Genomic DNA, 72,089 nt, shown 5'->3' with positions numbered 1-72,089 from the left:
GTGGGTGTGGGTCTATGTTTGGGGAGTGGTGCAAAGGGAGTTCTCAGATACCAACCACACTCTCCATTTACTAAAATTGTGTCACATATTTTGTTTTGGGATTCCTTTCAATCAAAGCAAAAAGAGGGGACTAAGATCACTGTGGTTCCTCAGCAGGTTCTCCTAGGTCTTCACATAGAGTGGCCTTCGTATAGAGGGCATCAACAACACTCCCTACAAAGAATGCCAAGTGGCTCTCCTTTGGCTGTTGCATACAGAATTCATCTGTGTAACTGATTGCTTACACACCTTACTGCAAATCTGTGTTTAGATGTCTGTCCCCTCCTCTAGACTATAACTTCTTGAGGGCAGGTTGTATGTCTCATATATTTCTCTATCTTCAAAGCCAAGAAGAATAGTAGGCTTTAAAAGGGTTTGCTACATGAATAAATTAATCATGAGACTAGGACAGTTTGAAGATGAAGGAACTGAAATGCTATGCCGAAATAAGAAATATAGATAGTTTGGTTTTTTTTTTTTAATCAATAATTATATTCTTTTCACCTAGAAATCTGCTGTGGAGAAGTAAATAGCAGATGGGGTGTTTTACCAAAGGTGCGTCAATGACTGATCGTGTCAATCAAAGTTATTATGTGTGTGCTCAGCCCTCCCCTGTGTTTCTCCTTATACAAGCTCGGCTTCCGCAGTTTCCATGTGACTATATATATCCCTCCACTTCATTTTGGACGCAATATGGGCACAGGAGCCTATAGAGAAAAAAGAAATAAAACCATGAGGCAGAGTGACCCAGATTACTTTTTACCTAGATTATCTTTTTGCATCCCTCAGGCCTTCACTATATCTAGGCCATTTGGTTTGAGTGACAAACAGACCAACGAATGGTACTAGACTGTCTTTAATTAGCAGTTGTATATCATAAAAAGTCAATTTTTAATAAAGAGGCTTTGAAGAAGTGGGACTTGGAATATGGTCTGCTTAGTGACATGTGCTAAAAACAGAAGACAAGATGTTTGGCATAAATGGAGATATTGTTACACAAGGGTTTTTGCAGACAAAAATATAAAAGATAGTAGAATCTCCTTCTTTCCCTTCCCCCGGTATAAGTGCACAGTGGCAGTTTCCTTTGTAAGGTGGTTTGTATTAGTTTGCTAGAGTTGCCATAACAAAACACCACAGACTGGATGGCTTAAACCACAGAAAATTATTTTTTCACAGTTCTGGATGCTGAAAGTTCAAGATGAAGATGTGGCAGGGTTAGTTTCTTCTGAGGCCTCTCCCCTTGGCTTGCAGATGGCCGCCTTCTCACTGTGTCCTCAGATGGTCTTTCCTCTGTGTGTGCACACCCCTTGCATCTCTCCTGTGTCCAACTTTCCTCTTCTTAGAAGGAAATCGATAAGATTGGATTAGGGCCCACCCTAACAGCCTCATTTTAACTGAATTACCACTTTAAAGGCCCTATCTCCAAATATAGTCACATTATGAGTTACTAGGAGTTAGGACTTCAACATACGAATGGGGAAGGGGGTGTGAAAATTCAGCCCATTACATGAGAGCATACTATATTCTTTGAATTTAGAAGGCAAAGAGCCATCCTAATCAGTAATTTGTTTGACTTCTTACTGTTGGGGTGTTTTAGGATCGTACTGAGATGAAGGGAGGAACTAAGCAGAACAAAGAGGAAATTAGGATCATTCTCCAAGGAAGCCAGAGAAGGTTGCAGACTGAGGATCAAGAGTTTGGATTGTTTAAAAAAAAAAAAAATCTCTCAAGTTCAAACTAGACCTGGGGCAACAAACTCAAATGCTTTTCGGTCCAAACAGATAACATCAGTGTGGGCTGCAGCCTAGAGTAAAAAGAAAGGGCAAATGGAGGAGAGGGGGAGCAGGGAACTGGAGAGGGAGTATCAGAAAGGCAACCAGTGCAATGTTTTTTCAAATGCATCAGCCAGTTTGTGAGCCCTGAACTAGACACTGAAGAACCTCTTTGCTACACACTCAAACACTTGCTAAACAGATGTCCTTCCCATATGCCTCGTGACATTTCTTCCTTTTCCTCCCTGCTTTTCTCCAACACTGTCCAGATCAGTTCTTTGGTTTGGTGGCAGCCCTGGGCTTCAAGCTGCTGACCTAAAGTTGGAGTATTGTAGCTGCCAACTGTTCTGTTCACGAGCAGTGCTGGCCGCAAAGGCAGTTACTCTCTAATAAGCATGTTCTTGCCTCATTTCCATTCTCTTTGGGCTTGGCTGTCATATAGACATCAGCATGCTTAGGGCCTGGATGAAACTCCAGGACCAGAAAAATAGAACATATGCAAACCTGCAGGGTCTAGGAAGCATTGAGTCAGAACCAGATGAACAACAGAAATCAAAGATTCGTGAATGCCATAGGGGAGCATAAGTTGGCACGTTTGGAATCTAAGCTAGGGGTTCCTAACAGAGGATAGTAAGTAGTAGAGGGGATATCTTAGATTTAGGAACCCTTTTCAAAATACACATGCCTACTACCCCCAACCCCTACTGAATTTTTATCACAGGTTAGCAGTGAATAAAGTCTTGGAGACTAGAGTGATCAGACCCAAGTATAGACTGAAGCAATTGGTTTGTTTAGTCATGGCTACCCTTATAATGCTCTTATTTTGATAGTATTAGCAGATAAAATTTATTCCCGTTTCCTTAGTTTTCCTTTCTAAGAGGACAGCTTAGTTAGTGTAACTCCTGGCCTGTCTTCACTCTTTTAATCACGTCCCCTCCAGGGAGTTGGAAAGATTCATCTTATTGGTGAATTGGGGGATAATAAATTGGGCATGCTTAACCCAGCTGCCTTTCTTCCCTTTTAGGAAGCAGCTTGCCCAGAGACAGCATAGATTCCTCTTATGATCAGCTCTACCCAACAGCAGGGGTGGAGATGGTATGTCTGGTCCAACATTGCATGTATCTGCCTGCCTAATTCTGGGCTTCAGTACTAGTAAGGTCACTTTGCCAACAGACCTAAAGCCACATCCTCTAAGCCACTGTCAATATTGAAGGTAATATTCTGTCCTCCATCTGTCATTCTTTTCTTTTATGTATTATTTTGTTCAGAGCCTTGGGATACAAAACTCCCCAACAGTGAAGTCAGATCTGGAGACTCTTTCCTGGTAATAATTACAAAATTCAAGATTACTCTGTGGTGAGCCAGAGTGTGAGGCGCAGATTTAGTGCTGTTCCAGAGCAGGTAATTTCTCTTATACTGTGAATCAACACAAAGCTAAATACACACACACACGTGCTTAAATACATAGCATCTCTCATATCAAAATAGAGCCTATGAGATTTCAAGGCACAAACTAGTGGTTCTATATACTAAAGTCCTCACTATACAACCGCTTAATTCCGTAATGTCTACCTGCGTATTGAATATCTTTGAAATTTATTTTAAGTTACAAAATATAAACTCATTTGAAAACTCTTCTTCTAAGACAAACCATACATCAAACTTAAAATTTTTTCCTGTAGCCTTTTAAACTGTTCCAAATGTTATTAAAGCCCGTCAAATTTTTTCCAAGTTAGTATGGAATAAACAAAAGCGAAATTTCTAAGAAACCTAGTTGAAACAGTAACCTTCTTGGTTTAGTCAACAGGTAAGATATTTATTACTATATATTAAAGGGCAGCATAATTGAGAAATTCCCTTATGTCTTATTTCAAAAAAATGAAAGATAAGAAAGGTAACCTCCCACTTTGGGGAAATCAAAGGAGCTGTTGCCAGTAGGAATAGGATGACTCTAAAGATAACTCCACATTGACCTTTGTTTCAAATGGTGAAGTTTCTCAAAAGAATCAAGCTGAGTTTCCCCAAAAGAAGACATTTTGGAGGCTACAGGATTCTAGGGTTAGAGAAGGAAGCTTCTTGACATGAATGAGTTTGGGGAGGAAGAGAGAGGTTATAGTTTCCTTAAAGTAGAGACAGCAGATCTCCTGCAAACATTGCCCCAAAGTTGAACAGAAATTCATATAGGAAAGAGCGTGTGGATGCCTAAAGATGGCCACTATGAAGTATAAATGTCCCCAAGCCCGAGTTTGCACTGAGAGATACCTGTCTCTGAAAAAATTGAACTCTGGACTGAGAGAATCCATAGGGCTGACCACAATAGATATCTCTTTTTCCAGAACTAAGTAAATCTCTAGGTTCTTGTACTAAATAAGGGAGTGAGGAGTCTAAATTATTATGGATATTGCCCTTCTTGACAACCTTGATAAACAGCAACAAAATAAAGAAATATGACACTGTATCTATTATATTAAATTGCTTTTTAATTTGTAAAACTATGTCACAGAGTATCCCCATTCCGCTGTCTGTCTGTATGCCGGATCGTGTTTTGTCAACATGGCATTATCCCTCCATCCAAGGCTGGGAATAACATCTTCCAGAATAACCTTCCCATAATGTCCTGGGTTAAAGCTGGCCGAGAGAGGTACTTATGTAAAATTTGGATAGCAGAAGTGAAACAGAAGCCATTACTCTGAAAAAATCATGACAATCAGACACAGTGACAGAAAGGATAAACGTGCCCAAAGGGCTCCAACTTTAAGCTCATTTTGCCAACTTCTGGCTGTGCCAGCCAAGAGTAACCCAAATCGACCACCAAATACTAAACTGCATTTCCCGTAGAGGTGGCAGCTTCCACAGAGCTCTCCACAAGCTCACTCTTTACATGCCACTTCAGTGCAATTCTTCTTTGCAATTCTGCTTAAAACAGACACTTCTGGAATTTTCTGTTTGGGAGATTTTCCCACAAGTTTTGACCTGCACATCAACACTAACGCTTCAGGATGTGATGTTAATGACTTTTTCTGATCCTCTGATCCAGATCTTCATGATGCTGGCTCCTCCCGTATGTATCCAAGCTCTAATTTCTATAGTAAACCTCGTAGTATTTTAGTGGTTGTTTTCTTGAGTGAATTCTGTTGGTTCAAGTTTTGGGACTGAAAGTGGTTTCAGAAGAACAGAATTTTGGGGAAGAGAATCTGAAATTTCTTCTCTGTTCTGATTAGATATAAAGGCATTAGTGACCCTGTTGCTAATAGTAAATGAGACAATAGTAGTCTATGACATCCAGTGGCAAAAGTTACTTGAATGATCACCTGAAGACACCTGAAATTGACTGCCTATAAAAGGTAAGGCATTGGGTGATCAAGTTGCTGCATCCCTCAAATATTATAGTGGAAATAAAGAGAACAAAGACTATGGAGTTCTTTGTCTACTAAAGGAGCTTAGAGAAAGGAAATTACCATCTCCAACCTTAACATTCCCTTATCATGACAAATGTGAGGAACCAAAAAGCATTTATGACTTCCCTGAAAGAAATCCCCATCTCCTGTAGCTGCAGGGTCAATGTTTCTGAAAACTAAACCCAAAATCTGAATCTGTCGGAGATTGAATTACAATGCAAATTGAATTCATAGTTTCAAGAGGTCTTTTAAGTCAAAGTGAAGGTACTGACTAGAAAAATAATGGAGTCCTAAAGATCAGACAGATTCAAAGAAACTGAGAACCTTGAACATCCAAATTCTACTGAACCCCCTCTTCCAACAGAAGGAACTCTTCATCTCCCTTCTGTAGAGATTAGCCTTTCCTTATCTGGAGAGCCTGCAATGACCTTTCCTGAAGTAGTGACCTTGCATGGGAATGATGATCCTCCTTAGGACCCGTCACCACTGCCTCTCATTGCTTCTACACATATAACCAACCTCAAGTCCCAGTAGGACCCAGGAGGCTGGGTACAAAACATGGCCCAGAAAGAGGTTCCGTGAATGCCAAAATCATTACCAGATGTTGCCAATTTATAGTGATGGAAACCTGGGGAACATGTACGGAAATGAATTTTATGATAATGGCAGCAAAGCTAAGTATCAGAAAGTTTTCACCTGCAGAGTTCTTTGATGTTGGCTAATTAATCATGCTGTTACTAGAACTGAAATAGATGAGCAGTTTAATTTGATTTGTCATGTTTTGGTAAGCAGAAGTCTGACCTGAATCACCTCCATAAAATTGTGGCTCCTCAACCAATTTCCAGACTTTAGCTTGTTCTCAGACCCAGAGCCCCTTGAATGAAGATAAGTCCAGGTCCCCTTTAAGAAGAGCCTTGCTACCCTTTAAAAATGTATATTATAAGTCTTCCTCTTACACTTTCCTAAGGGACTGGCAGCCATTTGCCCATTTACCCAGAGTAACCATGCGTTGGGTAAAGAAATTTCCCAAATTTTTCACAGATTTCTGTTCAATTGCTCTGAACCAACATGAATTCCTAGCCACCCAAAACTCTCATGTGGCCCAGTTACAGTGCAGAATTACAGAAATCAAGTGATAGTAGAATTTTGGCTTGGATCCCTCCCAAGGTGAACCCAGCGATTTCCCATGGCTATTCCCTCAGTTCCAGAATGTTCAGACAGAATAACTGTTATGGACTGATTTGTGTCCCCCAAAATTCATATGTTGAAGCCCTGACCCCCTGTACCTCAGAATGTGACTGTATTTGGAGATAGGGCCTTTGAAGAGTTGATTAAGTTAAAATGAGGCTATAGGATGTACAGAAAAATACCAGGGATGATGTGCACATGGAAGAAAGGCTATGTGAAGACGCAGCATGAAGATGGCTTCCTGCAAGCCAAGAAGAGGGGCCTCAGGAGAAACCAACCAAAACCAACACCTTGATCTTGGACATCAGCCTCTACAACTGGAAGAAAATAAATTTCTTTTGTTTAAGCCACCCAGTGTGTGGTATAACATTACAGCAGTCCTGGCAACCTAATACAATAATCTTACTGGTTCCCTGAGGGATACTAAAGGAAAGAGCAAGTGAAAACTTCTGTAACTATCTCTACCTACAAAAAGAGGAAACCATATTCCTGGAAGGGTTGCTGAGTGCCACCATCAAGGACTTAAAGGATGAAAGGGTAATTTTTCCTGCCAAATCTCCATTTAACTCACCTATTCGGACTGTGAAGAAAATAGATGGGTCTTAGGGAATAACAATGAATTATTATAAACTTTATCAGTTACTGACTCTAGTTTCAACTGCTATTCTAGATGTGATTTTCTTTTCTGACTGGAGCAAATAAACATAGCCCGGGATTCCTGATATTATAGCTATTCGTCTGGAAAGCACTTTTTTCTCTATACCCAAAGACCACCAGAAACAGTTTCCTTTCGGCTTGAAAGATCAGTAATACACCTTTTTGTCCTACCTCAAGGTTATATCAACTCTCCAATCTTCAGTCTTAATCTAGTCCAGAGGAAACTTGATCATCTTGCCTTATATAGGACATTATACTGGTGAACTATGTTGATGATATCAAGCTGATTGGATCTGAAAGTAGCAAAAACCCTAGAAACTTTGGTGAGATGCATGCATGCCAGAGGGCGGGAAATAAATGTTACAAAAATTCAGGAGTCATCTGAAATTTCTGTGGGTTCAATGGTTTGGGGCATGTTGAAACATCCTCTCCAAGAGAGACATGTTGCTAATCTTGTACCTCCTGCCACTAAAAAAGGAACAACAAATGGGCCTCTTCAGATTTTGGAGTCAACATATATACATCATTTGGGAAGGCTACTCTGACCCATTTCCCAAGTAATCTACAAAGCTATCAGGTTTTTTTTTTTGTTTTTTTTTTGGTGGGGGGTGGGTTTGTGTGAGGAAGATTAGCCCTGAGCCAACATCCGTTGCCAGTCCTCCTCTTTTTGCTGAGGAGGATTGGCCGTGGGCTAACACCCATGCCCATCTTCCTCTACTTTATATGTGGGACTCCTACCACAGCATGGCTTGACAAGCAGTGTGTGGGTCTGCGCCCGAGATCTAAACATGTGAACCCTGGTCCGCAGAAGCTGTGTGTGTGAACCTAACCACTACGCCACTGGGCTGGCCCCCCCAAAGCTATCAGTTTTAAGTGGGAGTCAGAGGAAGAGAAGGCTCTACACCAGATCCAGCTTATCACGCAAGCTGCTCTACTGTTTGGGCTATATGATCCAGTAGATCCAACAGTGCTTAAGGGGATGCTATATGAAGCCTGTGGCTGGCCAGTATAGGTGAATCACAATACAGGCCTTTAGTATTTGGGGGCAAAGTTATGCCAACTTCTACACATAACTATTTTCCTTTTGAGAAACATCTTCTGGCTTGTGCATGGACTGTAATAGAAACTGAATGCTTGAACACGGACCACCAATTTACTATTCCAACTGAGCTACCCATTATGAACTGGGTATTGTCTAAACCACCAAGCTAGTGGAAATAGGTGACCAGTTAACTGATAAATAAAAAACTTGAGCCTGCTTTACAGACGGTTTTACACAATATACTAGTACAAACTACAAGTAGCCGGTTGGAGCTCTGCAGCCCCACTCAGGAGTGGCAGTGAAGGGAAATCTTCCCAGGAGGCAGAACTTTGAACAGAGAACTGGATATTCATTTTGCCTGGAAGGAAAGATTGCCAGAAGTATGGATCTACACTCATTCATTAGGAGTGGATAACCATTTCTCTAGTTGATCACTTGGAAGAAGAAAATGGTGACATTGATGACAATGAGATCAGGGGAAAAGTTATTTGAATGGACCTCTCAGAATTAGCAAACAGTGTGAGGATATTTGTGCTTCATGTAAATGCTCACTGCAAAGTAATTTCAGCATAAGAGGCGCTTAATAATCAAGTAGAAAACATGACCCAATTATGGCAGTCAGTCACTCTTTCTCCAGTCACCTCTGTCATTACCCTATGGGCTCTTGCAGAAAATGGCAATAGCATTGGAGACCAAGATTGGAAAGAGTTCAGTAACACGGGCGTCCAATCAGCAAGGTCTAGCTGGCTACAGTCACTGCTGAGACCATAACCTGCCAACAGCGGGAACAAACACTGAACCCTCAGTACGGTAACTAAGGGAAACTGAAGGCAGGTTGATTAATTGAATAATATCCATCATGGAAGAGGCAGCAATTTGTTTCATTTCTTCTGATGTGGATTTGCCCTACCTTCCATACTTCTGGCAAAACCACTTTTCATGGACTTATGGAATGCTTTATTTACCCTCATAGTATTCCAAACAGCATTACTTCTGAGCAAAGGACTCACTTTAGAAGTGGATGAAGTGCAGCATTTAGGCTTATACTCAAGGAATTCACTGGTCTTACCATTTTCTCCACCATTCTGAGGCAATTAGCTTGACAGAATAGTGGAATGGTCTGAAGACTCCATTATTGTGCCAGCTATGAGACAATACTTTTTGGAGCTGGGGTATTGATTTCAGGATCCAATATATGCTCTGATTCAGTGACGAAAATATGATACTCTTTCCACCCTAAGATTCATGGCTTGGGAATCAAGAAATGCAAATGTGAGCAATTCCTCCTGCCATGATACCTAATGACCCATTAGCAAAATTTTTGCTTTCTCAGCTCCACAGTGTTGGGCTATGTTGGTTTAGAAATCTTAGTTCCCAAGGGAGGAATCCTTCCACCAGAGGACACAATAATAATTCTATTGAACCGGAAGCTGAGATTGCTAGCTGGACACATTGGGCTCTTTACTCCACTGAAAAACAACAGGCAAAGAAGCAGGTTACTGTACTCATTGGGGTGATTGATTGGGTTCTACTGCTATGTGGGCAGGAAGGAGTATGTATGGAACCTAGAAAATTTTCTATGGTATTTAGCATCTCACATTCTGTGGTAAAAGTTCATGGACTACTACAACAACCTAATACAGGCAAGACCATTGGGATTAATGCATTGGATCATAGGCAACCTCGGTCAGCTCAGGTGCTTGCTAAGGGCAAAGAGAATATGAAATGAGGAGTGGAAGAGGAAATTTTAAATACTAGCTTCAATCATGTTACCAGTTGCACAAACTAGAACTGTGATAGTTATGAATATTTCTCCTTGCTTGGTTGTGAATATATTCAATTAGATATGAACCAATTTTCCCTTCTCCTGTTTACCTATTATCTAACTTGAAGTACTGATAATGATTTGTCCCATATGTTAGGATTTAGTTACAGTTTATCAAATGGTCACTCAGCTAGAAGAGGAATGGACACTCCCAAAAGATGGATAAAACGGTATATGGGACTTTTGTTTTCTCTTTTGAGGGCAGGGTTAACATGTTTTTGTTTCTACTAGAGATAGTTTCATCATGTTATACAGAAATATGATTTTTATACTTTTCTACTGTCTTTATTTGGAAGTTAAATATGGTTTTAAAAATGTATATGGATACTAAATTGAAAAAGGGGTAGATTGTGCTAAACTGTTTTGTCTACTAGTATATTCCTCTTCTGTCTATGACTTGGAACTAAGTATGTTCTGGATTATAGCTGACCAAGAGAGAAATCTGTAAGAAGTTTGGTAGGCAGAAGTGAAGCAGAGGCCACTGCTTTCAACAAGCCATGGCAGTCAGACACAGTGACAGGTAGATGTAGAGATATCCAGAGAGCTGCTGGTTCCTGCTGGTCTTCCTAACTCCTGACCTGGTCATTGATGGGGGCCCCAAGCCAATCACCAAATGCTTGACTGCAGTTCTATGAAGGCAGCATCTTCCACAGACTTCTCCATGAGCTCCCCTTTTGCAATTCCATTCCAGTGACCAGACACCGAGCTTTGGGGATTCTCCTACAAACTTCAACTTGCATATTTTCACCAAAGCTTCAGGTTTTAGGTTCCAAATGATTTGGTCTTAGAATCCCTCTATACCCTAAAAAACTACGGAAGACCCTGAAGAACGTTAGTATATGTGGGTTATGTCTATCAATATTATAAATTAATACAGAAATTTTTAAAACACAAAATACACTCACATTCCATCTCAATGTACAGTCTCAAGTCATGTAGCCTCTGAAATTCCCCACCGTACACTCATGAGAGACTGAAAGAGAAAAAGGAAAATACATCTTAGTATTGTTACTAAAATATTTTTGACCTTATAGGCTTCCTGAAAGAGTCTTAAGGACCCCTGGAAAAGTCTCAAGGATCCAGATGTGTCCCCAGACATCACTTTCAGAACCCCTGTTCCAGGCTCTTGTGAATATTGACTTTTTCTGATCCCTTGACTCTTCTCTTTCAGCCCTTCACTTCTCTGCCTCTTTCACATTTGTGTAAGTTCTAAAAACGTCTTCTTCCCTTAATATTTTTATTGGTTTCTTAAGGCTGCCATAACAAAATATCACAGACAGGGTGGCTTAAACAATAGACATCTATTTTCTCACAATTCTGCAGGCTAGAAGTCCAAGATCAAGGTGCTGGCAGGACTGGTTTCCTCTATGACCTCTCTCCTTGGCTTGCAGACAGCCACCCTCTCGCTGGCCCTTCAGGTAATTTTTTCTGTGCATGTGCATCCCTGGTGTCTCTCCTGTGTGTCCAAATTTCCTCTTCTTATAAGGACACCAGTCAGATTGGATTAGGGCCCATCATAATGGCCTCATTTTAACTAAATCACCTCTTTAAAGACGTCAGCTCCAAATATAGTCACTTTCCAAGGTACTGGGATTTAGGACTTCAACGTAAGAATTTAAGGGGCACACAATTCAGCCACAACACTACTTTTACTCACCCTGGTTTTCTGACTAAACCTTGATTGATACACTGTTAAAATCTTTGGCCACACCCATAGCCTATTTCACATGAATAACTTCATAATCTAGCCAGATAGAATGAACGTGGCAAGTTGGGATTGTTGGCCTATGGGAAACACGTTATGGTCATAAAGGGTTTTTCTGTGTATAATCATATATTTCTGTGTATGTATGCATATATACACATACACAAACACTCACATATATTCATACAGAAATATGGATACAGATGAGTGGATGTGGCAACTAGTCTCTAATACTGGCTCCAATGAATCATACTTCCTTGTATTTCTACCCTTGAGTGATTCCCTCCCTCATTGAAAATGGGCTGGTTCTGTGGCTCATTTTAACCAATAAATGCAGCATAATGATATTGTGCCAGTTCTAGGCTTAACCCTTAAGAAGTTCTAGGCTGTTTCGACTTTTGTACTTTTAGATCCCTGACTCACCACTTAAGTCCAGCTGTTCTGTTGGAGCAGCCACATAGAAAGCCCACACAGGCCACAGGGAGAAGGCAAGTTTCTGAGACAACTTGGAGAAAGAGCTGCCTAGTAGTCCCAACTTCCCAGCTAACAGCAGCCTTCCAGCCATCACCACTATGATACCCATCATGGCAGTGAGCTATATTGGACACGCCAGCTCAATCAAGTCCCCAGAAGACTGCAGCCCCAGTCAGGACCATGTAGAGCAGAAGAATCACCCAGCTGAGCCCACTACCTGTATAGAGACAATAAAATGGTTGTCCTTTTTGTTATACAGCACTAAATAAACAAAACAATATTGGACTCCTCCAAAAATCATCTCCAAAGTTTAAGGAAACCTCTGACGCTCATTGAAAAGATCACTGATAGCATTTCTGTCCACTGACAGATGTAGCAAAGCCAAGTGACATTTTTGTGGACAGCTTTAAGCAAAATCTGTCAATCCACAGGGTTATATTTGTGCATTCATTCCATATGGACATGGTGACAACATTCAGTAAAGGAAAGTAGCTTGAGTCGATATCTGCTCTGCTCCTTTTGTTTTCACTACCATTTCATGATATGAAAGAGGAATAGTTTTTTGTTTCAATTCTATTTGATCCAACACACATTCCCAATATTTAATGAGTTATTAGCTAGTGAAATGGGTCATAACTTGCTGGTTAATTTTAGTTTATTTAGTTCAATCTAACTATAGCATAATATTTAGTTTAGGAATAAAAAGAATGACTTTAGTAAAATGCAAAAGCCAAATTTTATAGTACATTGAATTCCTGTACCCAAGTCTCAACACCCTCATTTGGTGAATCTTAGTTTTCTAGAAATTGCTCTTAAAAGAGAGAAGTTTTATTTAACTCTCATATTGAGTGCAACAAAATGACTGGTGTGAGTTTACCTTGGAGATTTACAATTTCAGGGCAGTTTTTCAAGTTATACAGAGTGGTGGAGATTAGTGGAGGCTCCAAACTGTTGTAAATTCCAGGGTACTCTACATGATGAGGGCATTTAATGAACTAAAACCAGTGTGGAAGAAGCTTATTTTAAATTCAGTTTTTATGCCATTAATCCTCCGGTGAGATAATAATCTCCAGACATAATAAATGAGGAAGAGTAACCAGAATCTAACTTAGAACTCATTCCCTTCTCTCCACATACTAATGTCTTCTCAAACCTTTTAAAATTCAAGAGGTGAAGTGACATGAAAACTATGATCAAACATCAGCCCTGAACCTTATAAGAAATATTTTGTTCCTGTTATTAAACTGTGGATTATTGTTTCTCTGCATATTTATTTACCAATGAACCAAAGGTTAATTCTCTCTGTCTGTAAATTAAATGGATTTGTAATTAGAGCCCTTGTTTAATTTGCTTTAAAGATCATTCCTGTTTATGTGTGGACTGCAATCCCATTTTTAAACGTAATTGCTTCTAAATCCCAAAGGATGCTAATGGAGATTCAGACCAATACATTTTAATACCAGAATTATGATTAAGCATTAACAATGTAAAATTTTATAAGGAAAGCTAAGTGCAACTTTGTCTGTGGCCCTTCAGTTGGTGGCTTCTGATTAACATGTCGCTGAGAATTTAATCTCCAGAAGCCCTAGGACACTGTACACCTGCCACAGCTTCCCCCTGCCTCATTCATTTCGGAGCGTGGACTAGAATACAAACTCTTCAATAAGTCAGTCTTTTCCCAGGCAGCCCTGAGGAAGAAGGAAAAAAGTAATTGTAATCCAAGTAGTTCGTATTTTTCACCTCTGTATTGGGCACCTCTAAAACGTCATCTCCAAAGGTTAGGGGAGACTTTAGATGGAACCCAGGATATTTCAATTGCCTTGTACCACATGGGTCGGCCATGTCCTGAAGCAAAACGGTTTATCCAAACTTTTCACATCACAAATCCTACCCTGAGCCAGATCACGGGGTGGCTGGCTGGGCAAATGTACACAGTGACCATTTCTAGAGTCACGATGTGTCACTGGACAGGAATGAGATGAAGAAATTTGTTTTTACTTGAACTCTTCTCAGAGAACAGTTGGTTATAGGTGAAAGGAATAAACTCAGAAGGTGGGAGGTGAGAGGAAGTTAGACATGATCTTAACTGCCTGCTGGCACTGCATTCCTGCTAAGGAAGCTACATCTGATTGACCACAGGGGTTTTTTTCTTTTGCTAAGAGGCAAATGCAAGTTCCAGGCCAAAACTGACTGTCTGGTGATTATTCTAGAAAAGCTGAGAACTGCCACAACTGATTCTCTTTCTTTATCTTTCTCTCACATCTTATTCAGTACTTCTCAAAATAAATGTTGAAAGAATACTCAAAGAAGAGCAATTTGAAGAATCACTAAATTATTACAGCCATCCAAGGAGCCGCCATTTCTCAGCATGGTCCTGCCTCTGCTGTCCTCAGAACAGCATGAAGATATTGACAGGCTAAGTAGTTTCCTAAAAAAATATGTGCTATAGATGAAATGTTTGTGTCCTCTCAAAATTCATATGTTGAAATCCTAATCCCCAAAGTGATGATACTAGGAGGTGGGGCCTTTGGGAGGTGCTTAGGTCGTGAGGGTGGAGCCCCCATGAATGAGATTACTGCTCTTATAAATGAGGCCCCACAGAGCTCCCCAGCCCCTTCCACCACGTGAGGACGCAGTGAAAAGTTAGCAGTCTACAACTTGAAAGAGGTTAGCAGTCACCAGAACCCAACCGTGCTGGCACCCTGCTCTTGGACTTCCAGCCTCCAGAACCATGCAGAATAAATTTCTTTTGTTTATAAGCCACCCAGTCTATGATATTTTGTTACAGCAGCTTGAACGGACTAAGACAACATTCCACCATTGCTACATCAGCTTCACATGTTAGACATGCTACAAAATTCTGCCAAAAAGACTTATACCACACTAAATAAGCACTAAACTGAGATTTCAATTTCAAAAGTACTTAATTAAAAAACAGCTATGTGACTAGCCCCGTGTTAAGTGTTATGGAGGTTACAATGAGAAATACACCGCACAGTCCTTCCCATCAACGGGCATAGAATCTGCTTAGAAAAACGATTAAATTAAACCTCCACTGACCCTTGGTCCACCTTATAGAAGCCTCAGCTCTTGACTTGGCACTTCTAAAACATGGAGTGTATCAACGCAAAATTACTGTGGGAATGAATCTCCATTTTGTGCTCGTGCGTGTGCATGTGTTTGAGACATGGAACTTCTCAGATCCATATCTAGTGGCCTAAAGGCCAAACTGTAAAGGTACAGAATTCAAAGTATTTAGCAGTAGGCAAATTTCAGCTGCAGAGATCGGGGAAAGAGTCAGACATATAGAAGCAAAACGAAGAGGAGGGAAAGATTCCCTCAGAAGCTTAATCATGCTGGGCCCCCTACCTGGATAATTCAGGGGGAAATGAGACAAGTGCTTCTGTAATTTTGTCTTTTTTAGATAAATTAGAAGGAAGATTGTCTTGATTCCCCTCTTTCCCCAGTGGGCGGAGACACAGCTGGGCTATGCACAGAGGCCAAGCCAATCTTGCTCCAAATGAAGGGTGAATCACAGTAAAGTTGCAAAAATAAGCTTCTACTCTCTGCCTCTGCTCCTCTTGTAATCTGCTTTTATAGAAGACTTTTTTCCTTGGGCTGGGATATAATTAAAGCTTATCAAATTATCCCACCCATTTCCTTATACATAATTGTTCTCTGTATTGTGTTTCTTACTAACTTGTCCAAGGGCCTTTAAAATTTTCTCAAGTACTACTTTCGGATAATTCTTGAAAAGATTCATAGCCTTCACAACAAACCTTTATTTCTGATTGTACAACATTCCTCTTCATATGCATGGCTCTGCTGTAATCTAAAGAGTTTATTTTCCTCACTTATTCATTCATTCAATCATATTTGTTGAATAATTATTTCATAGATATGTGGTGAGTAAGAGAGTGAATCTCTCCCCTTAGCTCTGGAACCAACATGGCTGTTCAGTCTACCAGTGAGGACCAGCTGCAAGGAAACAAGAAAATCTTGGAAACATACTTCTGCAAAATGCCTTATTATAATATATTAGTCCCATGTAGTTGAAGGTGGTATTCGACAAATATGATTCTGGAGGCTCATTTTGTAACATCAACATGGTTTGGATTTGAGTCACTTTAACTTATGCAGTTCACTTACATGGCAAAATGCTGTAGATGTGTACACATCAATCTAAATGAGTTTGTACTTGGGTCCTGATGTCTAATTTACCTGGTGATGTTATTTGTCATCTGTTTCTAAACCACCTCCAACAGACGTATATAGGTTTCCAAAAATAAGGGTTAATTACTCAAAACTGCACACATACTCATTCCAAAATTATGAAAGCGAGAAGAATCTCTGTTGTTTACTGCCAATGTGGATACAGTTACTGATCGTCCACTATAGCATAACTTTTATGTAATTGCCTATTCTCAATCTCTGTTGTTTGCTGAATATCTTTTCCTGATATACTTCCCCCATTTGTGTTTTGAGCTTTATAGTTCTTGCCTGTTATTTCTGAGTGTGCTCAAAGCAAATAGGTTTTCTCTGTACTTATCAGTGTTTACATGATGTCTTCTGAGTTAACATCATCTGTCAAGCTGGCATATTTCTCGAATACTTAAAATTTGCTGAAAATTTGAAGGGTAAAATTACTGTCTCTAATTCTAACTAGAACATATGTTCTAGGCTGTGCTAAACAATTTACCCAGAAGGATTAAAAACATTTTTTAAAAAATCAATTGCCTTCAAGGTCAGATGAGCAACTTTGCATCTAGATATCATAGTAAAAATTAAAACTCACTGACTCAAGCTAGAAGCTAGACGTTTTGCTGTAACTTGTCAGAGCAAAAATTTATATTTAAAGTCAATAAAATGCACTCACATTTTCACAACTATAAAAAATTTTATAAATATTTGCATTTACCTTTATTTTCATGTAGCTAAGGACAAAAATATCAAATATATTTTATGTCTACAGTCAAATGTTGAGTTGAAGAAACTAGGAATATTAAAGTGTTAACAGTAGTCATCTCAGATATTAGGGTCATTGATGATTTTTATTTTCCACCTTACACTTTTTGCACTTTTAAAATTTTCTACATGAACATACATAACTTGGAAAATATGTCTTAGAGCATTCCAAGTAACCAAACATCTGTTTTCCTATTTAAAGAGATTAAACTAATTTCATATTTTTCATATCCCCAAATCCATACCATCAGGAATTTCAAGAAAATCTAATTTTCCTGGCAATAGTCAACAGACCAATATTTTGCTTAACATAAGTCAATAATTTCATGGAATTTATCAATATAAGCTGGAAATAAAATAATTAAAGTAAATGTTGGAACAGATAATAAAAATTATTTACTAATTTAGTAATCATTGTGGATATACGTTAAAATCTAAATATCTTACAGAACTAAGGATTTATCTTCTTATTTATCTTTGTCTTCCAGACTTTTTGTAAGGCAATATTTTTTGCAAATCTAAAATATTTCTCCACTTATGGCAGATCATATAAGTGCTCTTAACCTGCACTGTTAAAATAGACATGAAAATCACCTGTACCATGAAAAATATACATAATTATTATTATTTTAGTAAATGGTGTGATTTTGCATAAGTGCAATGAATACTTAGGAAACTGATGATTTATAAAATTTAGAATTCACTGTCCATATTACTAGGAGACTTATATCTGCATAGTATTTTATTGTAATGTATTTGGCAAGACATGCTGTGATAGTGAAATTATTCCAAATGCAGCTGAACTAAAAACCTCAAATGATACAGCACAATCTTGACAAGAAGAAAAGAGAAAGCAATATATTAGTCTACAAGTTTTTAGTACCTGCTTTTGCCCGGTCTGTTCAACAAACAAAAAAGTATAAGACATGGCCCCTGTCTTAAGAAAACTTATAGCTCATGGAAGACCTGCAACAAACCTCTGAAAAAAATTGAGACCAGTTAGGCATAAAATTGTGTGGTGTTGATTGTAAAAACAATAGATATTCAGAGAAAAAGGAAAAGAAGAAAAAAAAAAAGACTGAGCAGCCATAAGAGGCTTTCCGAAGGAGGGAAAATTCAAGAAGGTCCAAGAAGGATAGGTATGATCTGGTTAGAAAACAGGGAGAGATTATTTCAGAAGATGGAAATTGACTGAATAAGACAATAAGGCCATTAATTTAAATTTGATGGGAGAAATGAACAGCACAAGGAAAAGAGGAACAAGACTTGATGGGTAGGAGCAATGGAATGAAGTGCACTGAAGTGAAGGTAAGAGAATGGGAACTATAAACACATCTTCACTCTGCCAGGCACATGCAGCTAAACACCCCTGAGTCCATCCCATCTCCAAGCAAGGCTCCCTGGAGTCCCTTGGAGGAATGTATCATCAATTCAGAATATCAAACATCAGGCTTAGCGTGGAGTGAACATGGGCTATGGCTTGGATCTCATATTTAACACAAGTCTTCATGTCAAGACTCTCCTCCAAAGGGTTTTCTTGTTTTCAGTTTGGCTCCTCTGGGATTCTATTTTATTCCTCAACTCTCCCAATCCTTCCTTGGGCTCTAATTCATGGATCTCAGGCTCATTAAGTAGCACGACTCCTCTGGCTCTATCTTTGCTGCGGGGATTGAAGCTGACCTTTCTCATCATTACATTCTACAAAAGCTAGATAATTTATCATTTGAAAATCTATGCATAGATAATGCGATACATAAATGCTATATTTTTTTCAAATGTTTATAGAAAGTTTGGTGTTTGGGACTTACGCAAATTTACTGTTAAAACTGTGTGATTTATGAGAGGAAACTTGAATCTAATCTTTTCTGCTTGAGAGTTTGAAAAAAATGAAGGGGAAATCATTGGAATGAATATGGATTTGTTTTGTATAACGGAAACTCATACGTGGAAATGATCTATAGGGCACTCAATTCAGCTTCCTCCCAGTGCACAATTGCTTCCCACCATAAAACCTCAGAAGTTGAGTTTAGACTATTCTTTTTAATATTAATAACATTTTATTTAAACTAATATACTTAAAATACTATTTCAACTTGTAATCAATATAAAAATTATTCAGGAATACTTTACATTTTCACTGAGGTATAATTGACATATAATATTATATTAGTTTCAGATGTACAACATAATGACTTAATATTTGTAGACACTGCAAAATGATCACCACAGTAAGTCCAGTTACTGTCTGTCACCATACAAAGTTACAAAAAATTTTTTTTCTTGTATTGAGAGTTTTTAAGATTTACTCTCTTAGCACTTTCAAACATGCAATACAATATTATTGACTGTAGTCATGAATTCAGACTATTTTAAAATATGATTTAGCTGCTACCAAATGTCATGGAGAGCTTGCCTGAGTCCAGAACGATATAATTCCATATAAACTGGTGGCCTGACTATAGTTAACACTACTGTATTGTATATTTGAAAATTGCTAAGAGAGTAAAGCTTAAAAGTTCCCATCACAAGTAAAAAAAATTTGTAACTATGTGAGGTGATGGATGTTAGCTACTTATTGTGGTGATCATTTCGCAATACATACATATAGCAAATCATTATGTTGTACACCCTCAGGTTATACAACATTCTATGTCAATTACATCTCAATAAAACTGGAATAAATAAATAAACTGGTAGCCTTCATCTGTAAACTGTACTACCTATCCACATCTAAATATATACTCTGCTTGCAATATATATTTTCTTTTTTTTTTACACCTTTTATTTTTTATTTATTTTTTAATTTTTTGTTTATTGCAGTAACATTGGTTTATAACATTGTATAAATTTCAGGTGTACATCATTATACTTCTATTTCTGCATAGATTACATCATGTTCACCACTCAAATACTAATTACAACCCATCACCACACACATGTGCCAAATTATCCCTTTTGCCCTCCTCCCTCCCCCCCTTCCCCTCTGGTAACCACCAATCCAATCTCTGTCCCTATGTGTTTGTTTATTGTTGTTATTATCTACTACTTAATGAAGGAAATCATACGGTATGTCACCTTCTCCCTCTGACTTATTTCACTTTGCATTATACCCTCACTGTCCATTCATGTTGTCACAAATGGCTGGATTTCATCGTTTCTTATGGCTGAGTAGTTTTCTGTTGTGTATATATACTACATCTTCTTTATCCATTCATCCCTTGATGGGCACTTTCGTTGCTTCCAAGTCTTGGCTATTGTGAATAACGCTGCAATGAACACAGGGTGCATGTATCTTTATGCATTGGTGTTTTCAAGTCTTTGGATAAATACCCCCCAGTGGAATAGCTGGATCATATGGTAGTTCTATCCTTGATTTTTTGAGGAATCTCCATACTGTTTTCCATAGTGGCTGCACCAGTTTGTACTCCCACCAGCAGTGTATGAGTGTTCCCTTCTCCCCACATCCTCTCCAACACATGTTGTTTCCTGTCTTGTTAATTATAGCCATTCAGACGGGCGTGAGGTGATATCTCATTGTAGTTTTGATTTGCATTTCCCTGATAGTTAGTGATTTGAACATCTTTTGATGTTCTTTGAACATCAAATTTGAACATCTTTTCATGTGTCTGTCGGCCATCTGTATATCTTCTTTGGAGAAATGTCTGTTCAGGTCTTTTGCCCATTTTTTAATTGGGTTGGTAGTTTTTTTGTTGTTGAGTTGCATCAGTTCTTTGTATATTTTGGAGATTAAGCCCTTATCAGATATATGGTTTACAAATATCTTCTCCCAATTGTTAGGTTGTCTTTTCGTTTTGTTGATGGTTTCTTTTGCTGTGCAGAAGCTTTTTAGTTTGATGTAGTCCCATTTGTTTATTTTTTCTATTGTTTCTCTTGCCCGGTCAGACATGGTGTTTGAAAAGACATTGCTAAGACCGACGTCGAAGAGCGTACTGCCTATGTTTTCTTCTAAAAGTTTCACAGTTTCAGGTTTTACATTCAAGTCTTTAATCCATTTGGAGTTAATTTTTGTGTATGGTGTAAGGTAAGGGTCTACTTTCATTTTTTTGCATATGGCTATCCAGTTTTCCCAACACCATTTGTTGAAGAGACTTTCTTTTTTCCATCGTATGTTCTTGGCTCCTTTGTCAAAGATTAGCTGTCCATAGATGTGTGGGTTTATTTCTGAGCTTTCGATTCTATTCCATTGATCTGTGTGTCTGTTTTTGTGCCAGTACCACGCTGTTTTGGTTACTATAGCTTTGTAGTATATTTTGAAATCAGGGAGTGTGATACCTCCAGCTTTGTTCTTTTTTCTCAGGATTCCTTTACTTATTTGGGGTCTTTTGTTGTTCCAAATAAATTTTAGGATTCTTTGTTCTATTTCTGTGAAAAATGTTGTTGGAACTTTGATAGGGATTGCATTGAATCTATAGATGGCTTTAGGAAGTATGGACATCTTAACTATGTTAATTCTTCCAATCCAAGAGCACAGAATATCTTTCCATTTCTTTGTGTCTTCTTCAATTTCTTTCAGCAATGTTTTATAGTTTTGTATAAAAAGAGTACAGCTCTTTCACCTCTTTGGTTAAGTTTATTCCTGGGTATTTTATTCTTTTTGTTGCAATTGTAAATGGGATGGTATTCTTAATTTCTCTTTCTGCTACTTCATTGTTAGTGTACAGAAATGCAACTGATTTTTGTATGTTGATTTTGTATCCTGCAACTTTACCATATTCGTTTATTACTTCTAAAAGTTTTCTGGTGAATTCTTTAGGGTTTTCTGTATATAAAATCATGTCATCTGTAAATAGTGACAGTTTCACTTCTTCCTTTCCAATTTGAATCCCTTTTATTTCTTTCTCTTGCCTGATTGCTCTGGCTAGGACTTCCAGTACTATGTTAAATAGGAGTGGTGACAGTGGGCATCCTTGTCTGGTTCCTGTTCTTAGAGGGATAGCTTTCGGTTTTTCACCACGGAGGATGATATTAGCTGTGGGTTTCTCATATATAGTCTTTATTATGTTGAGGTACTTTCCTTCTATACCCATTTTATTGAGAGTTTTTATCGTAAATGGATGCTGTATCTTGTCAAATGCTTTATCAGCATCTATTGAGATAATCTTGTGATTTTTATTCTTCATTTTATTAATGTGGTGTATCACGTTGATTGATTTGCGAATGTTAAACCATCCCTGCATACCTGGAATAAATCCCACTTGATCATGGTGTATAATCTTTTTAAAGTATTGTTCTATGTGATTTGCTAGTATTTTGTTGAGGATCTTTGCATTGATGTTCATCAGTGATATTGGCCTGTAGTTTTCTTTTTTTGTGTTGTTCTTGTCATGTTTTGGTATCAGGGTAATGTCAGCTTCATAGAATGAGTTAGGTAGCTTCCCCCCCTCCTCAATTTTTTGGAAGAGTTTCAGAAGGATAGGTATTTAGTCTTCTTTGAATGTTTGGCAGAATTCACCAGGGAAGCCATCTGGTCCTGGACTTTTATTTTTGGGGAGTTCTATGATTACTGTTTTGATCTCCTTACTGGTGATTGGTCTATTCAAATTGTCTACTTCTTCTTGATCCCGTTTTGGAAGGTTGTATGATTCTAAGAATTTATCCATTTCTTCCAGATTGTCGAATTGGTTGGCATACAGCTTTTCATAGTATTCTCTTATAATCTTTTGTATTTCTGAGGTGTCTGTTGTAATTTCCCCTCTTTCATTTCTGATTTTACTTCTTTCTGCCTTCTCCCTTTTTTTCTTGGTGAGTCTAGCTAAAGGTTTGTCAATTTTGTTGATCTTTTCAAAGAACCAGCTCTTGGTTTTATTAATTTTTTCTATTGTTTTTTTGGTCTCTATTTCATTTATTTCTGCTCTGATTTTTATTATTTCCCTTCTTCTACTGATTTTGGGCTTGTTTGTTCTTCTTTTTCCAGTTCCTTTAGGTGCATTGTTAGATTGTTTCTTTGAGATTTTTCTTGTTTGTTGAGATAGGCCTGTATCGCTATAAACTTCCCTCTTAGAACCGCTTTTGCTGTACTCCATAAATTCTGGCATGTTGTATTTTCATTTTCATTGGTCTCTAGGTATTTTTTGATTTCTTCTTTGATTTCTTTGTTGACCCAGTCATTGTTCTGTAGCATTTTGTTTAATCTCCATGTATTTGTGGCTTTTCTGATTTTCTTCCTATAGTTGATTTTCAGTTTCATATCGTTGTGGTCAGAAAAGATGCATGGTATAATTTCAATCTTCTTAAATTTATGGAGACTTGTTTTGTGGCTAATATGTGATCAATCCTGGAGAATGTTCCATGTAAATTTGAAAAGAACGTGTATTCTTCGGTTTTTGGATGGAATGCTCTGTATATATCTACTAGGTCCATCTGTTCTTGTGTGTCATTTAAGGCCAATGTTTCCTTATTAATCTTCTGTTTGGATGATCTATCCGTTGGTGTAAGTGGAGTGTTAAAGTCCCCTACTATTATTGTGTTACTGTCTATTTCTGTTTTTATGTCTGTTAATAATGGCTTTATATATTCAGGTGCACCTACATTGGGTGCCTAGATATTTACAAGTGTTATATTCTCTTGTTGGATTGTTCCCTTGATCATTATGTAATGCCCTTCTTTGTCTCTTTTTACAGTTTTTGTTTGAAAGTCTATTTTGTCTGATATGAGTACTGCTACCCCAGCTTTCTTTTCATTGCCATTTGCGTGGAGTATCTTTTCCCATCCCTTCACTTTCAGTTTGTGAGTGTCTTTAGGTCTGAAGTGTGTCTCTTGTATGCAGCATATATATGGGTCTTGTTTTTTTATCCAGTCAGCCACCCTATATCTTTTAATTGGAGCATTTAGTCCATTGACGTTTAAAGTAGCTATTGATAAGCATGTACCTACTGCCATTTTTAAACTTTTTTTTTTCTCAGTGTTTTAGTAGTCTTTCCCTGTTCCTTCCTTCTTCTATACAGGATTGATAGCCTCTTTAGTTTGACCCTTGTCTGAAACCTCTACTCTTTAACTCCCCTCCTCCCTCCTTTTATGTTTTTGATATCATATCTAACCTCTTTTTTGTACATTTGTATCCATTACGTTCTTATCATGGAAATAGATACTTTTTCCTATTTGCGGTCTTCTCTTTTCCCCTTAAATCAGTCCCTCTAACATTTCTTGTAGCACTGGTTTCTTGGTGACAAACTCCTTTAATTTTTGCTTGCCTGGGAAATTTTTGATCTCTCCTTCCATTTGGAATGATAACCTTGCTGGGTAGAGTATTCTTGGCTGTAAGTTTTTACTTTTAGCACTCTTCTAGCCTGTAAGGTTTCTGCTGAGAAGTCAGCTGATAGCCTTATGGGGTTTCCTTTGTATGTAACTTGACTTTCTCTTGCGGCTTTTAGGATTCTCTCTTTAATTCTGGACATTTTGATTATGATGTGTCTTGGTGTGGGCCTCTTTGGGTTTGTCTTGTTTGGGGCTCTCTGTGCTTCCTGTACCTGGATGTCTGTTTCCTTCCTTAGGTTAGGGAAGTTTTCATCTATTATTTCTTGAAATAGATTCTCTGCCCCCTTGTCTCGCTCTTCTCCTTCCGGGACACCTATAACACGGATGTTAGTGCACTTGATGTTGTCCCAGAGGTCCCTTAGACCGTCCTCACTCTTTTTAATTCCTTTCTCTTTTACCTGTTCACCTTGGGTAATTTCTTCTGGTCTTTCATCCAGCTCACAGATCCGTTCTTCTGTATCCTCTACTCTGCTTTTGAGTCCCTCTAGTGAATTTTTCATTTCCAGTATTGTATTCTTCATTTCTGATTGGTTCTTTTTTATATCTTCCATTTCTTTGTTGACATTCTCACTGAGTTCATCTATTCTTTTCCCCACATCAGTGAGCATCCTTAACTCTCTTAGTTTGAACTCTCTGTCAGGTAGGTTGCTCATTTCTGTTTCACTTAGTTCCTTTTCCGGGGTTTTGTCCTGTTCCCTTACTTGGAATGTATTCCTTTGCCTCCTCATTTTGCCTCTTTCCCTGTGCTTGTGACTACATATTAGGTAGGTCAGCTACGTCTCCTGCTCTTGGATAGGTGACCTTATATAAGTGATGGCTTAGGAGGCCTGCCGTGTGCTTCCCTCAGTTCTCAATGTTCCATGGGTGACCCCTATGTGAGCTACGTGTGTCCTTCTGTTGTGGCCTGTTTGCTCTCCCTCTAGGCGCCCAGGGATGCCGAGTTATGCTCCTGGCCAGCTGTTGTAATGCTCAGCTGCTTGTAGTTGTTGTGGGCCCTTCAGTCTCTTTATCAGGTGTGGGGAGCCCCAGCACAGTTGGCTGCAAGTTCTAATACCACATTTGTGTTGCAGTATTTCTTTTAAGTGAGCAGGCCCCCAGCTTAGCAGGTTGTTAGGCTCAGGGGCTTACAATTGCTATAAGCCTCCAGCCTTTAGGTCTCTTGTCAGCCCTCTGAGGATTGCTGCTGTGTGGGGCTGGCCTCAGGCATGGGAGCACCCACTTGTCAAGCTTGGGTGGTGGGGCAAACCACCTATGTGGGTCTTTGAGAAGCACAAGTCTTCTGCGGCTGACAAGCCCTGCCACCCACAGGTCCGCACACACAGTCAACACAATCCGGCCCCGTGTGCACGCCCCGACCTCTGGAAGCGGACCCAGTCTCTCCACGGCAAGAGCCCCACACACTCCACCACTGCCCCACTCTCTCCATCCGTTCCTTGTGCACGCCCTGCCCCACTGAAGTAGGCTCAGTTGCCAGGCTGCAGAGAATCCAGTCACCAATCTATGCAGGCCCACAAGTTGCCTGAGGGCTTGCTGTTGGGTGGCTAGTCTCTAGGGTGGGCTGCCTGCCCTGGCTGAGCTGGATTATATCGGTGCTCTAGTGGGTGGGGCAGACCCTGGGCTAGCAGGCCTCAGGGAGAACTCCAATGGCGTCTGTGTCAGCATGCCCACACCAGGCCACATCAATGGCCGCTGCCAATGTCCCAGTCCCTGGAGAGGTCTCACCTCTCACCGAGATGCACACAGGGCCTACTAGGTGAGTCTCTTTTCACCAAAGCACTGTGCACCTTTCCTTCTGGCAATCTCAGGTTGCTTTCTGAAACGGGTGAGCTTGCATGTGGGCCCTTTAAGAGCCGGTTTTAGTTTCTTTGTGAACCGGGTTTTCTGGGGGTACTCCCCAGTGTTTTAGTAGCAGTCAAAGTCAGATATTATGCCACTCGTCTCGATTGTGCTGGGTCCATAAAATGCCCCCAGTGGGGGTTCTCCCGGCTCCGGTCCCTGCTCCTCCAGGGAGGCTGCATACCTGTGGGCTGCTCCCAGGCGGCCGTGAGGCGCTACGGCTTGTGAAGGCAGCGTTTTTCCTCTCCAGAAGGGAGTTTCTGCCTCTTCCACCTCAGTTAGGATTGTCTGTTGTTGCAGGAGTTCCTCTTATCCAGTTTTCAGTTCTGTCTCAGGTGTAATTTTTCCACAAGTAGTTGTAAATTGGCTGTGTCCGCGGGAGGAGGTGAGTTCAGAGTCTGCCTACGCCGCCATCTTGACCTCCTCCTATATTTTCTAAATATAGTTTTAGGTTAATAAAAACTTGGAATGTTTATATGCACGTATATATATAAATTCCTGCCTTGTTCTGGCTTATTGAATCTGCATTTTAGGATATAGCCTAGCCCTGGTGTAATATATTAAAAAGACAAAGCCTCATCTTGTCCATCCTAGCCTTGGTCCAATAATTTCAGACAACCCTATCCCTACCCCATGCCCTACACTTTGGCTGCCACATCAAAGCAAGCTATAGACAATTAGGATTGTTTTAGGTAATTTCTCTGCCTTTTCTCTAGCCTCTGTAAAGGTGACCCCAGCTAATGCAACATCCTGTTATATAATCTCCATGTGAAGCCTGAATGAATGAATGAATAAACAAACTGAAATCTAGTCGTGAACCCAAATCTTATGGTGTCAATAGCCAGCCTAAAACATCCACCTTTCAATGGATTTCCATAACTTTTAAAAAAATAACCAAATCTTTAACTTGGCCTACAAGGCCCTATAAAGGCTGGCCCTGGCTACTTGATCAGTCTCATCGTATACCATCTGCTAATTTCTGTGCTCCAACTTACACAAGACTTCTGTTTATTTCTCCAACATGTCGTGCTTCCTCCAGCCTCAGATTCCTTGCAAATGCTACTTACTCTGCAGAAACTGTTGGCTCCCAAACCCTTCCTATCATTTTTCTGGCCAACTGCAACTCATCTTTCAGCTCTCAATTCAAATGTTGCTTCCTCAAGAACACCTTCCTGATGCCCCCAAAATGGATCACTTCTCCCTGATATATGCCTTTATATTTCCCTGCAACTTTTATTCACAGCACTTATCAGTGATTATAATTAGCAATGTCCCCAGTATTTAGTAGGCCATTAACTGTCATTTTATAAGACTGAATGAAAAGCATGCTAAGCATGTGCCTGTGCAAGACCTGAAGTTTCTTTGCTTAACACAGACAGAGCAACCACATTAGTATAGAAAAATACTATCTTGCTTTTTGCTCTTGGATCATTGGAATTCCTGAGGTTTCCATCTTGGAACAATCAAAGCAAAAAAAACCTTAGAAAAAAAAGAAAGAAAGTATAGGGGTTTATTACATATGGATCATTTGAGAAATACAAAGTTGTGAAAAAACAGAGACTGCCAACACCCACACCTATTGTGGCACAAAGGGATTGTCTACTCCACTCAATCTCTTCTTTCCACTCCACCCACACTTGTTCAGATACAACAGGATCTTTGGAAGACCAAGGAGAGAGGCAGAGACATCATAAGTTATGTTTTTTTTTAAAAAAGAGTTGATGGATATTAGTATGACAAAGATTTTTTTTTTGTATCGTTTAGATACTCCACTCTAAAAAATCTGGAATAGTTTATCTACTCCTAAAGAGGATTGTATCAGTCTGTATGGGCTAGGTTTTTCAGTAAAAATCAACCCCAAAATCTCAATGGCTAAACACAGCACACATCTATTCCTTATCCCTTCCTCATTCCCAATGTGAATCAACGCTGGAATTCTACTCATTGTACTCATTCAAGGACTGAGGCCAAAAGAAGATCCGTGTTAACACAGGCTTCCTTAATGAATCACACCGTGAAAAGGGGCAGCAAAAATCATGCACTACCTGGTAAAGTTTCCCTAGAAGTGACCCGCGTCACTTCAGCTCACATTTCATGGGCCAAAGCAAGTCACATGGCCATGCCTAACTATAAAGTTGTTAAGAAAGTGTAATCCTATCATATGCCAGTATTGAGATGAAACAACCCTAATGACTACTGCAGGTACCATAAGAATTGATGGCAGTTATTCCAATCCAGAGCAGAGGTTATCATGACCTTGACTTCTCTGTGCACTAGCAGAGCTATGACATGCAGGATGCAAGAGTCCAGGGAGAGAGAGAACTCACTGAAACCCAAATAAGACTAACTCTGTAAGTACAAAGTGGCAACTCAACAGGAAAAAGAAAGCAGTAAAATGTTCGCTCATGCCCACCCCTACCCCCTGGATTCCATATGTGTTTATGATCAACTAATGTAAAATTGTTTTCTTTCCAGTAATACATCGCATGTGCACACACATAATAGAGGAGTTACACAATTATAGCACAACTATTATTACTCAATACAGTCAAAGATATTCAAGGGAGAAATGACTTTCTTTTTAGTAGAAGTCTGAAGCAGATTTAAAATATTAAAAACACTTCAGATGTGTGAAAAATATTAAAGTTAAGAGAACTCAGCAGAGAAAAACACTTAGAAGAGAAAGTACGTCTCACTAAGAATCCCACTTCCTTCAATGAGAATGAGGCAGGATAAGTTACAGATATTTAATCATATTAGTCTTCCCTTCTATTTTCTTTCAATGTTACCAAGCAGGTAGTCAGATCCTTTGGATTTCCTGATTCAAGTGTTCTGCTGTGCAGACAACAGAAGACTGACTCCATTGAAGAAATCATGCTGGTGTCTTGGAGGATACGGAGAAAAAGACTTATGACTTGACAACAGAGTAAAGGGAAGTGTATGGATAACAGAAGTGCACCTGTCCCAAGGATAGTTCTGCTCTGTAGCAGTAACCTGAGGGGGTGGCTAAATGCAGGCTATTGCTATGTAGTCACTCAGGGACACTGGGCCCTCATCAAAGTAATGATTTCCATGTGCCCACACTTGAAACAAAAGCAGCACAGTTGTTAGACTTGGAAGGAACATGGGCAACAAGCATCACAGAGGTTATCTGGAAGATAGGATAAGCCTCCCTGATATTTTAGTGCAGCCTAAAATGCCTCAGGGTTTTGTTCAGTTTGATGGAGTAGAGGGCAGATGACGCTAAAGATTAAATTTGCTGCCAGCTCCAACAGGATGAGAGCTCAAAGGCAGATTTAAGCGGATTTAAGGGGGGAAAAATGTGTCAATTCTTATACACTAGAGTTTATAGTTAAAAATCCTATGATCATCAGTAAAAGGAAAGCTTATGGACTTGGACCAGACTTATGAAGACAATTAGAAAAGGAGACTGCATTCTACTTCTCGCCATACGTTTTTGTCTAACCTGAAAAAAGGAAAAAAAAAATGGAGGTCACTAGGGAGATCCAGCAGATATGATGGTGTTAACTATGATCTTAGGATAAATGCCTAATGCAATACCTGATGTTTGAAGACCGTCTACCCCAAAAACTGTCAGGGGCTATTTCTAAAGTGCCAGAGAACCCAGAGAACCAAGGATTGCCATCTCTAGGAGAAGGAAGACTGGAAAGTAAACAAACACTTGAAAAATAAAGGATGCCCCAGGTTGGACCTTGGAATGAGTATGTCACCTACCATGTTTAACATTTATGTTGCCTTTTTGTTAAAATTTTTATTTTGCCTCTGGGCTGGCCATCTCCAAAATTCTTAGCAACTACCAAAGGCCGAATATCAATCCTTAAAGTAGGGCTCAATGTTGTCCTTATATGCTTTCTGTGGTCACAATCACTTCTTCTAGATCCCATCCAACTGAAATAATGTGACATAATACAACTACTTTGAGTTTATTGAAGATTTGCAGATGTGAATCAGTTGGTACAGAGAGAAAATGTGCTTGAAACTTAGGGACGAAAAGATGCCTGACTTTGGAGCTGTCCCTCTGTGAAGCTTTTCATTAGAAGTTTTAGAGTGCTTTCATTACTAATTAATAAATAAGGATATGTCAGACAAGTTAATTCTGAGAAAATTAACAGATACACACACCAAAAGATATTTAACACTGACTTCATCTCATTTGAGTGCCCCTCTTTCAGTGTTTTATTCAATGAAAAGTGACACTTCGTATATTAGATCAATTATCAAATAGAAAATAGCATGCAAAATAATTACGGTCAAGCCTTGGCCTTTCTTTTCTAACTTCCTTCTTCCCAAAAACAAATCATTTCCTCCAGCACTATTCTCTGATCATCTGGCAAATCCTCGCTGGCTCCCCTATGCCTTTGCTCATGCAATTTCTCCTGGAATGGTCCCTCTTCACTTTTAACTGCTTTGAGGACCGAAACCAGCACTTGGTCAACCTTGAATCCCCTGGAGGTCTTAGCCTGGCATCTGCATATAAAAAGATGTACAATAAATGCTTACTGCCTAGAACTGAAGTTTGACTATTGACTTCAGTCATTATTATAGCGATCCTCATGTCACAGGGCAAATAAGGGTTTGCCAACCTATACTGCTAATCTTTCTTAATCTGACAAAAAAAATCAGCTTTTCAGGAGAAGAAAATAAAAGAAGCAAGTGAGCAGGATCAGACAACAAAAAACTGGACCAGAAAAGTCAATTCCTCAGAAGAACAATTTGCTTACTATCCTTAAATGAGCGTGTTGGTCAAATGTACAGATGTTAAAGAAACATTCCTATTTAGTTAATAGTGCGTGATAGACCTCATCAGAATTAGTCTTCATTCTTTGAGGACCTGGTAGAGTTATTTTAGCTTCAGTTTTAGAAAGTTTGGGCTGCTTTCTGTTGTTATTGCCTCCTCTTTTGGACTTCATAGATCTCCGAGGCATACTAGAAGAGTGAATCAATTCTGCTTAGAGTGAAAGGACTTCGGTAATTAGGTGAACCATTCAATTTCTTTGGAGGCGTTCCTTAGATGTGTGAAATAATTTCAATAAAGCCCCTGTTCATGCAAAGATTGATAGGGGCATTAAGCTCTTATGTTAGCAGTGGAAAGTACCTTTAAAGTATTTCACACATAGTCACCTCAGTCTTAGTGTTTTTAGAAGACGTAAATGCTTTATGCTTAAATAATAATGATGATGATAATGTTTATTACGTGCCAGCCCCAGTGATAAGCACTTACCACAAATTAATTCAATTTAATACTCATTAATAATAACAGGTATTAATAGCCTCTTTTCACAGAAGAGAACACTGAAGCACAGATTGGTTGAATAACTTACCTAGGGCCACCCAGTCAAGTAGCAGAGCTAAAATTGGAACCAAGACAAACTCCATAGGTCCCATTCTTTGCTGTATTACATTATATCCCAAATTAACTAAATGCCCTACCAATTAGTTGGCGCCTGAGATGGTAGCAGAGTTTGGCCAAAGTACTATTTTAAATCTTCATCAATAGGATTTTAAATGAAGGTAGGAAAGCAAATGGGAAATTTAGGGAAATTTTTCTGCAACTGGAAAATTTGAGAATGGATAGCCATCCCTCTGCCAGGTCCCATTAGAGCAGCTGGGAAAAGAGAGGGCTCATGCCAGACTGTTGTAACCAGCCACACTCAGCTAAGACTGGACGAACAGTTGTGTGAGGAAGACCCTGTAACTCATGAAAGTCTCACCATCAGCTACTCAAGTGTGCTCAAATAGCTGCTTGCCTGGCATCATATTGAAAAGTATTGTATTGTATTGTTCTGCTTTCCATCTCTGTGCTGACTTGGGCCACAGCTACATAGAAAAAAAAACAAAAACAGAGAGTTGATGATTACCAGCTATTCTGTGCTGGGTAAACATCCAACTGTTCAACATTTTTGGCAGCAATTTGAAAATGTAAACAACACTTTTACCATATTTTCAAATGCCCCAAAATTGAATGAGAGAGTTAATATAATTAAGACAATAAATTGAGATATAAAATTTTCTCTACAAACCGGAACACAGGGAAAACCGAGTAAAATTTAACAGGGATAATTATAAAGTCATGTATTTGAGTTCAAAACTTGCAGTAATTGAATAGAGAGTGAGGGAGACTTGGATGAACTTTCTGGGTGAAAAAGCATTGCACAGAAGGTAGGTTGCAGGACATAATAAGCCAGAATTTGCCAACGGTCTTAAGTGACATTAATACTAGCCTGGAGTCTGTATCGGGGCAGGTGATGGTGATGGAAGATTATGTTCAGTTTAGACACCACTATTTAAGATCAAATCTATCCAGAGGAGAGTGACCAGTATAATGAGAGCTTTGAAAACCTGCACACGTAAGGAATGGATAGAAGAACAGAGGAAATTTAGGCTGAAGAGGAAAGCACTACAAGTGAATTTGATAGAGCTCTTCACAGTGTGATGGAAAGCACACTGGGCCTGGAGACCAGAGCAGAGTTCATTACCAACTGCAGTACACAGAACTAGGGCAACCATTTAACCTGTCAAACCCTCAGCATCCTCAGGCCATATGGTTTGTTTATTCCTAAATTATCTAGGCTCAACACCTTGGGTGCTGAGAACATAGAATAAAAAACAAAGCTTTTGAACTTAGAGAGCTGAAAGTCTTGTGCCCAAGATAGACAAGCTTCAGACCATTAACATACAGAGTAATGACATTCTGAGAGTTCAGAGGACAGGCAACTTACCTTGAAATAAGACATTCTGACAAGGCCTTCTTAAGCAATTGCTTTACGTGGTTTATTAATTTACTAGGGTTGAAAAAAAAAATAAAAAGGGCCTGCCCCGTGGCTTAGCGGTTGAGTGCGCGTGCTCCGCTGCTGGTGGCCCAGGTTCGGATCCCGGGCGCGCACCGACGCACTGCTTCTCCAGCCATGCTGAGGCCGCGTCCCCCATACAGCAACTAGAACGATGTGCAGCTATGACATACAACTATCTACTGGGGCTTTGGGGGAAAAAATAAATAATATTATTAAAAAAAAATTTACTAGGGCTGCTATAATGAAGTACCACAAACTGGGCAGCTTAAACAACAGAAATTGATTGTCTCTCAGTTCTGGAAGCTAGAAGTCCAAGATCAAGGTGTCTATAGGGTTGGTTCCTTCTGAGGACTGTAAGGGAAAATCAGTTCCGTGCCTCTCTCCTACCTTCTGGTGGTTTGCTGGCCATCTTTGGTGTTCCTTGGCTTGTAGATACATCACCCTGATCTCTGTCTTCATCTTCACATGGCGTTCTCCCTGTGTCACTTCACGTAGTCTTTTCTCTGTGTGTGTCTGTCTCTGTGGCCAAATTTCCTTTTCTTATAAGGACACAGTCATATTGGATTAGGGACCACCCTAATGACCTCATCTTAACTTGATCATCTGCAAAGACCCTATTTCCAAACAAGGTCACATTCACAGGTACTGGGAGTTAGGACTTCAACACCTTTTGCTGGGATAGACACGGACACAGTTCAACCTGTAACATATGGCTGGCTGACTTGAAATGAGTATATCAAAATGACTTTTTTTCTTTTTGTAAATATCGAAGCAGCAGTTGTGACATAAGTTACACTCCCAAATTAGCAGAAGCCTCTGACCCTCCACCCTGACCCTAATCCTCACTCCATTGTGGACCCTTCCTCCATCCCTGACTTTGCTCCAGCCCTTCCCCTCGTCTTTATCCCAGCCCTAAACCATATCCATCCCCTTTCTCTCCCCACCCCCAGAGGGGAGAGTCAGCAATGCTGTAAAGGTCAGAAATGGAGTAAGAATAAACGTTTTAGTAATTCCTTGAGATATTTTCAAGTTGAAAATTTAACGGTTCACTTTTTTTAGGCTCCATCAAAGTGAACTCAAATCAAATGATGGCATATAAAAATGTTCCTGGAACCAAAATGTCCTCAGGGTAAAAATTACCAAAATAGCCAAGTCAAAATATCACATAACAAATTATGTGGTGCAGGAGAGTCTTGGCTAGCTTATTTGCGAAGGCCATGCCAGGGCTGAATGTAGAAGGACAAATAGGAAGTTAATCAGACAAGGAAAGGAGCATTCTTGGCTGAAGGAAAAGCGAATGAAAAGGCACGATGCTGAGGAAGTAGGAAGCACCAGAGAACCTCAAGTGATGTGGCATGGGCAGAGCACAAGGAATGAAGGAAGGCAGGCAGAGGCCTATCTGCCAAAGACCTGGTACACCATTGGTTGTCTATTTATTTTATTATTATTTCATTTATTATTGCAGTGGAGAGTGAGCAGAGGATTTGAAGTGAGGCAGGCCATGCTCATATGCGCAGTTTTAAAACATCGCTTTGGCAACCGTGAGGACGATGGATTGAAAGGGTGAAAGACTGGAGACGGGAAGACCAGTGAGAAGCCTTTGTAATAAGACGGGTGAACCATGATGAAGGCTTACACTAAGACAGCAAGCATGGTGAGGAGGACAACCATCCCCAGCTGTTTGTGGAAATATTCAGCGGGTAGCATCAACAGGATTTTAACAAAGGATGCTCAATGAGTGCTTTCCAACTCTAGCTGTCCTTTGGAAGTGCCTTGGGAGTTTTTCTAAATGCCGATTCTCTGGCCCTGTCTCACTTAGGGAATCAGAATTTCTGCTATTTAAGCCTTGGGAATTTGAAGGTCCCTCCAACCTGTCTCTGTGACTAAACATTTAAGGGCTGACACCCAAGAGAAAGAGAAAACACTCTTTGTTGATTTGGGACCAGATTTTAGTACCGTATAAGAAGAAACTATATCACAGTTAAACTGTTTTAACATAGAACCGTTTCCTTGGAAGCTTGTCACTGAACGCATTCAAGCAGAGGCTAGTAAACTAGTTAAAGAGAGATTATGGAAGGGTTTTTTACTTGTCAGATGAATGAGAGTGCCTTTAAGGCACTCTAGGGCCAAAGAGCTCTCAGGTGCAGTGAGCGGGAACAAAAGACAGCCGGAGCAGCAGGCATTCAGGGGAAATCTGTGTGCTCGGGCCGGGTGAACACCTCTCTGCTCCAACTGTGGCTTCAGACACCATCTCACTATGACCTGGTTTGGATTGCAGGTTCTGGCCTTTGGATCTATCTCTGTTTCCATGACAACCCAGTCCTGTTTGAGCCATGCTTGCTGTCTGGCTGCTACATCTGGATTCACCCATGGAACCCTGCCCTGGCGTTTCAACTTGTCACAGTCTCTGCAGCCCAGTTTCCTCTGGCCTACCCATACCTGGTTTCCTGCTCCATTCAACCCTTCCTAGTTTCTACCCTACTTATGGCCACATTCAGACCCCTGCTTCTGGCTCAGGGTACCCACTACTCCCTCCTAGCCAGTTCCAACATTGGTGTGCTGCACATTTTCTACGTGGGATGATGGAGATCCAATGGCTTCCCAGTGGATCTAGGAGGAGGGAAAGTACAGCCATTAAAAGCACAGGCTTTAAATTCAGATTTGAATTTCAATCTAGATTGTGTGACAGCAAGCAAGTTACCTAATCTTTCCAGGTTTAGTTTCCAAAACTATTTAAAGATGATAAATACATCTAACCTTCCCCATAAGCTATAAAAGTAAAAGCAGCACAGCTAGCTTCACCAACTCCGGATAAACACATGACCAAGATTCTTTTCATTTATAATTAATAACTCATGCATCCAGATGCTTTTATTAACAGGATGTTCAATACCACCCTCGTCAAGCACATCCCATCTCCGATGCCAAATAGTTGAAGAATTCTGAGGATTTATTCAATCCAAAGAGGTCAAATCTAGGTTAGTCGGAGAGAGAACTGGAGCTGCCAGTCAGTCTACAGACCCTGTTTCTGCTACAGAGTGTGGCACAAAGTCTACTCCTGTGCTCTCTGGTGGATGCTTGGACACTGTCTCAGTAATGGCCTTGCGGGCTCCAATTTATGCTCAGGACAAATGATGTCTCACTCTTGGGCTCCCAGGTTACTCTATTGCAACTAATCTTTCCTTAGACTCTTGCACTGGTCCTGGGCACTAACTCAGCCACTGTGTCCCCCCCAGGATCACCTTTTCAAGGCCTTGGGGCTTATATTAGTTTCCTAGGGTGCCAGAACAAATTACTACAAACTGGATGGCTTAAAACAACAGAAATTTATTCTCTCATGGTTCAGGAGCCCAGAAGTGTAAAATCAATGTGTCGGCAGGGTTGGTTCCTTCTGGAGGCTGTGAGGGAGAAACTGTCTCATGCCTCCCAGATTTTGGTGGCTCCCAGCAATCTTTGGCATTCCTTGGCTCGTGGCTGCATCACTCCATCTCTACCTGCGTCTTCACATGTTTTCCTCATTCTGTGTATCCCTGTGAGTTCTCTCTTCTTCTTATAAGGACACCAGTCATTGGATTTAGGGCCCACCCATGAGACAAATAAGACCTCATCTTAACTAATTACATCTGCAAAGACTCTATTCCAAATAAGGTCACATTCTGAGGTTCCTGTGGACATGAATTTTGGGGAATACTATTCAACCCACTACAGGGCCTTTTCTTGGTAACAAAGCTTGGAGACCCATTTCAACCTAATTTCAAATCTCTGAAAGAAGAGTTCTCAAACTCCTTCCTTTAAGAAAGCCCATTGAGGTCTTTATGTAAATTTTCCTCTTTCCCGCTCTCCCAGAGTGAGGGACAGCAAACAGGTCTTCTTATATTTCCAAATGTTTCACTTAATAAGAAAAATCTGCCCAAGAAGTCTTACTGGCCCCATTCCTAGAATTTAGAAGAAACAGGCATAATTTTTATCTCACTTCTGGTGTAAAGTTTGTACCATGCCTGGCACATAGACAGCCCTCAATTATTGGTAATTATTTATTTTCCCTGAAGGAAATCAAAAGTGCCCTGAGGATACAGAGCATCAGAATAAAACTTGCTTTGCTGGAGGCAAAATATCTGCCCTCTTTAGTTTCTAGCACAATTCAAGTGGAACTCTCAATGCAGCCTAGCAGGCTCTGTATCCCTCTTATACCATCTAGAAACATCTTATATATCGTTGGCTCATGCATCAGACTAATGATTACGTGTTTCAGAGCTCTCTGACAAACTGAACGTTTCAGGGCTCATACTAGTGCTAAACTAGCATAGACAGAACATGTTCAGAGTGGACACAGGTGAGATATTGATACACATCAAGGACCTTTGCCTTGTGAAGACTTGAACCTCCCCATCTACGTGTTCTATGGAACCAGCTACGATGCTGGTTGTAACGGCAGCATCTTGGGGCTCTTCTGTTGTTACAAAACAGGGTCTCACTTAAGACTGCAATCTAAATCTAGAACCACGCCATATACCTTCCATTTCCCCTCCATATTTGCTCTCTACCCTGCTACCCTGCTCCCTGCCCCAAGACCTAACTGGTAGGGGCTACATCCTTAAGTTCTAAGGCTTCCAGTTGGTTTTAGAATAACAATTGGAATTCCCAGCAGGTGTTCAGAAGGAAAAGAGTGAGATGGGGTGACTTATGCCCCCCACCCACCCACCCTGTGAGATCTCCTAAGGCTGACTGTGCCCTTGACCCAAGGTCACAGTTCCTCTCAAAAAGGCCTCCACAAGACTGTTTCTGTATCCCCCACCCTGCCCCACCTTCGGCCTAGGGATGCTAACTGCTTCACTGTTTTTATAATATTAACACTGCATCATTGTAAATAGTTCCTTTGTAAATAAAACTTCCTCAAATTCACTCTTGACTGTTACAAATTCACAACTTAGATTTAGACGAAATACATTAAATTGGTTCTTAATTATTTTCATCTTAAATATTTCATCAAGAACTTTAGGACTGGAAGAGATCATCTAAGAGAAATCTTCATTTAACAAATAGTGGAATAGAGGCCCAGTGAGGTTCAGTGGTTTGCCCAAGGCCATGCCTCTTAGTGGGGAAGCTGATCCTACTCATTTCGGCATCTTCCACAGACCAGAGCCAATATCTTATACACAGAAGTTACTCAATCAAGGTTTTCATTGAATAAGCACCCTGCCTTTTCAAGTAACAGATTCACTTTAAAGACCTCACTTATAATTTTAAATCCTATGTTGTGCACATTTTGGAACCATATTTTTTTTTTCCCCACAATTTAAAACTTATGAATTTTATTTCTTGAATTTTCCATTTAGTATTTTCGCACTGTGGTTGACTGCGGGTAACTGAAACTGTGGAAAGTGAAACTGAGGATATGGGGGGACTAATGTATATTATATTACATTGTATCATATTTTATCATGTGTATAGCTCACAATCTTAAAGATTTCTCCTTTTTTTTTTAATTTTTTGTTTATTGCAGTAACATTGGTTTATAGCATTGTAAAAATTTCAGGTGTACATCATTATACTTCTATTTCTGCAAAGATTACATCATGTTCACCACCAAAATACTAATTACAGCCCATCACTACACACATGTACCGAATTATCCCTTTCACCCTCCTCCCTCCCCCCTTCCCCTCTGGTAACCACCAATCCAATCTCTGTCCCTACGTGTTTGTTTATTGTTGTTATTATTTACTACTTAATGAAGGAAATCATACGGTATATGACCTTCTCCCTCTGACTTATTTCACTTTGCATTATACCCTCACTGTCCATCCATGTTGTCACAAATGGCTGGATTTCATCATTTCTTATGGCTGAGTAGTATTCCATTGTGTATATATACCATAGCTTCTTTATCCATTCATCCCTTGATGGGCACTTAGGTTGCTTCCAAGTCTTGGCTATTGTGAATAACGCTGCAATGAACACAGGGGTGCATGTACCTTTACAAATTGGTGTTTTCAAGTTCTTTGGATAAATACCCCCCAGTGCAATAGCTGGATCATATGGTAGTTCTATCCTTGATTTTTTGAGGAATCTCCATACTGTTTTCCATAGTGGCTGCACCAGTTTGCACTCCCACCAGCAGTGTATGAGAGTTCCCTTCTCTCCACATCTTCTCCAACACATGTTGTTTCCTGTCTTGTTAATTATAGCCATTCTGATGGGCGTGAGGTGATATCTCATTGTAGTGTTGATTTGCATTTCCCTGATAGTTAGTGATTTTGTACATCTTTTCATGTGTCTATTGGCCATCTGTATATCTTCTTTGGAGAAATGTCTGTTCAGGTCTTTTGCCCATTATTTAATTGGGCTGTTAGTTTTTTTGTTGTTGAGATTCATGAGTTCTTTATATATTTTGGAGATTAAGCCCTTATCAGAAGTATGGTTTGCAAATATCTTCTCCCAATTGTTAGGTTGTCTTTTCGTTTTGTTGATGGTTTCCTTTGCTGTGCAGAAGCTTTTTAGTTTGATGTAGTCCCATTTGTTTATTTTTTCTATTGTTTCTCTTGCCCAGTCAGACATGGTGCTTGAAAATATGTTGCTAAGACCGATGTCAAAGAGCGTACTGCCTATGTTTTCTTCTAGAAGTTTCACAGTTTCAGGTCTTACATTCAAGTCTTTAATCCATTTGGAGTTAATTTTTGTGTATGGTGTAAGGTAAGGGTCTACTTTCATTTTTTTTGCATGTGGCTATCCAGTTTTCCCAACACCATTTGTTGAAGAGACTTTGTTTTCCCCATTGTATATTCTTGGCTCCTTTGTCAAAGATTAGCTGTCCATAGATGTGTGGGTTTATTTCTGGGCTTTCGATTCTATTCCATTGATCTGTGTGTCTGTTTTTGTGCCAGTACCATGCTGTTTTGGTTACTATAGCTTTGTAGTATATTTTGAAATCAGGGAGTGTGATACCTCCAGCTTTGTTCTTTTTTCTCAGGATTCCTTTAGCTATTCGGGGTCTTTTGTTGTTCCATGTAAATTTTAGGATTCTTTGTTCTATTTCTGTGAAAAATGTTTTTGGAACTTTGATAGGGATTGCATTGAATCTATAGATGGCTTTAGGAAGCATGGACATCTTAACTATGTTAATTCTTCCAATCCAAGAGCACGGAATATCTTTCCATTTCTTTGTGTCTTCTTCAATTTCTTTCAGAAACGTTTTATAGTTTTCAGTGTACAGATCTTTCACCTATTTGGTTAAGTTTATTCCTAGGCATTTTATTCTTTTTGTTGCAATTGTAAATGGGATGGTATTCTTAATTTCTCTTTCTGCTACTTCATTGTTAGTGTACAGAAATGCAACTGATTTTTGTATGTTGATTTTGTATCCTGCAACTTTACCATATTCGTTTATTACTTCTAAATGTTTTCTGGTGGATTCTTTAGGGTTTTCTATATATAAAATCATGTCATCTGCAAATAGTGACAGTTTCACTTCTTCGTTTCCAATTTGGATGCCTTTTATTTCTTTCTCTTGCCTGATTGCTCTGGCTAGGACTTCCAGTACTATGTTAAATAGGAGTGGTGACAGTGGGCATCCTTGTCTGGTTCCTGTTCTTAGAGGGATAGCTTTCCGTTTTTCACCATTGAGGATGACATTAGCTGTGGGTTTGTCATATATGGTCTTTATTATGTTGAGGTACTTTCCTTCTATACCCATTTTATTCAGAATTTTTATCATAAATGGATGCTGTATCTTGTCAAATGCTTTCTCTGCACCTATTGAGATGATCACGTGATTTTTACTCTTCATTTTATTAACGTGGTGTATTACGTTGATTGATTTGGGAATGTTAAACCATCCCTGCATACCTGGAATAAATCCCACTTGATCATGGTGTATAATCTTTTTAACGTACTGTTGTATGCGATTTGCTAGTATTGTGTTGAGGATTTTTGCATCGATGTTCATCAGTGATATTGGCCTGTAATTTTCTTTTTTTGTGTGTTGTCCTTGTCTGGTTTTGGTATCAGGGTAATGTCAGCTTTGTAGAATGAGTTAGGGAGCTTCCCCCCCTCCTCAATTTTTTGGAACAGTTTGAGAAGGATAGGTCTTCTTTGAATGTTTGGTAGAATTCACCAGGGAAGCCGACTGGTCCTGGACTTTTATTTTTGGGGAGGTTTGTGATTACTGTTTCGATCTCCTTACTGGTGATTGGTCTATTCAAATTGTCTACTTCTTCTTGATCCAGTTTTGGAAGGTTGTATGATTCTAAGGATTTATCCATTTCTTCCAGATTGTCGAATTGGTTGGCATATAGCTTTTCATAGCATTCTCTTATAATCTTTTGTATTTCTGAGGTGCTTGTTGTAACCTTGCCTCTTTGATTTCAGATTTTACTTATTTGTGCCTTCTCTCTTTTTTTCTTGGTGAGTCTAGCTAAAGGTTTGTCAATTTTGTTGATCTTTTCAAAGAACCAGCTCTTGGTTTTATTAATTTTTTCTATTGTTTTTTTGGTCTCTATTTCATTTATTTCTGCTCTGATTTTTATTATTTCCCTTCTTCTACCGATTTTGGGCTTGTTTGTTCTTCTTTTTCCAGTTCCTTTAGGTGCATTGTTAGATTGTTTCTTTGAGATTTTTCTTGTTTGTTGAGATAGGCCTGTATCGCTATAAATTTCCCTCTTAGAACCGCTTTTGCTGTATCCCATAAATTCTGGCATGTCGTATTTTCATTTTCATTTGTCTCCAGGTATTTTTTGATTTCTTCTTTGATTTCTTCCTTGACCCAATTGTTGTTCAGTAGCATTTTGTTTAATCTCCACGTATTTGTGGCTTTTCTCATTTTCTTCCTATAGTTCATTTCTAGTGTCATACCGTTGTGGTCCGAAAAGATGGTTGGTATTATTTCAATCTTCTTAAATTTATGGAGACTTGTTCTGTGGCCTAATATGTGATTAATCCTGGAGAATGTTCCATGTGCATTTGAAAAGAACGTGTAGTCTTCGGTTTTTGAACGGAATGCTCTGTATACATCTACTAGGTCCATCTGTTCTAGTGTGTCATTTAAGGCCAATGTTTCCTTATTGATCTTCTGTTTGGATGCTCTATCCGTTGGTGTAAGTGGAGTGTTAAAGTCCCCTACTATTATTGTGTTACTGTCTATTTCTGTTTTTATGTCTGTTAATACTTGCTTTATATATTCAGGTGCACCTACATTGGGTGCGTAGGTATTTACAAGTGTTATATTCTCTTGTTGAATTGTTACCTTGATCGTTATGTAATGCCCTTCTTTGTCTCTTTTTACAGTTTTTGTTTGAAAGTCTATTTTGTCTGATATGAGTACTGCTACCCCAGCTTTCTTTTCATTGCCATTTGCGTGGAGTATCTTTTCCCATCCCTTCACTTTCAGTTTGTGAGTGTCTTTAGGTCTGAAGTGTGTCTCTTGTATGCAGCATATATGTGGGTCTTGTTTTTTCATCCAGTCAGCCACCCTATGCCTTTTAATTGGAGCATTTAGTCCATTGACGTTTAAAGTAGCTATTGATAAGTATGTACTTACTGCCATTTTTTAACTTTTTTTCCTCAGTGTTTTAGTAGTCCTTCTCTGTTCCTTTCTTCTTCTATACAGAATTGATGGTCACTTTAGTTTGACCTCAGTCTGAAAGCTGTACTCTTTAACTCCCCTCCTCCCTCCTTTTATGTTTTTGATATCATATCTAACCTCTTTTTTGTGCATTTGTATCCATTACGTTCTTATCATGGAAATAGATACTTTTTCCTATTTGCGGTCTTCTCTTTTCCCTTTAAATCAGTCCCTTTGACATTTCTTGTAGCACTGGTTTCTTGGTGACAAACTCCTTTAATTTTTGCTTGTCTGGGAAATTTTTGATCTCTCCTTCCATTTTGAACGATAACCTTTCTGGGTAGAGTATTCTTGGCTGTAAGTTTTTTACTTTTAGCACTTTAAATATATCGTGCCATTCTCTTCTAGCCTGTAAGGTTTCTGCTGAGAAGTCAGCTGATAGCCTTATGGGGTTTCCTTTGTATGTAACTTGACTTTCTCTTGCGGCTTTTAGGATTCTCTCTTTATCTTTAATTCTGGACATTTTGATTATGATGTGTCTTGGTGTGGGCCTCTTTGGGTTTGTCTTGTTTGGGGCTCTCTGTGCTTCCTGTACCTGGATGTCTGTTTCCTTCCTTAGGTTAGGGAAGTTTTCATCTATTATTTCTTGAAATAGATTCTCTGCCCCCTTGTCTCGCTCTACTCCTTCCGGGATACCTATAACACGGATGTTAGTGCACTTGATGTTGTCCCAGAGGTCCCTTAGACTGTCCTCACTCTTTTTAATTCTTTTCTCTTTTACCTGTTCAGACTGGGTAATTTCCTCTAGTCTTTCGTCCAGCTCGCAGATCCGTTCTTCTGTATCCTCTACTCTACTTTTGAGTCCCTCTAGTGAATTTTTCATTTCCAGTATTGTATTCTTCATTTCTGATTGGTTCTTTTTTATATCTTCCATTTCTTTGTTGACATTCTCACTGAGTTCATCTATTCTTCTCCCCAGATCAGTGAGCATCCTTAACACTCTTAGTTTGAACTCTCTGTCAGGTAGGTTGCTCATTTCTGTTTCACTTAGTTCCTTTTCCGGGGTTTTGTCCTGTTCCCTTACTTGGAATGTATTCCTTTGCCTCCTCATTTTGCCTCTTTCCCTGTGCTTGTGTCTACGTATTAGGTAGGTCAGCTACGTCTCCTGCTCTTGGATAGGTGACCTTATGTAAGTGATGCCTTAGGAGGCTTCCAGTGTGCTTCCCTCAGTTCTCAATGTTCCAAGGGTGACCCCTATGTGGGCTACGTGTGTCCTTCTGTTGTGGCCTGTTTGCTCTCCCTGTAGGCGCCCAGGGAGGCTGAGTTATGCTCCTGGCCAGCTGTTGTAATGCTCAGCTGCTTGTAGTTGTTGTCGGCCCTTCAGTCTCTTTATCAGTTGTGGGGAGCCCCAGCACAGTTGGCTGCAAGTTCTAATACCACATTTGTGTTGCAGTATTTCTTTTAAGTGAGTAGGCCCCCAGCGTGGCAGGTTGTTAGGCTCAGGGCCTTACAATTGCTGTAAGCCCCTAGCCTATTATGTCTCTTGTCAGCTCTCTGAGGATTGCAGCTGGGTGGGGCTGGCCTCAGGCACAGGAGCACCCAATTGTTTCAGGCTTTGGAGGGTGGGGCTAACCCCCTATGTGGGTCTTTGAGAAGCACAAGTCTTCTGCAGCTGACCAGCCCTGCCGCCCACAGGTCCACACACACAGTCAACACAGTCCTGCCCCATGTTCGCACCCCGACCTCCCCAAGTGGACCCAGTCTCTCCATGGCGGGAGCCCCACACGCTCTGCCACCGCCCCACACTCTCCACCTGCTCCTTGTGCACACCCTGCCTGCTAAAGTCGGCTCAGTTGCCAGGCTGCAGAGAATCCAGTCACCAATCTATGCAGGCCCACAAGTTGCCTGCTGGCTTGTTGTTGGGTGGGCCAGTCTTAGGGTGGGCTGCCTGCCCTGGCTGAGCTGGATTAGATCAGTGCTCTAGCGGGTGGGGCAGACCCTGGGCTAGCAGGCCTCAGGGAGAACTCCAATGGCGTCTGTGTCAGCACACCCACACCGGGCCACAACAATGGCCACCACCAATGTCCCAGTCCCTGGAGAGGTCTCACCCCTCACCGAGATGCACTCAAGGCCTATTAGGTGAGTCTCTTTTCACCAAAGCACTGTGTACCTTTCTTTCTGCTGATTTTAGGATGCTTTCTGAAACGGGTGAGTTTGCACATGGGCCCTTTAAGAGCCGGTTTTAGTTTCTTTGTGAACCGGGTTTTCTGGGGGTACTCCCCTGTGTCTTAGTAGCAGGCGAAGTCAGATATTATGCCACTCGTCTCGATTGTGCTGGGTCCACAAAATGCCCGCAGCGGGGCCGCTCCCCGGCTCAGGGCCCCGCGCCTCCAGGGAGGCTGCGGACCTGTGAGCTGCTCCCGGCAGCCGTGAAGCTGGCGGCTTGTGAAGGTGGCGTTTTTCCTCTCCACAAGGGAGTTTCTGCCTCTTCTACCTCAGTTAGGATTGTCCGTTGTTGCAGGGGTTCCTCTTATCCAGTTTTCAGTTCTGTCTCAGGGGTAATTTTTCCACGAGTAGTTGTAAATTGGCTGTGTCCACGGGAGGAGGTGAGTTCCGAGCCTGTTTACGCCGCCATCCTGACTCGAGATATCTGGAACCATATTTTTGAAGGTAGGGGTGAAAATAAAGTTTCACAGTAGAATCAGAGGCATCATGGGAGGATTTTGTCAAAAATAATGAAAATGTGTCGAAGTTCATCAACTCCTAGGTTGTCTGCTAGATGACTCTTTTCTCTTTTACATGGGAGAAACTTGGGCCTTTAGCTATTATATTTTCTTTTTTTCCCAAATACCTTTAATATAAAATATATTTTTGAGGCACAATGCTGTTCTTTATGCATTCAGATAACTTGTATGTTAGACACAAAAGGGCTGGTTGAGCTGCTATGAGGCTGTTGTATATACCTGGACATTTGAGTACATTTTCAACATAGATATTAACAGCTGTTCTCAGAAGCACTAAATTTTTGAGGTGTGCTTGTTCCTGCTCCTTTATAGGATTTTGTTTTCTTCTTTGACATTGTAGCCCCAATAATACCTCCAGTGGTTGACAAATGATGGAGAAAATTTAGCATTAAAATTGTTTATAGTTTGTTTTTCAGAAAAAGAAAACCAATAAAGAAAGAAGCAAATTTTAAAGCACAAAGACCTTATGACGCCATCTTTTTAAACAGCACAAGCACATCCTAAATCATTACCTAGATCTTCAGAAATAAGAGTCTGTAAGTTATTCTGTTGTTTTTAGCTTTTTTTATATTTTTACCATCAGTTTGAATTAAAGTGGGCTGATCTTTTTTGAGCTCTATATTCACACTAATCAAGTATTAAAGGCAGTCTGTACTATGGCTTACTTGTTGAGCCCATTGTGTCAAAAACAAGATTCTTTTGTGGACTCTATAAAATACAGTAAAACAGGGTACAGCAAGATTAGCGAATTACACTGAACAAAGCACGATTCTGATACGCCTTTTTGGCCCTTTTGAAGTTAGGAATCAGAGCCAGTTTTCTACAAACAGTAGGCTGCACTCAATGAGATGATGTTCAAACATTTGCTCCATGTAAGAACTCCAATTCATAACAGCAATTGAAAATTTGGCCCTGGCAAATAGAGGGGCTAGGCACCCGCTCTCTCGGGGCTTGTAGGTCACCGTAACAGATTATGATGACTCAGCTGGGTTACAGATGTCATCTCTTCTCTCACTGGCTAGAATCACAGCACCTTCTGTAACTCTATATTGGACTGCAGGCAGGCTTTGTCACCCTTATGTCCTAAAGTTAAACTAAATTAGGAGCTAGTACACTTCAAAAACCTTTGAATGAAAATTGAACATTCCTGTAGTTATCATGATATAAAGCAATCTCTTAATATTTAGGCTCAGCAAGTGAAACATCTTGGGTTGGCCTCTCCTTGTTCTCTCTGAGTATCAAAGAGGAAGAACAGGAAGCAGGAAAAGCCAATATGCCAGTTATCAGCTAGAATTATTCTCAGCATGAGAGACAAGCAATGCCACACACTGCTGTTTCATCCTACCTGCCGGGTGGCGGTGGAGGGAAGAGGTCAGGAAGGAGCCTTGCGAATCCTCTCAACCTCCACTCTCCATCCAAAAAGCCTTCCAATCTCACCCCGCCTTTGGAGATACTTCCGTAGACTCTAGACAGGGCTAATTTTCCGTTCTTGAGCCAGACAGTGGGGCAGACAATCCAAAAACATGCATTATATGTAATGTGATCATATTTTCTGAATCAAAATTGAAACATCCCGGTGTGACACATTGTTCTAGCTGTACAGGGTCCAACAAGAGCACTGAATAGAGTATTTTCATCAATTCTAACACATGCAGAGTTTTATTATTTTAACATCACTGAAATGAGGATGCGTTGGGCAATCAATCAATAACCTGTCCGTTTAACTGGTGGCAATTTTTTTTCTTTGTTAGTGGCACAAAAAATATGTGTTTTACAATCAATAGCATCTTAGGTTCGATAAAATATATTTGACTCCAGAGATCCCAGGAAATGGAGAAAAAGCAGTCTGTTTTTCTATCACTTTCAATGTATACATTCAAACCTTGCTGTTTCTTTAACCCTAAACTGGTTTTCAGAGGGAGGTTGTGATGATCAGTTTTATGTGTCAACGTGGCTAGGCTCTAGTCGTCAGTTATTCAATCAAACACTAACCTAGGTATTGCTGTGAAGGTATTTTGCAGATATGGTTAACATCTACAATCAGTTGACTTTAAATAAAGGAGATTATCCTTCACAATGTGTTGGACTGATCCAATCAGTTGAAAGGTTTTGATAGTAGAACTTAGGTTTTCCTGAGGAAGAAGAAATTCTGCAGCACCAGCCCCTGCCCGAGAGTTTTCAGCCAGCCCTTCCTAACAGCCTGATGTATAGATTTCAGACTTACCTACCGTCTTCCACAGTCAAACCAAGTTCTTGCAATAAAAATTTTGTATATAGAGGGGCCGGCCCCGTGGCTTAGCAGTTAAGTGCAGGCGCTCTGCTGCTGGCGGCCCGGATTTGGATCCCAGGCGCGCACCGACACACCGCTTCTCCAGCCATGCTGAGGCCGCGTCCCACATACAGTAACTAGAAGGATGTGCAACTACGACGTACAACTATCTATTGGGGATTTGGGGGAAAAAAGGAGGAGGATGTTAGCTCAGAGCTGGTCTTCGTCAGCAAAAAGAGGAAGATTGGCATGGATGTTAGCTCAGGACTGATCTTCCTCACAAAAAAAAAAAAAATTTTTGTATATGTATCCTATGGTTCTGTTTCTCTGTTGGAACCCCGACTGTTACAGAGGGTCAGTGGTATTTTTTTTCTTCTATTTTTTCTCTTTTTGACATTTAATTATTTGAAAAGGTAACACATTCCCCTGTTCCTTAGATTTATATAAAAGAACACAGTGAAAAGATTTCTTCCCTATCCTCCCAGTTCCTAATCTACCATCACCTGTCACATGTAGCCACCATAATTACTTCCTCGTAATTCTGAAGTTTTTTATGAACAAGCAAATAAAAACAGATCTATATCCCATCCCACCCTCTGCCAATTCACAAAAAAGAAAAAAGAGTATCCTACTGTACACAATCTTCTGCACTCCACTTTTTTTCCCTTAACAATATTTCTTAAATGTTTTTCCATCTTAATACACAAAGAACTTCTTCATACTTTTTTTTATAGCTGTATAATATCTATTTCACACCTATACCATGATTTATTTAATCAGTCACCTACTGGTGGACATTCAACTTACTTCAACACTTTTACTATTATTCACTAGGGAATACCCTTTAAAAAACATTTAAATATAAAAATAAATAGATGTAGCTATATATAATGACATATATATATAATCTCTGTACTTTGAGCAAGGATATGTATAGAAGAATACACAAGTAGAATCACTCAAAAGGGCAGAAAATATATGCATTTGCAATTTTGAGAGATGTTCTTAAATTGTCCTACATTTCCCACTATCAAATGAAGAAAGTATTTGTTTGTAAATTGCTTATTTTCCCACAGCCTCACCAACACAAGTGTGTCATTGAACTTTGGAATTCTTGCCAATTCAGTAAATTGCAAAAGTACATTTCCGTGGATGTATAATTTACATTTCACTTAATATGAGTGACATAGAATATCTTTTAATATGTTTGAGTCATTTTTATTTCCTTTGCTGTATAATCTCTGTTCATAATTTTTGACCATTTTTCTGGTCTTTTTATATCATCCAGGAGTTCTTATATATTACAGAGATTACTCTTCTATATGTGATGTGGGATGCTAACATTTCCACCAATTTTTGTTTTGTCTTTTGGCCCTCTTGATGGTCCCTCCATAAAGAATTTCTTTATTTTTATGTATTTTGATTTATTGATCTTTTCTTTTATGGCCTCCAGATTTTATGTCATACTTAGAAAAGCCTTCTCCGCACAAAGGTCCTAAAGGCATTCACTATTTTTTTTCTTGTAGCAAGTTTCTTTTTTTACATTCAACTCTTTATTATTTTTCAAATGACTGACCCATGTGACAGGTCCTAAGATGATTTACTAAATAGGCTACTTTTTCCCTACTTATTTGAAATTCCTTTGTGATATACTAAATTTCTCTATATATTTGGACCTAGTATGTTCCACTGGTTTATATGTCTATGAACCAGTACCACATGTTTTAATTAGTAAAACTTTCAGTATATTTTCACATCTACCAGTGTTAATTCTTCCCCATCTTCCCCAACCTCCCCCCACCCATTACTTGTTTTTTAGAGGGTGTTCTTAGCTATTTTATTTAGTGCTGAATAAGTACTTTAGAAGTAGTGTGCCTCTCTTCATCCTACCTTGACTCCCCAAATATTTCCATACTGGTTTGTCTTATCGCAGTCCTAAAATTCTACCATTAGATAAAATGAATCAGACAGCCATAAGAATCAGACAACGGTCTATCACCTTGCCTCTGAACTGGAACAGCCACCACAACTTTTAGGGCCTCAGTTTTCTCCTTGACAGAATGGGGACAGAGATAAGGAGAAGTTTTACACAGATATTCTCTAAGATACCTTCCAGTTCTAAGGTTGTCAAGTTCAACGTCAAATCTCATGTTGGGCAACTTAATTAGCAGTGTGCCCATTTCTCACAAAAATGCTTGCTTTGTGATTTTATCTTACAAACAACTGGAATTTTTTTAATCATATGCCATAATTTGCAATAGGGGAGAAAACCGAAAAGAAATGACTTGCTCCCCCTTTGGATCAAAATTTAAACAATAGAACTTCTGCTAAGTCATGTTGTCTAAACCATTTACCTTTTCTAAGTGCAACATAGTATAAGCGAAGAATCTGGCATAGGGAGTGTACCAACGAAAAACAAAAGCTTCAGAAGGTCTGTTTCTATTTTTGTTTTTGCTTTTTTTTCTTTTTACTATTTCTGTAAATTGCTGGCTCACCAAACGTTGTAAGATCAAAGACCCTAAATGCAGTTTTCTCACACATGACTGAGTGGCTGCTGAGCACTGATTGCACATCACCACTGAGTAACTGGGACAATACTCCACTCTAAATTGCATGCCATGGACGAGGGTGAAAAAATGAACCAATAAAAGCTTTAGTTGGTTGCATTGCTCTGAAAAGTACACTATTTTAAAAAATCTTGCCAACAGGTTGGCATGATACCAATTTGTGCCACCAAAATACTACTGCAATTAAATGTTTGGTGGTTTCCTTGATCAACCACCTAATCTATGAACCACCTAGATCCATGAACTAGGAAGCTGAAAAAAGCCCCTCTCTAGCAACCTCATTTCAATTCCTGACTGCTTCATTAACAGATTTTCCCTCTCCCTTTTCCTCAATGGCTCTGTGTTAGGTAGACTCGGTTAGAATGGAGACTCTAAAGCACAAAACCAAAGAGAATAGTTTATTTTTAGTATAGTATTTTTATGCTTTCTGCAGACTAGTGCTTTACATATGTAATATGCCATCCTGCTCAAAAATGAAGCATTCTTAGAGTGATTGACCTACATGAAAATCTCATCTCAGCTTTAAAAAATTCCTGTGCAAAAACATAGAGCTAAGATAGAAGGATCTGCATTTATTTCAATAAGTCAGAAGTTACTTGAGCACAAATCCTAATGGAAGCTGCATACAAATCCCCGGACATCACAATATCCTTGATTGGGTTGACTTTTAATTTAGGAGTTTACTAGAGCCTGCAGCTATACTGCTGGAGTCTGTGATAGTGTCAGATCCCATAAATGAAGCATGGAGGACTTGGTTAGCAGCCTGGGTAGAATGCCAAAGAATGCCCTGGGGACATGGTAATTCAGTACTCAAGATAGCCTGCATTTCTGGAAGCCAAACTAAATCAGTGCCCTGTAATGGTATTGGAAGCACTGCAGTGCAGTCTCACATTTTTGCTATCAGCTCCTCGCACTTATTTACAAAGTTTTTTTTTCTGGCATATGCAGGGTAACTACAAGGACAATAAGTTATAGCTGCCACACCAAATTTCCCTACAAGTGGAGACTGCCTAGCACCCTGCCACCAGCCACGGTTTCCTTGAACTCCTTTCCTGATTGGTAAGGGAGGCTGGAGAGAGAATGGATGTCAAGCAGAGGAGACGGTAGAGCCAGCTCCTTCAACACTTCAGTCCCAACAGGCGTATACTAGAGAAAAGAAGTCGACTATGACCATCTCCTACTTCTTTTCATCTCCTCCCAAGATTCTATTGCGAGATGAAGATGCTTAGAAGTGCCACTCTGCCATTGTCCAGGCATTTCCAATACTCTGAAAGTGGATAGCTGGGGAAGTTACTGCAGGCAGGAAATCTAATTGATGGCTTTAACTTTCTCTTGTTAGTAGGTGGAGGTAGGAAGATACTCAGGAACCTAAGGGAACCTAGCCACCATCATCATTTTCATCGTCTATGAGCCCTTGCATATTGTGCTCATGTACTGTGCCTTCCTCACAACAAACACATATCTGAGAAGTATTATTTCCTCTTTTTACAAAGTAAGAACTGAAGTTGAAAGAGATTAAGTTATTTGCCCAAGCTTGCTCAGTTACAAGCAGGAGAGTCTGCATTCAAACCTATGCCCATCTGACTCCAAAGCACAAGAAATGGGGTGGGAAAATTAGACCTACCTCAGCTGCAGCTGAATTCCCAAAGACCAAGAATGATATAAGTGCCAAGTACTGCCCAAATCCTCAACTGAGATTCTGGAGCCCCAACAAATGTAGGGCATGCTAAGAAAGTGTAAAACCAGTCTGTCAGCGTTATCCTAGCTCACACCTCAAGGGTTTAAAGAGTGAAGACACTAGAGAAAATATTTCCTTTAGAGAGAATTGTTGGGCTACCATGGCATCTCTTCTCTCCTTTCCTTGGAGAGAGGAGGGGGGTGAGTCTCCATTACCTCAAGCCAAATGAGAAGAACTTCACAAAGACACTAGAAAAGTTGGACATGTGTCCCTTCAACTTTGAAAAATAAAAACCCATTCCTGTCAGGTAGAACTAAAGGAAAAACATGGCAGTTTTAAGAGAGGAGTCCGTATTGGGAGTGAGTTGCTCTGCTACCAATGCAGGAAAAAGGTAGGATTTTCTGGAGACTAGATGTGGACTCTGCTGTAGGAAGTGGATCTGTGGTAATTTTTAAAGAAAGCTGACCCTAGACTACTTGGAAGGACAAAGGCCTCAACAAGTAGGGTCTGTGCAGTGCAGTACACCAAAAGCCCCAGGGGAGGGCGGATTCATTACTTCCTTTTGGAAGAGAGGTATGCCCACATCCTGGGAGCCACAGGGAAGAGAGCCACAGCTAGATGAGAGAAAGAACCAGCAATCACACATGGACAAAGTCCAGAGGGACGCATCCCCAGATTGCAACTGCACAAGCCACATAAAACAGCCCCTTACCTCCAGATCTGCTTTCTGGCCGGGCCAGCTCTGGAGGCGTCAAAGGTAGCTGCCTTACAGGGTGAAAGAAATACATCAACAAGAACAAGAAGCTAACTCCAGCCGCCTCTCCCACTGCAAGCTTACAAGCTGAAGCAGGCTTGAGCTGGGTAAATGAATTTAAAATAAATTGGGTTTATTTTTTATTTTATACAACAGTAGACTAGACTCATGTGGTTTTTAGAATCATGTGATTATTAGACTAAACCAGGCTTTTAGTGCTAGAACAAGGGGATTATCGATTTTTCTGAAAATAACTTAAAAACTATGAAACCTGCTTGAAACATCATGCAGGAACCAGGGATAGGAAAGAGTCACAGAGCCTGTATCAAACAAATCAAAGTCATTTGAGGCTTTTGAGTCCCTCTGAGCTCACTCAGTGTGTAGTTTATGCACAAGGCTGCCTCATGTATGTTGTGGAATGCCCTCTTCCTTGGCCTACATTTGGGGAATTAAGTCTCTAAAGGTGCCATGTCACGTACGCCGTGCACTGTTTACCCTACAGTTCTCCCTCACCTCCACAGCTATCTAGCAACCCTACCCCACCCCACCTCCACATACAAGAAACTAGGAGCTCCCAGTTGTGCACACCCAATGAGTATACAATCTGGTATGTTGTGTTGGGCCTCACAAAATTCCTTTTGCATTTCTGCAAAGGAATGCAGTAACACATTTTTACTTCCTACATCTTAAATCAATCTTTTGGTGACTCTGTTGCAAGTCCTGTGACTACTTCAGAAGATGCCAGAAGAATTCATTAAGTCTGAGTACTTTGAGATTCCCCAAAGCAATTATTTCTTAAGCACTACTCCATACAAGCGATGGAGGCCCAGGATAGGAAGCAATTTGTCTGTCAGGAGCTCTCTCACACAGATGGTGCTTCTGCAGCAGCAAGACAGCAGCAAGGAGCAGTAGCAGGGTGCTGAAGTGAACACTCCTCATAATAAAGTTACATGCATATTAAATCTAGGTTGCATTTTGCACTTTTTAAAATATGGGCCACACTATAAGCTTACAGATTCAAAACTATATCTATATATAGCCATTAAAATATGTCTGTTAACATTTTGTAATGCTTTTTAATTTCCAAAAAGTGTCAATAAAGGAGTATAACTTGCCTTTTAATTTCAAGATGAAACTCCTGATGGCATGTACAAAACATGTTTTTAATAATATTTTATGTAATATGACCATACTCACTATATGATGTTAAAAGGGAAAAAAGGATACAAAATTGTACATGCAGCACGTACATGTAATACATCTACCTATGTCTCAGCTTCGGGATCTCAAACATGTTGAGCTAAGACACTCCCAGAGGACATATGTGACCCACAAGCCCACTAGGCACCCAGGGTCTTCTTCTGAGTTACTAGGTCCTGGAGCAGACACAGTCAGTGCCCCACTATACTTCCTCAGGTCTTATCATTGCAGAGTACATTGCTTGACTTCCAACTGCATTGGGGCTTCTCTGGTATACAGAGTCTGCTCTGCCTGCCCTTAAAACAGGCTGCAAGTGCCCAAGAGTTAACATCTTCCATCCCTACCAGTCTTCAACCAATGACTGCCTAAAGTAGTTGTATGAATAATTCTGCTCCCTCACTGCTCCAGGGAGATAACTCTGAGACACATGTCCTGTACTGACTCCTTGTGTTCTCTCAGCAGGATTAAACTCCAGCTACCCACAAAGCTAGCTGACTTGATAACTCAACCCTTATGGGAGTTTCCTGAGATCACTCCCAAAGATTGTAACAAATCTTCACCTCAGAATATGCTTCTGTGGAAACTCATACCAAGACAATTGGTAACAGAAAAGGATCTAGGAAGCAGATCCTTATAATGGATGCTGGAATTGGATAGTGGTAAATTGTGGGGAGTGATAACTTGTGGTTAGCTATGGCACCATAATTATGAAGACTCTCAATATGGCGAATTGGGATGAGAGTAAGGTGAAAGAGGATGTACTGGCTTATGCAATATCCACAGAATTTGAGAGATATTATAAGATTGTGAGGTTTGTTATTAGTTGGTTGTTGTTAAATGTCTTTGATGCACTAAAGAAAAAATAGACCAGCCAATCAGAGCACATTGAAAATGAAAAGAAAGCCTCTGTCATAGTCTTTAGGGACACTTACCTCTTTAGGGACACTTAACTCTTGCAGCTGAAAGGTCCACTGCGGAATATCAAGCGAAGAACTGGAACGTGAGATTAGCCATTGCAATGAAAGACTGAATTCAGAATCCCAGGAACTCTAGAGAAGGCCCTGGATATAGAAGAAGCAGATTTCAGAAAACTGGGACAGGGAAATCTGGATAGATGCACTTGAGAAACTTGAACCTCTAGATTCCCCTAAACCTTCTGGGCTGGCAGAAATTGTCCAATCGCCCTGCTAAGATAGCAGCCTTCTTTTGTCTATAGATCCTGCAAAATCCTCACCTATGGCAGATATCTCACAAGATAATGCTTGCCTCCTCAAGATTTGCCTCCACCTCCCCTGATTGCTTCCAGGCCAATAACTAGGGTCAAATCTCAACATGATCAGACTGGGGTCCCTGCCATTGGAGGAAAGAGAATATCTATCAGAAGAACTGCAGGACTTGGCTACTATGTATTGGCAGAAATAGAAGAACATGCCTGGGAATGGATCCTGGTGGTACTGAACCAGAGGGGGTGGAATATAATAGTCGGAAAAGGAATTTTTTTTTAATGTGGAGGTACTCTCCCATGACTCAGGATTGAACATCTGGAAAAGACACCTATAACTGGTTCTAATACCTGTCTGGAATTGATACTTGAAGCTAGGAAAAAAAATGACGGTCTAAAGTAAATGAGAAAGAATATCAGAACTTCTTTGGCAGAATATTGAGGAAGGAGTCCAAGGTTCACGAAGTTGGACATGACAGAATGTATGTATTATATATAACATCAGAGAACGCACTAGCTATTTATGTTCCCCAGGAGGCCAGAGAACAGTCTTTTTACTCAAGAAATAAGAATGTGCTACTGAGGAGTACATGACATTATTGAAAATTTCAGTGCTGGTTGTTCTCTGTAAGCCAAGATTGATGGTAGGGATAATTCTATGTAACTGGGCTCCCTGGTATCAATGGGGATGATTGGATTCCGGAATTGTAGAGGCCTGGTAGCAACACTTAGCCATTGGAGGCAAGGTAGGTGTAATAACCATAACAGTAACAAGGCTAAAATGGCATCAGAGAACTGTGACCCACAATGATCTGTGGCAATGGCTAATAGATCATGGTGTTCCTTGAAGTGAGATAGTTTCCAGTCCTGAGCTAATTCTGAGACCCAAGTCCACTGATTGAAGAAGAGTCTATGACTTCTTGAGGAAGGACACTGTGACACTATAGCAAGTATAAATAGTAACAAATTCCCCCATTCTCCTCCAAAAGGACCTATGGCTATTTATTAGAATAAAGACAATGCCCAGATTATTTGAGGACAGTTGGCTACAGTGTCTGAGCTGACACTATTGGAATATTAGGAAACTCAAAACATCATCATAGTCTCACTGTTAGAAGGGGAGCCTACAGAGGCAAAGTAAATGGAGATCTGGACCAAGCCCTTCTTACAGACCATGAACCCTCTTGTGGTCATTTTCCTAGTCCTTGAGTGCATAATTATGGTAGACACATTTAGCAGCTGGCCTAATACTTACCTCAGTTCTCTAACCTATGGAATAAGAGCCATAGTGGTAGAAAAGGCAACCCATAAGTCTTTAAATCTGCCCCTTCCTCCATCCAAGACTGTAAATCAAAGTAATAGTACATCCTGGAAGGAATGGCAGATTATGTCACCCTCTAAGTCTCAAAAGATACAAGATGGTGACCCTAACAAATCCCCCTTTAATTTACCAGTCTAGTCCCTACAAAACCCACATGAGTAATAGAAAATGATGGTGGACTGCAGTAAATATAACTAAATGGTAGCCTTAGTCACTGCAGCAGTGCCGGGTGTGGTATCTTTACTAGAAGAAATTAACACAGGCTTTGGAATGCAGCTATGGATTTGGAGAAGGGGTTGTTTTCAATTCCCTAGAGGAAAGAGTATCAGAAGTAGTTTGCATTTACCTGGATTGGCTAGCAGCACATATTCACGGTCTTACCCCAGGACTATGTTAACTCTTCTGCTCCCTGTAATGATACAGTCCAACAGGACTTTAATCCTCTGGACATTTTACAGAACATCACACAAATCCACTATATTGTTGACATTATGTTAATTGTACCTGGGGAGCAGGAAGTGGCTAGTCCTCTGTATGCCTTGATAGGACAGGTGCACCAGGAGGCAGATTCAGGGGCTTGGCACATTGGAAATATTTTTAGGGGTCCAGAGTTCTGGGGCATGCTGGGATATTCCCTCCAAGGTCAAGGACAAGAAACAGTACTTTCACTTCTATCACTAAAGAAAAGGCACAACGCATGATAAGCTTCTTTGGATTTTGGAGACAACGTATACCATACTTGGGAATACTGCTCCAATCCATTTATCAGATAACTTGGAAACTGCCATTATCAAGAGAAGCCTTTGCAAAAGGTTCGTGCTCTAGAACTAACAACCCTGTCACTTGGGACATATTACCTGGCAGATCCCATAGGGCTATGTTCCATGGTAGAGTTTCTGGAAGCCCTATCAAAATTCACAATGCCAAACTCTTGGATTCTGAATTAAGACAGAAGAACTTCACATAGAGAACTATTCACTCTTCAAAAAGTAGCTTCTACCATGCATCTGGCCCTCATAGACACTGGATTTTTAGCCGTGATGTATCAAGTGAATATGCAATCCAAGCTGCCTATCTTGAGCTTGGTATTGTCTAACCTCCAAATCATAAGTTCAAGTAGGCATAGTCACAGTCCATTCATCTGAAGGAAACAACATATTCAAGAGTGAATTACAGATCCAGAAGTCACAATTAAGTTATATGAAGAGGTAGCTCAGACCCCCGCCACCAATCTTTATTGCACCTGTGGCCCATGGAGGGTTCCCTACGATCAACTGACGAAGGAAAAATAATTCTGGGCCTAGTTCATGAATAGACCAGCTTGCAATGTTGGTTAAAGCAGAAAAAGAGCACCTGCCACACTATAGCCGTACTCAGGAGCAATCCTAAAAGATAGCGGGGTGAAAGAATCTTCCCAGTGGCAAAGGTTCAAACAATATACCTAGTTATTAGCTAGGTGTGGAGAGAGAGTGACCTGGAGTAGGACACATTTGGATTCTCAGGGCATTGGCAAATAGCTTGGCTGATTTGTCACAAGATTGAAAGAATGGAGACTTTTGAGACCTGGGGAAGGAGGATAAGGATAGACCTATGGGAATGGAACAAAAGTGTGCAAATCTGGTATGCAAAAAAATGCCCATGAGAAAGCACTCACCATAAAAACAGCTCTAAACACCTAAGTGAATATAATGACTTATCCAGTGGAGATCAGTCAAAGTCTGTCATCAGTCACCTCAGTGCTTACACAATGGGCCCACGAATGGAGTAGCCATGTGTAAGGGATGGAGATGCTACATGGAGCCAACACCATGGGCTCCATCTCTCAGAAGCTTATCTAGCTACTGCCACTGCTGAATGTTCCACCTGTCCACAGCTGAAATTTCTATAGAATATCAACTTTTGAGGAGACCAACCAATTGCTTGATGACAGTTGATTACATTGGACTTCTTCTGTTTTGGGGGGGCCAGAAGTTTGTCCTTACTGAGATTACACATATCCCAGGGATTTGCCTTCCCTTCCTACCACCATCCAGGAGCTTACAAAGTCTCTGATTTACCATAACAAGATTATCTATAACACTGCCTAGGCACTTATTTGTGACACAGAGTACATGACCATGAGATCCACTGGTCCTACCATATCCTGCATGCTAAAAGTTGTTGGCCTGTTTGGATGTTTGAAAAGCATCTTAAAAGCACAGCTGAGGTTCCAGCTAAGGGATGATACCCTACAAGATTGAGATGCGGAACCTAATTTGAACCAATGGCCGTTATCTGCTGCTCTGTCTCAATAGCCAGAACTGAAGTGGGTCTGGGCACTAAGGAATGAGTAGGAGTGGTCCTTCTCATTATTAATCACAGTACATTATTTAAGGAGTTTGTATTTACTGCTCCTGCAACTTTAAGGTCAGCTGGACTAGAGATCCTGCTTCCTGGGTAAGTGGAAATATAGTAAAGGACAAAGTAAGAGTCCACTAAACCTAAAGTGATGACTGCCTCCCAGTCATTTATACTGTTCGTGCTAATAGACCAACAGGGAAAATGAGTTATTATACTGGTAAGAGTAATTGACTCTCGTGAGGAGCTAAAATTTCTTCTACATAAGAGAGACAGGGGAAAGTATGTTTGGAACTCAGGGGATTTATAGGGCACCTGTTGAATTTTTTTTCCTTTTTTTAGAATTTGTGACTGAAGAATCAATGAAGGATGGAATGAACTTATCGGGTGGCATGAGTGGATCTGAGTTGTGAAAGGGGTCAACTGTAGCAAATGTTGTCAGGCCCCCACCCATATACCCTCTAACTTTACCTCTCTGTGCCTACACATGGCAGGTCAGAAGTGATAGAGAATTAACACCCCCCAGGAGCAGTGTTCAACCAATGATCGAAGAGAATTGGGGCGAAAGTGCTACAGTTCCTTCTCCCCTTAGGGGAGATAACGCCGAGGCCCATGTTCAGCACAGCTTCCTTGAGTTCCTTGGTGAGTTCCAGTTATCCACAGGGGTAACTTGCTTTACTGCAATCCCTTTATTGGCTGTCATCTCTCCCTTTTTTCACCTTCCCACCATCTTACCAGGATTTCCTCAAGTCATCCTCAAATAAACTTCTTATAATCTAATCTTCATCTCAGAATCTACTTCTAGGAGGAACCAGACTAAAAAAGACTCCCAGGCCATTGTTGGAGGGACGTCCACATGGAACATTCAAATAGGACCAAGGAAAGTCTTGTGTCATGGACAAGATCACTTCTGCTGGGCAGCCAGTCAGTGATATGCTAGATACAAACAGGATACAAACCCTTCTCTGGCTGGAAAGAGCAAAAGACTCCAGCCCTTGCTTTGGCTCTGGGAGGCTAGGGGAGACTGAGTTAACAATGGGCAGAGACTCTGGTCCAATGTGCATCCTGGTAAATTGAATAACGCCCCTTACAGCATCCCTTTGTCAGGCCCACTCATCTGGCACTTCCCAGAAATTGAGCCCTCTCCTTTCTTGGACAAAATTTCCCATCTTAATAGGTACATCTCTGTTACCCTTTCTCACTTCTCCCCCACCACCCCATGCCACACGTTTCCCCAGCACACCTGTTCTCTTCCTTCAGGGGCAATCCATTCCTCTTCAAAACTTACACACCTCTTAGCTTTTATAATAGATCCAGAGCCCCATTAACCCCACAATCCATATCTTTAACAATGAAAAAAATAGCTTCCCTTTTCTTGAATATAAAGTTTCACCTTCAACCCCTTTCAGAAGATAGGAAGAAATATTTGCATACTGTCTTTCATTTGCAGCAAAGCTAAGAAAAAATAAATAAGTAAGTACATTAAATGGTTACATTCTGTTGTATGTGTGGAAAAAAACACACCACATTATTAATAGGGTTTATTACTTGGTGGCAAAATTATAGGGGGTTTTGATTTCCTTTATTCTTTTCTCTATTTTCCTAATCTTCTGAAAGATACTACATGTGCAATCTCAAGAAAATACAATTGTGTATATCATTTTAGAATCCACAGATTGTGGACTCTAAATCTATGTTTCTTCAAATGTTTTGTCTATCTATATTAGGAGCAAGGAACTAATAGGTCCTTGCTAACTTCAATTTCAATTTATTTCTCAATAATAGCTTTTCAAATTTAAAATGTACACACAAGTAAAAATAACTCAAACTTTGTGAATTAGAATACCATTTGCTTATTTACAGCAATAACAAAACTTCAGGGGGCCAGCCTGGTGGCATAGTGGTTAAGTTCACATGCTCCGCTTCCGTGGCCCAGGGTTTGCAGGTTCAGATCCCAGGCGCGCACCTACACACCGCTCATCTGTGATGAGTGCACAACACACCATGCTGTGACGACATCCCACACACAAGGTAGAGGAAGATTGGCACACAGATGTCAGCTCAGGGCCAATCTTCCTCACCAAAAAAAAAAAAAAAAACTCTAAATTCTTTTTTGTGTGTGTGTATACATACACACATAAAATCAATATCTAATCATAAGAAATATTAAATCCACTCACAATTTTTAAAAATTACTAACCTGGAAACCAAAAAACAATTCCAGCTTCAGTTAAGTTTAAAGATAAATTAACTGTATGAGAGCTGATTCTGGCCAAGAATGAAAGACCTTATATAGTAGACCACCATTAAGCACTGGAAGTTTGCTCTCTTATGAAATTCTTCATAAAATAGCTAAAGATCATCTACCCTGAGAAGAGTAATAAAAGGATAGTTTCTATCCTTCGAGACAGCCAAGGGAGTCTTTCTGAGCTGTTTCTTTCACTCCTCAAGAATATGCTGGAAAATAGCTCTGAGGCACAGGATGAGATTCTACGAAATCCTGTCCCTTTACATCCTAGGTATGAGGAAAGGACTAGAAAAGAATAAGTAAAACTTGAAAACTTATTATTATATTCTAGATTAAGTTCCTTCCTTAGAGCTGTCTGAAACCATTTAACAAAGTACGTACGTAAGGACATAAAAATTCGAAATATTACGTCCAGTACTGCAAAGTAAAATTAAATTTAGTGCAAGTTCACTTAGCATAGTTCACAGTAACTAAGAGAGACTATTTGAAAAACAACAACAAAGAGCCATTTCTGGAATGAACTGCTAGTCACATATCAAGTATTAAGTTAAACCATATGAAATTGCCCATATTTGGCCATTTTTTACCAAATGACAATTTCATATGATTCAACCTAATATTTTCTCTCATATTTGCAGAACTACAAAACACTTAGATCATAATCCTGATCTGAAAAACTACATGCAAAAAACTGTCAAAATACTTTATAACCTCATCTTCATAAGTATGCTAAGCTGGCAGAGGGAAGGACTCAACAGAAGGCGATATTCAATTTTCAACTAATGTTCAGTTCCTCTTGGTCAAAGACCTGAGTGCCCATCTAACTGACTCACATAATATAGATAATCAGTTGGAAAACTGGTGTTAAAAATGAACTTTCTTTTCCCCAAAACTACTTGTATTAACTATTCCTGTTGTTCTCAACCTGGTCTAGAGCATCATAGCTGGACAGAAATAGGAGGAGAAATTACTCTGAGAAATTCTCCCGTGGTGTTGCCTTCACAGCAATTTTTCAAGTAATATGTTAGCATAAGAGTTGTTGAGATTATAATACAAGGATATTTTGGGGTGGGGAGGGGTGAAGAGGCACTAGATAAGCCAGATCCTTGAGACACATTTTCTTTGCTTGCTTTCCCATCAACTGGTGGCGCAAGCTCCCAAGACTGCCTGCCTTCTAGCCCAGCTCCACCCTCAGAATCTCTCTCCCTGATGTTAGAAGATGGTTTCACCACTGTCTGAAATCTTCACAGGCAAAAGGCAATGAAGATCCTTAAACTTAGAAGGTCTCTTAGGAGTATTTTTAAGGGATTTACCATTTATCTCTCTCTTCCTGAAATACTCTCTTCTCTTGGAAAGCTTGGCATCAACTCACCTAGTTTTCCTTCTACCTCCCTAGCTCTTTTCAAATTCTCAGACCAGCTTCCCCTTCTCTATCCAACCTCTGAATGTTGAGGTTCCTCAGGGCTTAGTATTGGGCCTTCCCCTTTTTCTCCTATGTCTCCCTGATATCTTCCACTCTCATGGCATAAATGACATCTATATGATGACAATTCCCAAATTCATATCTCTGGCCAAGATCTCTTCTGAAATCTAGATCCACACATCCAACTGCCTTCTTGACAGTTCTACTTGGGTATGTCTCCTTTGCAAGTAAAAATTAGAAGCTGAACTCTTAATTTTTCTCCCCAAAACTCATCTTTATTCTATATTCTTCATCTCAGTAAATGGCACTTCAATCTCACCAGTTGCCCAAATCAGAAACCTAGAAGTCATCCATGACAACTCCCCTGCTAAACCCACTACAACCATCCCTAAGTCCTGTCAATTCAAAGTACAATATATATCTCAAATTCATCTACCTCTTTCAATATCCATTGCCATTTTCTAGCCACGTCACCGTCATCACGTGTACTACTGCCGCCTGTATTATTCTAGTACCACTTTACCAATTTATTCTTCACAAAGCTGAACTAGTTCAAGTCAATGCCAAGGGTAAAACCTTTTGACAGCTCTTAGAGTATAACATAAGACTCCACAGGATTTTGAGTTGATCTCTGCCCTTCTCTCCAGCCTCATCTTGCACCACTCTCCCCCATTCTTGGCCCATTCCTACCACACTTGGCATCTGACCTGCTGTCCCATCACCTCCAATACATCTGCTGTTCTGCCTAGCTAATATCTTAGGCTCCTGCTTAAATGTCACTTCCCTAAGGAGGATTTTTCCTGATCTTCTAAACTAAATTAGGCTCCCCCTCTTATTCTTCCTCATAGTTACCTATACTTTTTCTTTAAATGACTTATCACAATTTTATTTATACTGTGTGTATTTAGTGTCTGACTCTCCCACTAGTCTATAAATGCCTTGAGGACAGGCATCAGTTCTGTTCACCAATACATCCAAAATCTAGCAGAGGGCATAAAACATAACTACTGTTTGATAAATACTTGGAATATCTGAATCAGCTCTTGACAATAATAATATATTTTCCTACCCAATAGCTATGTTAGAAAATAAATATATCAAATTTCTTGTCCTTGCCTGGAATCGTATCAATTCAGTTTAATGTCATAGTTTACTTTTGCTGACCAGAAGCTCTCTTTGGCCTTTAGAAATAATGAATGTTATAAGGGAAAATTTATTTATCATCATAATTAATATAGTATCATAAACCTAGTTTGAGAAATAAAGATCTTTCAAATGTTCACAAGGAAAACAATAACAAAGTGAGGGTCTTGGCAATTTATTTTTAAGTTGAGAATTGACTTCCGCTTCAAGATGGTAGATTGAACGCATACAATTACAATCCCTTCCTGCAAAGATCCAATTGAAATGACAATAATTTATACAAAAAAAAGAGAATAAATTCATAGCAGCCCCAAGAGGACGGAATGACATTAACAGAACAAAGATTTAAACGATTTCTAGAAAGTAGAAAGCAGGTGGAATTGCGCAGATGGAAAAGAGGTGGCAATGGGGACAGTCTGCAGTCAAGAACGTGTAGAGAAGGCTGCAGTGGAAGTAGAAGCCATTCTTTCCAGCCCAGCTCCAGAGAAGCTCCAAACTCAGAGTCAGAGTGAGAAGGGGGCAGAAATCAGGTGATCAATCAGAGGACTGTCTACAGAGCAGCTGCACCAGTCAGCCCTACCCACCCCCCCACCGCCTCCACTCCCATGTGCATGTGCAAAGTGACTGGCAGCAGGAGCATTTTCCCCAGACCGAAATCAAAGAAATACTTTCTAAACAAATTGAACGATATGCCTGGAAAGGGCAGGGTTCCTAGCATGATGCGGAAACCACAGAATTAGTTACTTCTATTTAATCAGCCAGGAGAGGGGCCAGCCTGACTATATACTTCCTGCTCACACCCTCCAACTCACACTCACCCTCGTACACTGTATACTCACAGTCAGCCGTCCAATCTAGGGGAGAGCCTTGTGGGAAAAACCACCCTACGTAACATACCAGCTACTTAGATTCATCTTTTAGTGCTTTATTGTGTACGAAGACAAGTTAGTATTATACTGAGCGTGTATGAATATTTCTGGAATGAGTAAACAAATTAATGAAAGATAAAGTAAATGTTTCAAAGAAATTGTTGCCTAGTAATGGGCTTATAATCATCATTCTCCTAAAACTTCCTTTTACAGTTAATAAAAAATACAGCATTTGCATGTTTACTACCTGCTCCTTCCCAAGGTTTCAGGAATATTACTTTCTCCTCCTTCATCTGATTCTTTCTAGTTTTATTCTCTAGTCCTCTTCCTTTATATCAACTATGAAAATTCCTCGAAAGCATATACTTATTCTCTCTCTCTCTCTTCCTCTCTCTCTCTCCACCCTCCTCATCCATTCTTTAGCAATTTCTTCTCATTCTTCATTTGCCTGAGCTCCTCTCTAGTGCCCCATCTTCTGACTATTTCACCCAGATGTCCTTTGTTCCTTTGAAAACCATCACCTGCCATCTGTGAAATGGTGACATCTCACAGTGATGCCACTTTCTTATAGTTACTTATATGAGAATTTGAATCACTTGTAATTAACTTCTCTCCTTAATTTTCTATATCCAGCCAGTCTCTCACACGTGTAAATACGTCATAGAAGTATTGTATGATTTAAACTTGGCCTAATTCCACAGAAATATTTGAGATGGAGTATGGAAAGTACATATAGCAAAAGAGTTCATTACAAACTTAGAAATCAGAACTACAGAAAACATAAATTAGAATACAAATACAATATCAGGGAGGAATAAAACACAAATATGTAGACTATAAAAGCACGTACAATTGTCCTAATTTAGTAAAAATTTGGTTTTGAACAATCTGATGAAGAAAATTAAATAGGAGACATACATTTCATACTTAATGTCCAAAATACAAACATGGCCTTTGTAAGCTGACGGGGCATTGAAGAGGATCAATAAATAACAACGCTTTTTCCTACCCAGGGTTTATATCAACTGAGAAATTAGAAGAAAGGAGTAAAGGAGTAAGCCAATGAAGCTAAAAATAACTAGATTATCATTGACAAAGCTGACGTTTAAGAATGTGACTTACATCTGGAGACAAGTGGGCTTAAACACTGAAGCCAGATTTCGGTAGACTCTCTCAGCCAGTCCGTGTCCAGGGGATTCCAGTGGAGACAGGGCCTGCCCCTTTACCACTCAGCTTTCACAATAGCAGAGGGCAGTTGAGGGCACATATTGTGGACAGACTCACTTCCAAAAAGAAGAGGAGAGAAAGGAAATGAGCTACCCTTGCCCAGTTCTTCCTTCCAAAATCAGCAGTCCGATTAATTCACTCCTCTCCAAGGGAGAAGCAAGTGAGGGGCAAAGAGATGTGAGGAGTGTTACACTTTGTAGCTTCCTCCACGTGGAGTCAAGAACACGGGAGAAAAGTTCCTTGTTCCCGACATAACCGTCTCCCAGGGATGTGGCAGACACGGCATTTGACAACATCCCTGCAGTGTGTGCAGTATCAAGTTTACTAAGACTGCTCTGTGTAAGAGATTTCTTATTGAAAGCCGTGACTGTAACACAAAAACCCAACTCAGTGAAAGCAGTTCTGATGGAGACCTCAACAATAAAAGTAGAGTATGCAGATTTTCAAAAAGAAACCTTCATCATGCACACCTCTGATAAATGTAACCTTCAATAGTCTATTTTTCCTGTGATAACAAGAGTAAACTACTCACCTTAGAATTAATATCTCCCAAACCAATTCATCCCTCTATTTTGTACTCTTTCTATATATACCCTTTCAATCAGGCTGCATAAGCAATGACACATGAGTGTTATGTTGCTCCCATCTAGAATGTCTATTCTAAACTTTCAAATCTTAACCATCTTTCAAAGAAGTTCTAAGATTGCTTTCTTCATGAAGCATTCCCTGATTATTCCAGACTGCATTAATTTCAGTCTTTTTACTTCTTAGAGCACTTAGAGTCTGTATCAAAATTCTGCTCATACATTTGCATTGATGTTGGTCATTCTTGTTTTATAAGTATTATCATGTCTACTTAGCCAGACTCTAAACTCTTTAAAAGGTAGAAAGATATTTTGGACTTGATCTTGAACTTTTCTGTATTAGCTACATCTACTATACAGCTGAGTATGTGGTAGGTGATTAATAGATATTTATTGAATGAAATCAATTAGTCAAATTGAACACATATCAGAAAGGAAATACAGAATAGAGTTTCCAAGTCACCTGCTCCAAAGGTCCAAATTGAGTATAATCTTTAAAAATAGTCAGTTCAGGCTACAAGAGAATCAAGGTTTTTCAGTAGGTTTACATAAAATTCCTCCATATATGTTGTTCCTGTTTCCTCATATAAAATTATTCATATGCCTAGAGAATGGGGAGATTACATACAATAAGATGACTGTAGCTGAGTGCTCAAGTATATGAGTTTTGGTGTTAGATTTGGATTTGAAGGCCAACTCTTACCAATTATGTAAACTTTCTTTCAATTTTGAAAAATTTTAAACCCTCAGTAGATTTGAAAGAAAAGTACAATGAGCATAGTTAATAGCTTGCCATACTGATAATATATAGAAATATAGATACAGACACACACACTGTCCTTCGGCCAAACCATCTGAAAATAGCCTGCAGACCTCATGACATTTCAGCACATAGAATGTGTAATCTTGAGCAAATTACTTCGACCTCTCTAAGTCTTGATTTCTTCATATGTAGAAAATGGGGATGGGTGATGATTATGCATTCTTAATAGAGTTACTGTGAGAATTACATTTTTTTAAATACTTGGCACGTAGCTGTTATTATAGTCATTAACTCCCATAAAATCTGTCCATTTCCTATTACAGTCCAGTGCTTCCTACGCTTGTAGTTGTTCATCTAATTGCCTTGTCCACTGGACTCTTAGGCTCTATGAAGGTAGAACCATGATGACTTACTGACTATTGTATCCACAGCAAGAAGCATGTGGTCTGTGTTAGGGCCACAATTTACACAATAACACTTTAATCTCTACCTAAAAGAGCCAGTATCATTCCTCGTTGAATACCTAAACAATACTAATCAATTTTAATGATTATTAACAGGTAATTTATGTTCATTACAGAAAATATGTCTTAAAGAGACAAAAAGATAGTAAAATTCATGCATAATCCTACCACCCAGAAATAACCACTCAGTTAATATTTGTATATATTCTTCCAAACTTTATTCAAGTGTAGACTTTATAAATATGTCTACATGTATGTTTATTAACTGGGTCTTATCTTGTCAAATGCACAAATACAAATCAAATAGCCCCTTCTTTGCCCCTCATGTGTCATAAAATTTGAAGCAATTAAGAAGCTTAATTGTTTCTTTATGATTTGCTAGATTATAAGCAAATGAAAGGCAGAGGACCTGTGTCTTATTTGCCTTGGAATTCCTTGAGACCTGGCACATGGTTTTCATACAACTGCTATTGTCAAATAAAAATAAGATCCTTTAAGGGGCCAGCCAGTGGCGTATCAGTTAAGCGCACACACTCCACTTCTGCAGCCCGGGGTTTCGCAGTTTGGGATCCCGGGGGTGCACCAACACAGTGTTTGTCAAGTCATGCTGTGGTGGTGTCCCATATAAAGTAGAGGAAGATGGGCACAGATGTTAGCCCAGGGCCAATCTTCCTCAGCAAAAAGAGGAGAATTGGCACTGGATGTTAGCTCAGGGCTGATCTTCCTCACAGGAAAAAAAAAAATTAAGATCCATTAAAATTTAAAAACCAGCTACAGAATCATGATTAGCACTTGGGAAAGATTGCTTCTTGCAAGCTGTGCCATAATCCGTCTCGTGAACTAAGACCTCAGTGTATTTTGAGAACTTGTTTTGGGTGAAAGAAAAACTGAAAAATTTAGACTCCTAGATTATGAGCCTTCTCTTTTTATACCAATGCATATTTCATCGGGATTTTTACATACTTAAAAATAAAAGGCAGGCTTTTCAGAATATGAGCTGGTGCCACCCTGAAGCACACCACAGTAGTTATTGAGTAAAATAGAAAAGTTAATTTCAGTAGAAAGAAGATTTTTATTTTAAAATCTTATGGAAATGATTATTTTATAAGAACTGATGATATTATATATTTTTAAATGGTAAAACACTTTAGTAGTTTTACTGAAGTTTTCAATCTGCCATTTGATGTGAGCTGGCTTGATCCCTGGAAAGAAGTCCACTAGGTACTTATTTGGCCACATAGGCCCTGGACCATCCCTGAGGACACTGCCTGTACCCTCAAGTTGGCCTCAGAGCTAATCTATATTCTTGAACTTTTCCTGTTTGTTGAGTGGCCCGATGCCTTGGAAATATCCCCGTTTTTATTTCTCCTCCTTTTATAGATGTAGTCCAAGCCTTTGTATGATCCTCAATTTCATCCAATAATCTTCCTTATCTTCCTATTTCCAGACGCTCTTTTTCCTCTTTTTTGTTATCTGTGATGTCATTTTATCTAATAAGTACTCACCCAAACCACCACTAAATACTCATAAACAATCAGGCTGAGCGGGCTAAGGTTTTCTGTGAGGTAACTGACAAACAATTCCTTCTACATCTACTTGAAAGAAGCAAGCCACCGCTGACTAAGAGATAGAGAGGAAATAACAGATCCAGGACCTGTAGCGAGTGAAATCTATAGAATACAGAACAACTACATACAAAATGATTAAGGAAATAGAGGATAAAATAAGAGATGACCTGTCAAAAAGAGATTAAGAATGACAGATACACTTGCAATAAAACTTACAGAAAGGAAATATGTAAGGTTGAAATCAAAATCTCAATCAATCGGCTAAATTGAAAATAAAACACAGCTGAAGAGAGAATTAATAACTAGTACACATACACACACATACATACACACAAAGAAATTACCCAGAATGAAGCAAAGAAGACAGAGAGATGCAAAACATGGAGATATTAAGACATATGGAAAGCAGAATAATAACTAACATAATTCTAATTAAAATTACAGAAGAGAATAGAAAACGAATAAAAATATTATGCCTCATCTAGAAGGCAATCTAGTGAAATTGATTCTAAAAATAAAGGCTTTTGAAAAATGTGTTAGGGCCGGCCCCGTGGCTTAGCAGTTAAGTGCGCACGCTCTGCTACTGGCAGCCCGGTTCGTATCCTGGGCGCGCACTGACGCACCGCTTCTCCGGCCATGCTGAGGCCGCGTCCCACATACATCAACTAGAAGGATGTGCAACTATGACATACAACTATCTACTGCGGCTTTGGGGAAAAAAAAGGAGGAGGATTGGCAATAGATGTTAGCTCAGGGCTGATCTTCCTTACAAGCAAAAAAAAAAAAAAGAAAAGTGTGTTAATATAGATATGTAGTTACTTGCTTTAAAACTTTAAACATGCAATATTGGGGAACATTTTACATTTTTTCAGAGATCTTTTCCATGACTTGTATTGGTGATTATAAAAAGTATTTAATAGAATTCTAGTATTTTTTAGAGTAAATAAAATTGGCATTCCTGAGAGCAAAATTTAGTTGCACAAATTTGTGAGTGACTTCAAGTTCTCACAGTCAAAACCTGCAGGGGGCACCTGTCAATAGAGGAAGAAGAGGGAAGATTGGTTATTGCAATGGACAGGAAAGAGAAGGGGAAATGTAAATGACACTAAAGTAGCCTTAGCACTTGATGCTGCAGTTCGAGAAAGAAATCTGGTGAAACCTTGTCTTCCACTAAAATTTCAAGTGCTTGGACCTGAAACTTGGAGCATTTAAAAAATCTTTAAATTACAATCTAACAACAGAAAGATTCAGCACCTTTTTGTTTATTTAAAAGGTCATACATTTTTGTTACTCTTCTCTAATCTTGTAAATATTTAAATTATGTAATATATAATATGATATTTAATTTGCACAGGCACCATCATAAACATGTGTCATAACTTATCTCAGTTAATCTTCCCCACCACCCTATGAAGCAGGCTGAATGAGTTAAGTATCTTGCTCAAAATCACAAAGCTAGCAGAAAGAACATTGTCTATTAACATTTTGAGTAGTGTGATTTTTTTTTTTTAAATGGTCATCGTGAAAATACTGTCCTTACCTGAACATTCAAAGCTAATCATGCAGTGTCAATGGTGGATAAAATCAAATGAAAATTTCTAGTTTCTAGATCATTTCTAAAACTTCCTCCTCATCAAGATTTCCCCAAAGCCCAAAATATTAAAATTAGCTTGCCTTCATTTTGTCACCTATGTGTTCCTCATCATTAGAGTCTGATGCGACTCTAATGAAATGGGAGAACTGCAACAGTCAGGCGGAAGCAAAGAGGAGAGGCAGCAGCCCCAGGATTCACTTGAAGTAACAGAGCCTCAATAACGGAGCTAATCAGCTACATCGTCTTAGCGGATGGGATATCTATACCCATTGAGTTTGCACTTTTAGAAAATTCTGAGGAGATCTTAGGGCTCTATTGATGTGAAAGCAAATAAACTATGACTAAGACTCTCGAACGACAGTCTTTGCATGTGGTCTGACATGCATCAGGCAATAGATTACTATCTGAAATGGGGCAATAAATTGTTAAAAATGAGATGAGTTTACATTGCATTGTCAGGCACATCACTGGTCAAAATAGCTGGTTTCAGAAAACGGGATTTGATGCAGGATCGTCTCCTTTCATTTTCATCTATGTTTCAAAGGCTACAGTCCCACTACATAATATTATATCTCTCCACAAACACCAATGTTAATGTGATCCTTTCCTTCTGGGATGACCTGATCCATGCACCATACAAAAACACACCAATGAGTCCTAAAAATAAATCCAGCATGAGGCACAGTTCTTCTCTTTCATCTTCCACATTCGGGTATTATTACAATTTTAATGATCTCCCTAAGATTTTTCATATACTCTCCTTCTTTTGAAGGAAGGACAGGACACCTATTGAAACACACCAATCTCCTTGAAATGTCTACAGCAACAGAGCAGTGGGAATATATGCTTTGCTGTAAAAAAAGGAAAAAAAAAAGTAAAGCAATCATAAATGTATCACTTTTGTCTGTTATGATATACTGCTTTTCCTTTAGAAAGAACAGGTTCTTGTGTTCTAATATTGTATTTTCAGTTACTACATTATTCCTTTAAGGTCTTCAGAGCATTAACAATCTCTACAAAAAAAAATCTTTTCTCTAAATATTATTTATGCTTTAGAACTTCATAGGCAACCCAAAGCAATCATTTGGTTATATATCTGGCCAAGCTGCTTTCATTTCTTCCCAAAGGAAAATTTAACAATTTTTTTTAAACGATTGAAATCTTACTTATACACCTGGGGAGTCTTACATGCTTATCTAAAATACAAGTTTTAAACACATAGATAAGGAACACACACAGGTGGTTACTAGAGGGGAAGGGGGTGAGGAGAGGATGAAAGGGGTAAAGGGGCGCATGTGTATGGTGACGGATAAAAACTAGACTATTGGTGGTGAACACAATGCACTCTATACAGAAATTGAGATATAACAATGTACACCTGAAATTTACACAATGTTAAAAGCCAACATGACCTCAATGAAATAATTAAAAATACATACACATAAACAAAAAAAATGAAAAAAAAGTACAAGTTTTGCCAAAAATTAGTTAGAAGTGGTAGGAATTGGGGCAGGGATAATGAAGAAGGAACTAATGTTTGAGCAGTTACTGTGCTTTCCAATGTTAC

Source organism: Diceros bicornis, chromosome 17 (genome assembly GCF_020826845.1).
Source record: "Diceros bicornis minor isolate mBicDic1 chromosome 17, mDicBic1.mat.cur, whole genome shotgun sequence".
Lineage (NCBI taxonomy): Eukaryota > Metazoa > Chordata > Mammalia > Perissodactyla > Rhinocerotidae > Diceros > Diceros bicornis.
The sequence above is the reverse complement of the archived record's forward strand: the minus strand, read 5'-3'. Positions refer to the sequence as shown.